This window comes from Adiantum capillus-veneris, chromosome 4 (assembly GCF_014529385.1).
Source record: "Adiantum capillus-veneris isolate H3 chromosome 4, ASM1452938v2, whole genome shotgun sequence".
NCBI classification, from domain to species: Eukaryota; Viridiplantae; Streptophyta; class Polypodiopsida; order Polypodiales; family Pteridaceae; genus Adiantum; species Adiantum capillus-veneris.
This window is the reverse complement of record NC_140934.1, coordinates 20040247-20112335: the sequence shown is the minus strand read 5'-3', so window position 1 is coordinate 20112335 and position 72089 is coordinate 20040247. Positions and strand designations below refer to the sequence as shown.

Here is a 72089-nt window from a genome sequence, read left to right as displayed (position 1 = left end):
TGAAAGAGATTGAAGACTTTTTGAATACCGGTCAATGCTCTGAAAGATTGTTGAAGCTCCAAAAGCGAAGGATAGTATAAAAATCTCGCAAGTTTACATTGATAGGGGAGGATCTTATGACCTATGGACTGGATGAAGTGCTGTGAAGGGTACTTTATGAGGAAGAAATCGGTATGGTATTGCAGCAATGCCATGAGGAAAGTGGGCATCAAGGTAAAGACCAGGTTTTGTTTCAAATCTTGAGAGCAGGTTTTTGGTGATCGTCGATAGTACATGACGTGCACTATTGGTGCAAGACCTGCCATGAATGTCAGACTATGGGTGAGAGGAGGCTGATAGCCGAATCACAGGGAGATATCATTGCCCAAGATGCTTTTGAGAAGTGGGGCTTGGATGCCATTGGTCCACTCCCGAAGTCGGCAAGCGGTAAAAAATACATTGTAGTGGCGATTGACTATCTTACCAGGTGGGTCGAGGCCAAAGCTGTGAAGGGGGTCAATGCATAGATTGTAGCCCACTTTGTTTTTGATAACATTTGTTGTCGTTTTGGAGTGCCGTGGGTACTCATTTTTTATAGAGGCCAAGGATTCAGGAGCAAGCTTATGCAGGCATTAGTGGAAAAATTAAAGATTCAGCATCGATTTTCCTCGCCGTATCATCCCCAATGCAATGGTCTTGTGGAGAGTGCCAATGGACAAATCATCAAGATGCTGACAAAGTATGTGTATAAGCAAGAGACAGAATGGGAGACCAATCTAGAGAAGTGCCTATGGGCCTACAGGACATCCTACAAAGTGGCGACCAACTTTACTCCATTTGAGTTGGTTTATGATAAGGAGGCAATACTACCAATGCATGCACAACTGGGTGCTTTGAAAGGTATGTGGCGCATCAATGCCACTCCACAAGCTGTCTTACAGAATAGGATTGTCAGCCTTGAGGCATTACAGATGAATAGAGAAGCAGTAGAAGACTACTACATGAAGCAGCGGGAAAGACGAGTGGCTAAAGTCAGTAAGAGTCTGCCAAACAAGAAGATAGAGGAAGGAGACCTGGTAATGAAATACGAGAGCTACTTGGACTTCACCTTCCAGAAGAAGTTCAAGAAAAAATGGATGGGTCCGTACAAAGTGCAAAGGCCGTTTCCAAATGGGACCTATCAGTTGGTGAGAGTTAATGGCAAGCTTCTTAGGCACATGGTAAATGGTGTACGGCTTAAGCTGTACTTTGACAGAGGTCTGGTGCCTGATGTAAACCAGATTGTAGCCAGGTGGTTGGGCAACCCACCTGAGGAGATTTGAAAGTAACAGATATACAGTGTTTTACATATTGCACATTTTGTACATATGGTTGTGCCTTTTTCCATATGCTTGAGTGCCAGTGAAGTGTTGCAAGTTTCAAGTTTTGTACATATGCTTTTGGTTGAACATGATTGTTCAACTAGGGGGTGGGCAATGATGGTGCAACCAAAGTTCTTCCATGTCAGGAAGGGTGACAAGCAGTGCTATGGATGCTAGCAGGTGCATGGCGGCGAGCTAAAGCAGGTGGGAAAGTACTCGGTAGACCAGTGGTAGCGGAAATGTATGTCTAAAGTGGTTTTTTAGACCAAGGGGCCTTCAAATTTGGATAATCGGGATGGCATACCAAAGGGTCCAAAATGTAGAGAATGTGCCTTGGAATGTAGGGTTGAAGATGCCCTTGAAGCTCGTCCAGACGGCTCATCAAACGGAGCCCTGATGTGAAAGATATCAAAGTTCCAATTTAGAAGCCTTTGCAGATCCCCGACGAGCAGGGCAGATGGGGACAGATGGCCAAGGTTAGCATCAACAACTAGAATTAGAAGGCTCAAATTGTGGGGCATACCAGACTTTTGGGCTTGCTGATCAGAATCCGAATGGGAAAATTACGGCCATGTGAAAAGTTGCAGGGAGGTAGTTGTGTACCCACGGGGTCATATTGGCGAACGTGCCATCTGGAAGTTTCAGAGCTATGCCAAGGTTTCCAAGGGTGGTGCATTGCACGTGGGCTTCATGGGAAGTGGCAGATAATCGAAATTCGGATGGGTAAGTTATGGGCCAATGAAGATTTTGTCGAGGGTCGGTTTTGGCATGGTTGGGCCGTCCCACCAAGCGTGCCACTTGGAAGTTTCCTATCCTCGCTAAGGTTCTGGGAGCGATGTGCATTATGTGGAAGCAGCCAAAAGTGACGGTTCAACAATCGGGTTTGCAGTTAGTGGAATACAACTCGACAAAGTCGGGCACAATGGGGGGTACGAATGATGCGGGCCTGTTTCTCTTGACTTCGTTCGATGGACCGGTAATAGCAAAAGCGGGGGCAGTGTGTACAATGCCCTATGGACAAGGCAATGGTTGGTTTCGAGCAACGATGTTGAGGCGATGTGGCAGGCAACCCACGTGCGTGCATTTTCATAAAAGCGTATGGGATCTTCTCCTAAAGTCTTTTTTAAAAAGAAAGTCTAAAGACTCCAAGGGAGGAGCAACGACAGGCCCGTAGTTGCCCCCTAGAGTGCAAAAGAGAAACAAAGATTTTTTTCTAAAAAGGGGGGAGGTTGGAGAAGGGAAAGGAAGAAGGAAAGGGCGCGCTGTCTCATCATCAGAGTAAGGAGTGAAGGAAAAGAGAGAGGAGAAGGAAGGAAAAGAAAGAAGAGAAGGAAAGGAAAAGAAAAAGAAAGGGAAGGGAAAGAAGAAGAAAAGGAAACGAGAAAAAGAGAAGAAAGAAAGGAGAAGGACGAAAAAATAAAATGAGAAGGTGTTTTGTTTCGAGCACGGAGGTGAAGGCGGAAAGAAAAAGGATTCTACGGCTTTGAATGCGGCTGCGGTAGTCTAGGAAAGGGGTAGTTCGAAGAGTTTTTTTTCTTGGTTCGAAAGACGGAAGCTTGATAGAGCTTGTGCAAGCATGCAACCGCATCAAAGGCGAGAGGAGGGAGATTGCACCATAGCGGTGGCATCAACGAGGGTTGTTAAAGCTTGGTTTTTTTCACGCTCGTCGAGGTCGTGCTGGTGGGGCTATCTGTACTTGGTTGTTTAGAATGCAATAAAAGAAGTCATTGCCCACTTTCAAGCATGTTTTTCCCTTTCCCCCCCTTTGTTCTATTGCTCTTGTACTTGTGTCCGCACTGTCGAGTGTGTGCGTAGGCAAGTGTGCCCCCCATCGAACCGGAGGTGTCTCAAGGCAAAGAGAGAGAAAGAGGCTTTGGTTGTGTGTGGGAAGCTACAAAATGTGTAATGCGATGCGTATGGGTTCGATTATGATATGATATAGTGTGATCGACTTGAGAGGTGTGTAGACAGCGGTCTGCTAGAAGGAAAGAGGATTTTGAAGGTGAATCCCAGTGGATTGGGGTGTTGTGTTTACCCTGAGCTATAGAGAGGTAGACTACTTGTGTCTCCGGTGTGTTCCCCTTTCCCCCTATCCAACGTGGTCATCAACTCTAACCACATACTCCTCAACAAGGCCCAGATAAATATAAGCCCCATGATCATTTGTATTATAGAAGGTCAATATGTGTTTGCAGCCCCCAAGTGAGTAGAAAAGGAAGAAATCTATGATCTATAGTCGGAGTAAGTGTCAAGCACTTCTTTCACTATGGTTTTTGACGGTCCCCCTTGGTTTACGCTCTCCTTAGTAGATACTCTGCTCTCGATTTCTCTATTAAAACCTTGATTTGGTATGACACGGCCGGATATGAGGTACGTAAAGGCCCAAATTACTTAATAAAATAAAATTCGTGGACTTTAGAACCAATACCAACTCGTTTCAGTTGTTGTAATTCCAATCTAGCTATTGCTCAAGCTTGATCTCGATTACTCATGTACAATCAAAAGTATACAAGTCAATAAATGAACCTCAATTATATACAAGGACTCTTGGTCAAATTTTCAGCTTCAATCCTGCCAAAGTAGCCAAAGGACCAATTTGAAACCTTCAATTTCAAAAAACTCAATTTCTAGTAGCAAACCGTGTCCAAATGACTCTAAATTTTTTAGACTACTTGTATCATAGGTCTACCATCATTGGCAACCAAGTGTAAAAAATGAGCTCTCTAGCTAGTTGGAGATAATAAGCGTGCTTTTTAGTTGTTGAGTTTAAAAAGTACTATTTTTCACTTTTCTTTATCCCCAATAGGTAAGTGTAGCTCTAGATGGGGTTTTCCAATTTTTGGGCAAGTTTAGTTCAATCTCTTTACAATTTTTGAGCTTAGAAGTTTCAAATGTAATTCAAGTGGCTATGCAAATCAAAAGCACACAAGTACTCTGTTACTACTCTAGATCAAATCCCCTTTGAAAAAAATTCCAAATTGAATTTTCAGGGCAAGAGATAATAAACACACTTATTATCTTTGGGTCAGAATGAAGGATTTTCTTTAATATTTTGATTTGTACAGAATGCTTACACTATAAACAAGTCACCCATCAAGTGTCATGGAGTTTGGTTTGGTTTCCAAGTTTCTAAGCCAATTTTTGTGTCTACACAATTGGATCTTAGTGAGATCCAGGCCTAATCGACAAGCTAGCACTCCAAATGGCACCCAACTTGAATCAGGGTCGTATTATACTACGTTCTAGCATGCGATGTTATCAAACGTTAGAAAATTTGCATTTCCAAGTCTTAGGAAATGCCCAAATTTGCAAGTTTTTCTCACTTTTTCAACTCTCACAGTTGAAACAAGGTGTTTTAAGACCTCTCAAGAGGTCTCAACAACTTATGTTCTGCTTTAGGTGTTCTTACCTTCAATTACCTGTTTGTCAAAGGTGAAAATTGTTTCGGCTCGATTGTTGTATCAATTGGAATCAAAACTTTTAGAGCCTTCACAAAAGTGTTCACATTTCACCTAAACAAGATGTACTTGAGATTTTTTATTAAAAAAATAGGTCCTAGAAAAAAGATGCTTATTATCTACAGGCCAAAAAATAAATGTTTTGGAATTTTGATGGCATTTAGGTCTTATACAGGCTATTGCAAGTACTTTTGGCTTAAAAAATTCACATTTGCATGCATCTAACATAGAGGAGATAATAATCCCATTTCTAGCCAAACCTTGAAATGTTTCTTGAAAGCTAATTTTTTACTTCCCAACAAGTTGCTACAGCTTTTCAAAGATCAATGATGATTAAATATGTTATTTTTGGTCTTTCGAGCTCACCTCATGACCCTGAAAACTTTGAAATTTTGCAAAACACTTCACTAATGAGACAATTCAGAAGGTGAGATAGGTCAAAAATCCGCCTCAATTTCTACTTACCCTATTCCTAGTCAACTCAGCAAATGGTCGTGGAAAATGTCCACCCACACTAGTTTTTGCTTTTGTTTTCTTTTTGAAGTGAGTGTCGATTCCCAAACTCTCACATGGTCTAAGCTATCAATCACTTGAAAACAACCAAATCTAAGCTTAAAGGTCCTCGACGAGTATGATCACTCCCAAGACACCTCTACATAGCTGAAGTAGACACATCTCAACCGTGCGGTTTTTACAAGTTGATTTTTGTACTCTAGGTGAACCTGAAGGAAGTTTTTGACGATATTACTAAGCCCTAAGGTTTGTCCCTAGTTCATATCACCTCGTTCCCAGAAACGACGCCAAAATGTGAGCTCGTTGGCTGCCAAGCCTCACTATGACAGTGAGAACTACGTACATAAATGTCTTATTGTAGAGACAGTGAGAGCCACGTACATAAATGTCATACCATAGGATGGAGTTGATTCTTACTTGATTTAACTAGTGCATAGAAGCTACAAGAGGCTGTCAAGATCTTGGAAAACACACTCAATCCCTATCTACTCAAAGCTACACTCAACTGCATGTCAGACAACAAAAATGAACAGTGACATCCGCAAGCAAATCTCATCGATTCACTAAGCAAACAAAGTCCAAATGTGATCAAACTTGTAGGACGGTTAGGAAATGACTAAAGAAACATGTCTGTGGCCTCGAATCCCCCTTTCAATCACTTGCTAAACTCACGTTTATTATCTACATGGCAGATTTGACATAATTATTTTCAGTCTGGAATGCACCTTAGAGCTTAGCAATGTTGCCCTGACATCTCCTATGCATAAAATGCACTTTGGTTATGTAAATCTTGAGTTAAGAGAAGATTTAGAAGAAGGTTAGCCACAAAAAAAACACAGTCTTCTGGTACCATTAGTGATTACTCACATTGAGTCTCCAATAGGTAATGGCCCACAACACATGGAGCAAGAGATTTAGAGCATCTTCCCCACAAGTTTGGTTTTGTTTATTCTTTAGTGGTCTGAACAGATTTGGGGACATTGATGCCAATATGTATTTGGATGGAACATAACTAGTATGGGCAAATATTCTGTTAGCAACAAGCCAGACAACCCAAATTTTCACATTTTGAGTCCACTTTTGTAATTTCTATCATTTTTATATAAAATTCCCAACGTGTCCAAACATGCAAATTTGATTATGATTTAGAGAATGTAAAGTCAATAGTCGGGGCCAAAAGCTTTCAGTTTGTATTTATTCGCGATCATTTCTAGTCCCTACTTACCCACATTGAGCCAGTTTTACATTCCCAGACTTTATGGCTAAAGTATAAAAGCCAATTTTTGTAAAGTTTTATAAGTTCGTATTTAGATAATAAGTGTACGACGTGTTTACAAAGCATTGTGTACTCTCTTTATTCTCTCTCAAGCTTGCAACTCTCTCGTGAATGGTCCATTTGAAGCATCATCTTCTTCATTGTGTTCGTAGTGCAACAAGCCTTTTCTCAACGTCTTGATGAAATAGTAAATTCTTAATAGATAGTGTAGTGCATAGCTTTGAACAAAAGGGGCATCCGCTGCTTGATTTATGTGTCAAGGCTTTGATTATGCAATGCGGACAATAAGGTTAGTGAGTCGCACTCGGGGCTAGCAAGGGGAAGTGAGCATGTAATCTGCCTTTTTTGACAGATTTCCAACTTCCTCTTAGTGCTGCAATCCCCCCACTAACTTCCTACTGAAAATGAAGGGATTACACTATGATTCAAGCATCAAATTCATCGTGTTTGTCTCTTGACTTCAACCACTAAGATTGTTGTGTTCACGTAGCTCTTCAACAAAAAATTTAGTGCTACTCTCCTCCGTGGAGTGCGATAAGGAATTATCTCTTCTCCCCATTGTCCCTGCTAATACCTGGCTGTTAGTAAGCCCAATATAGCACAAGCTCTGTTTTTATATTTAAACCTTTGAGAGGGTGTGCACATGCACTTGTATAAACGACGCAACGGAAAACTAGTATTCCTTGATCGATTCGCTGTGGAAATGGTGTGGATTAAACAAGAAGAGCAGTGTTGTACCTTTCATCTCATCCCGTCTCTTATTGTGAAGGCTTTGTAGCATCTCTCCTCAAAGCTTTCGCCAGAAACTCTATGACCTTACATCACAAACGAGATTTTTCATTAAAAGATGTATGGAGGTGAAAATATACACATTACAATAAAGATGGAGAGAGATGCATTTCGTGCATTTGCGATGCTTGCGCCCATTAAAAAAAAAACATACGTTTGTATGGTGTGGAGTTTGCACCATTCTCCACATTTATAATAATACCGTAGGGAACGTGCCCTTCCCCCGCCACTTTTATCCCCTCCAGTGTTGAAGAAGGACTTATGCTTCTCCTCCAGTGTTGGAGAGACTTTTTTATTGTAAAAATACTACAATTGTACAAGGAAGAACTCAGTACCGATGTTTTTTGAAGACATATATCATTCCACATTGCCATGCCATGGTGTATCGTCTATGTGTCTCTTTGTTGGGCATCACAAAATTTCTTCAGCCCTTGTCACCTTCATCTACAACCTTTAGAATGGAATTGATGTAAATTAAATGCTTTGATGAGTACATGATGTAAATTAAGTACTTTCTAAATCACATAGAGAAAATCAAAATCAGATTATAAGTGGACCTTTGGTATTGGTCGTGTGGATCGACACATAATCTTGGATGAATCGTCTCCTAGATTTTACTTACATTGTTGTGCCACCTTGCCACTAGTATAAGTTCTGCCATTGTCATCCAATCTATGATTTCTGCAAACATGTCGACTGTCGCATTCACTTTTGCTATCATGCCTACCATTACCTACACTACTTCTGATGTTCTTGGTTTCATGGTATGTTGAATCTGCCTTACTATCCGTTCATAGGTTCACATGCACACACATACACAAAGTTGCAATCTTTTGGGGCACCCCATTCGGCATACATATAGATCAAAACACGGCCAGTCACAAGATCTTTCTCCAACAGGCCTTGCTTCGCATCTGTTGTCCTAGAGATTTTCGGTGCTGTCCTTTTGGAGTAAATCTTGCAATTAAGAGAGAGGCCATTGCTTTTGCATCTGTTGAAAATAGACTAGAGCTATCTAGCCCTGCCCTTGTGGGGCAAATCCTGCAATCAATGCGTTCCAAGAATTCACACTCCGGACAAGAAGCTTTTTTAGAAGTTCTGGTGCTCTTTGAAGTGCACCACATTTAGCATCTTGCATAAATCCACATGCCTTCAAAATGCACCTAATTGCGTTTGGAGATAGGCCCTCCCTTTGCATCTCCTCAAAACAGCCCTAGCCCTACCCCTGTTGGGCATATCCTGCAATCAAAGATGACATCCCGCATAGGAATCTCGTAAAAGACTTCTTGCACCATGACAAGTGCAACGACCAACATGTTCCCCAATTATGTGTTCATTTCAAGTAATCCACTATCGCGAATATTAGCATGAATTTTACTGCACAGCACAGTCTTTAAGTGATCTCACAAAAGAAATACTTGTTTCCTGGATCTGCCTCTGTTGGGCATATCCTGCAATCAGAGACAACATCTCGCATAGGAAGCTCGTCAAAGACTTGTTGCACCATGACACGTGCACTGCACTTGACATACATACTGACCAACATGTTCCCCAAGAATGTGTTCGTTTCAAGTAACCCACTATCGCAAATATCAACATGAATCCTACTTCCTTGAATATCAGCCTGAATTTTACTGCCTTGGCACGAATCCTTCTTCTCAGCATATCCTGTAATCAAAAAACATCCCGCACAACACTTGTTGCGCCATGGCAGGTGCACCGCACATACTGACCAACATGTTCCCCAAGAAAGTGCAATCAATGCATTCTAAGAGACGCCACTCCAAACAGTAAGCTCCCTCACAACGTCTTTTTTTTTACAGCCCCTGACTAAGAGTATCAGTGTGGATTTTATGCCCATGTCAGCATCTACATAGAGCCACATGCCTTCAAGATGCACGCACATGTGATTGCATCAGGAGAGGTGCGTAAGCGATTGCATTAGGAGAGAGGCATGTAAGTGATTACATCACGGGAGAGACCCTCAATTTGCATCTGCAAAAAACAGCCTTGAGATTTCTAGACGTGCTCTTGTTGCGCATATCCCGCAATCAGTGAACTCCAAGAGAGGATATTCCAGACAGGAAGCTCCTCAAGCACTTTCTATGCTTTTTGAAGTGCACCACATTTGGCATACATATCAACCAAGGCATTTCCAATCATGAATTTTTTTTGCAACAACCCCAGACTAACAATATTAGAGTGAATTTTTAAAGTGCACCATATTTAGCATACATATTGACCAAGGCAGTGCCAAGAGACCCTCACTTCACATCTACTCAAAACAGACAAGAGCATTGTGCCTTGCCCCTCTGGGGAAAATTCTGCAATCAGTGCATTCCAAGAGTCCATACTCTGGACAGGAAGCTCCTTGAGCACTTTTTGTGCTCTCTGAAGTGCACCACATTTAGCAGACATGTCAACCAAGGCATTACTAAGAACATCTTTTTCAACAGCATCTCGCATAGAGCCACATGCCTTAAAGATGCACTCGTATGTGATTGCATCTAGAGAGATATCCTTGCTTTGCATCTGTTGAAACAGCCTGAAGCTTTCTGGCCTGCTCCTATTGCACGTATCCCAAAATCAATGAACTCTAAATGACAACACTAGACAACAACCCCTAACTAACAATATCAAAATGAATTTTTAAGCCCATATCAGCATCTTGCACATAGTCACATGCCTTCAAGATGCATGCATAGGTGATTGCATCAAGACAAAGGCCCTCACCTTGCATTTGTTGAAATCAGGTTAAAGCTTTCTGGCCCTGCTCTTGTCGTGTGTATCTCACAATCAGTGCACGCTGTTCCAAAAAGTAAGCTCCTCTAGCCTTTGTACTTTGTGAAGTGTACTACGTTTGACATTCATATTGACAAAGGCAGTGCCAAGCACGATTTCTCTTTTCAATAGCTTGACGTACATACTAACTAACGTGTTGGCTAAGTATGTGTTTTTTTCAAGTAACCCACTATCACAAATATCAGCATGTATCCTGTTGCCTTGGTACAAATCCCTGTTCTTAGCACAGTCTTTAAGTGAGCTCACAAAAGAAAGACTCGTCTCTTCCTCTCCATGTTTTCTTGTGTAGTGGACATTGCGTGAAAACGAAACTAGTGCTGCATAGAGAGAATCGAGTGTGTGTGTGTATGTGTGTGTGTAAGTGTATGTGCGCATACAAAGAGTGCTTTATGAATTACAACACATCTAGCATACATGTCAACCAACGCAGTGCCAAGTAATAACGTTTCTTTTCTACAGCCCCTGGCTAACAATATCATCGTGAATTCCTTTGCCCATATAAGCATCTTGCCTAATGCCACATGCCTTCAAAATAAAAGAGTATGCGACTGCATTTGGATAGTTGCACTCTCTTTACATCTGTTGAAAACAGCCCATAGCTTCTTGGCCCTGCCTCTGTTGGGAATATCCCGCGATCAGTGCATTCCAATAGACAACATTCCAGACAGCAAGCACTTTTTGTGCTTTATTAAGTACAACATTCCAGACAACGAGCGCTTTTTGTGCTTTATTAAGTACACCACCTTTGGCATACATGTCGACCAAGCTAGTGCCAAGCACGAAGTTTTCTTTCAACAGCCCCTGAATAACAATATCATCGTAAACTCTTTTGTCGATACCAACATCTTGCATGATGCCAGATTCCTTCAAGTTGCATGTGTACGTGATTGCATTTTGTCTCTTTGCATCTGTGGAAAATAGCCAGAGCTACCTGGCCCTGCATACCTTCAAGATGCACGCGTAGGTGATTTCATCTAGACAAAGGATAGCACTTTGCATCTGTTGAAAATAGCCTACAGCTCTTTGTCCCTGCTCCTGTTGTGGGTATACCACAATCAGTGCATTTGAAGAGACATTGTTTCAAACAGTAAGCTCCGCAAGCTGCTTTTGAAGTGCACCACATTTGGTATACATATCGAGCAGTGCCAAGCACAACAGCTCATCAAGAACTTGTTGTGCTTGGACAAGTACACCATGCTTGACATACATACTAACTAACATGTTGGCTAAGTATGTGTTATTTTCAAGTAACCCACTATCGCAAATGTATCCTTATGCCTTGTTAAGATTTGTGGCCCTGCTTCTGTTGTGCATATCCCACGATCAATGCACTCCAAAAGACAATGTTCCGGATAGGAAACTCCTCAAACACTTTTTGCGCTTTTTGAAGTGCACCACATTTGGCATAAATATCGACCACACACAGGCAATGGTGATGGCGGAAGGAGCTGCAGCTTATGCGATTGCATCAGGAGAGGTTTGAGGCATTGCTAAGCACAACAACATCCCCTGACTAACAACCAAGGCAGTGCCAAGTAACTATGTTTCTTTTCTACAGCCCCTGGCTAACAATATCATCGTAAATTCCTTTGCCCGTATAAGCATCTTGCCTAATGCCACATGCCTTCAAAATACAAGAGTACGCGACTGCATTTGGATAATTTCACTCTCTTTACATCTGCTGAAAATAGCCCATAGCTTCTTGGCCGTGCCTCTGTTGGGAATATCTCGCGATTAGTGCATTCCAATAGACAAACATTCCAGACAGCGAGCACTTTTTGCGCTTTATGAAGTACACCACCTTTGGCATACATGTCAAACCAAGGCAGTGCCAATTGCGAAGGTTTCTGTCAACAGCCCCTGAATAACAATATCATCGTAAACTCTTTTGCTAATACCAACATCTTGCATGATGCCAGATTCCTTCAAGTTGCACGTGTAGGTGATTGCATTTTCTCTCTTTGCATATGCTGAAAACAACCTAGAGCTACCTGGCCCTGCATACCTTCAAGATGCACGTGTAGGTGATTTCATCTAGACAAAGGCCAACACTTTGCATCTGTTGAAAATAGCTTACAGCTCTTTGTCCTTGCTCCTGTTGTGGGTATACCACAATCAGTGCATTTGAAGAGACGTCGTTTCAAACAGTAAGCTCCGCAAGCTGCTTTTGAAGTGCACCACATTTGGCATACATATAGAGCAGTGCCAAGCAAAACAGCTCATCAAGAACTTGTTGTGCTCGGACAAGTACACCACGCTTGACATACATACTGACCAACGTGTTGGCTAAGTATGTGTTATTTTCAAGTAACCCATTATCGAAAATGTATCTTGCTACCTTGGTAAGATTTGTGGCCTTGCTTCTGTGGTGCATATCCCACAATCAATGCACTCCAAAAGACGACGTTCCGGACAGGAAGCTCCTCAAACACTTTTTGTGCTTTTTGAAGTGCACCACGTTTGGCATACATATCAACCACACACAGGCAACGGTGATGGCGGAAGGAGCTGCAGCTTATGTGATTGCATCAGGAGAGGTTTAAGCCCATATCAGCATCTTGCATGGAGTCACATGCCTGCAAGATGCATGCGTAGAATGCGTAGGTGATAGCACCGTGATAGAGGCCCTCACCTTGCATTTGTTGAAATCAGCCTAGACCTTTTTGGCCTCGCTCCTGATGTGTATATCCTGCAATCAGTGCACATCGTTCCGAAAAGTAAGTTCCTCTAGCCTTTGTACTTTCTGAAGTGCACATTCCTTCAAGATGCATGCGTAAGTGATAGCATCAGGACAGAGGCCTTCACCTTGCATTAGCTGAAATCAGCCTGGAGCTTTCTGGTGGAAGGGGCTGAAGCGATCGTCTCCAGCTCTCTCTCTCTCTCTCTCTCTCTCTCTCTCTCTCTCTCTCTCTCTCTCTCTCTCTCTCTCTCTCTCTCTCTCTCTTTTCTTTTTGCCTTTAATACAAACCCCAATGAGCTGCTGCCAAGTGGCATAGCTCTCCTTGCAGGGTTCCAAAAAACGCTTCTACATAATCAGCCTAGAGCCTTTAATACAAACCCCAATGAGCTGCTGCCAAGTGGCAGAGCTCTCCTTACAGGGTTTCGAAAAACGCTTCTACATAATCAGCCTGGAGCTTTCTAGCGGAAGGGCTGAAGCGATTGTTGCAGCTCTCCTCTCTCTCTCTCTCTCTCTCTCTCTCTCTCTCTCTCTCTCTCTCTCTCTCTCTCTCTCTCTCTCTCTTCTTTTTGACTTTAATACAAACCCCAATGAGCTGCTGGCAAGTGGCAGAGCTCTCCTTACATGGTTCCGAAAAACGCTTCTAGCCTACATAACTAGAGTGCTTCGTCAGCTTGTATAGTGGTACAAGCCTTCAAGGGGATTGCAATTAGAGAGAGCAAGCACTGAACAAGAGTATAGATCCGTAAAGAAGATTGTCGAAATGAAAGGTGAGAGAGAGAGAGAGCACGTATTATTTGTTTTGCACAAATCTTCTTACGCCAAGTGAGTGTAAGTGACTGAAACAATTTGATGAAAGTAGTATGCCAAAAAGTTGAGGAATTATGAACGGAACATTGTATGTAGCATGCAATGATTTATTTACAATGAAATGGACAAATCTTCTGTGGAGAAGAGGAGAAGGACTATATCGGTAAGATGCTCTTCAGAGTTGCGCGTGTGGGAAACTGGTCGACAAAAAATTAGCGCGGAACGAATTGTTTAGCTAACTGAATGTGGCTGGGGACCACGTTAGAGTAATTTAATTCTATAGTCTCGAGTAGGTCGAGCACGTCTGCAATTTGCACGAACAACATACAATGGTGTTTTGTGAAGCAAGTAGCCAGCAAGGCGATGTTGATGGTGATTTGTCGACTGAGTGTATCCCAGGTGATGTAATGTGGATGCCATGGGGTAGGTGGTTGAACTGGCCATGGAATGAACTCTCTCCATTTATGCATGTAGTGTTTGAGGACCCGCTCTTGCAAATGTGGGTGAAGACAGTATTGGAACTTGTACATTGCAGTCTCAAATTCTGGCTGCTGCTCAATCATATCAGCTAGAATTGGCCTACCCATTCTAAACTGAAAAGAAAAGGCATTTAAATCAAAACAGTTGATAAGTTGTCATGTCTGCCATAGTTTGAATGGAAACAAAAGACATTGTTGTAGGCAATGATCAAAGTTTTGTGACAAAGACAGTGAACAAAACAATGAAATGAAGACGGCAAAAGTTCACAACTATACCTTCTTGTTTTTTTTCAAAAAATAATATTTTCTCAACCTTGGTGGATGTCCAGAACAAACGTTATAACCTAAAGCAATTGTTGTCTTGTGTTTTTTAATATAGAAATATTCTAAGTTTCTAGCTTTATGAATATTGGTACTGGTTGCTAAAGTGGTAATTTCAAAATTGTCCTCGAAAGGAATGTGTGTTTGCATGTCCGCTCGCATTCTCTTCGAAGGGTTGCGCTTGTGCTGGCCAATGCGTTTATGGATGTTATTCATAACTCCGATATATCTCCTATCGTTCTTCGTGCAACGTATACTGTAGACTATGTATTCTTCCCGTGACGCTGCTTTTTCTGGGGTGGAAGGCCGATGCTTGTCTCTGGTTGTTGACGAGTGTCTAAATCTGCAGTACATCCAGATTGGTTCGGTCAATAAAAAAATGACATTGCTACAGAGAAGTGAATGGAAGCTAGTGATACTTGTTATCCATACTTGCCTTGGTCTGTTGCAACTGGCTCGTATGTGGAGGCTGGTTGTCCATAATTTATTGCCTTGTGCTCGCTGTAGTGCCATGCTACCTTTTGGATTGTGATAGGTGGATTATTTGCGTCGTGCGTGTGGTTTGCCGAAGTCATGAAATTTGTGAAGATAGCGGCACATTTTTCTTGAGTAGCTTTTGAAAATTCAGCCAAGTCAATGTTGTAACCAAACCGTAGCTGCTCCATCGCGTACAATGTAATTCCTTCAGTTTTTGTCTCGAGGAGTTGTTGTGCTTCAACATTATGCAACATACTCTCATCATCCTCGTACTGGATATCAAGCTCTTCAAGTATTTGCTTCATGAGACCTGCGGGATGTAGGAGCAAGCTTGTTAGCACGACAGATAGAAGGCATTATATTTTCCTTTTCTAATAGTAGATGTTGTCATCCTTTCTGTGTTTGGTGTGGCCATCGTTTGGTCTAGAGCTTTATATCTTGCATAGCACTTATTCATGAAGTTGCGACATTCTTGAAAAGTATGGAACCCCTCAATATACGCAGGGGGTTTCTCGCCTGCTGAGTTTGCCAAACTCATTTGCTTAGACGTGAGGTAAAATCTCTTAGGTTGTATCGCTGGTTGCATTTCCTTTGCGTTGTTCGTGTATTGCTTGAAGAGCTGTACAGCAAAACGAGTGATTGATTTGCATGTGTATACACAAGCAGATGCAAGATGAAAGAAGCATGCAAAATGTACTGTGTTGTGATCCATTGCTTGATTTAGTTTCCTGCACGTAAAAAAATTTTATTTTGATGACATCTTGTAGTATTTCTGAAGCATAAGATCTGACAAACGTTTAAGCACAAATGAATGAAGTGAAAAAGGGAAGAGCAATAAATTTACAGAAGGTGGATCAGAGTGAGCAGGGATGATAGGGAAGGTGTCTCGACAGTGCAACATATTGAACATGAGAAGTCCACAGAAGAGAAGACAAGCAGTCAAACAAAACTTCCTGATTTATATAGAAGGCAGTTACAAGGCGATTTCATATGTTTAATAGAAACAAGAATTGATACTGAAGAGGACGTAGGAAACATTCCCGGCTAGAACTTCAAAAATCTAGATGGTGTGAACATCTCTGGCGTAGGTAGCTCTAGTAAATGTAGCCGGGTTCGCTCAGTGACGCATGATAGCATCACGTATAGAAGGCCAGGGGCGAAAACTTCTTTTACAATGAGCAAGACGTTGGAGTTGATTGTTGCGCCTTGGGACTTGTGTCTAGTCATAGCGTAGGTGAGAGCTAGTGGGAATGTGGATTTATGGTACCAGTGCCCATTAAATGTTCGTTTGCTATGCCTGGACCGTCGAAGCGTAAGTTCCTGTTTGGATGTGTCGAGTGTGACTTTGATTGCTTTGACGCCTCCTTCTTCATCTTGGAGGATTTCGTCTACGCGACATAGTGATCCATTGGCTGCTCCAATTGTTAAGTCTATGTTCTCTGTTATCAGCGCCTTTGCTCCTTCTGCTATTCTGTCAATTGCGTGGAAGTCGGGATCTTCAAGCCATGCTTGGAGCTCAGGGACGTTGTGTGCGTTTGTCTTGAGGCCGATTTGGATGATGTGAATATGCCGATGGAAGCGTTCGAAGAGAAGGTTATTATAATATCGAGCGTCACTCTTGTGTGTGCAAATGATTGTCATATTCCTATCCATGTGTTGCTCTAGTTGATCCTGCGTTATGATGCGATCACCGAGCGCATCGTGGATCTCTTTCTTTGTGGGGAGCCTGACTCTTATTGTATTGAGGAGCTCTATGAAAGAGATAGCTTTTGCATGGCGCACTGAGCAAGACATAATGTACGTGGTAGCAGTGGACCAATAAGTGGAGCTTGTGATGTGGCATGAGTAGCAATGATCACTTTGATGCCTGCATACCGGAGGCAACTGTGCCAAATCACCGAACAAGAAGGGCTTTTTATCTTTGAATGGGTCTAGCAGTGTGCTGTTCGTGACATTCACAATTTGTCGTACTATGAGATCAAAAGTTTGCTTTGTCAACATAGAAATCTCGTCTATGATAATCGTGTCTGCTTCTTTGATACTGACGTATCTGTCATCAGTTTCGGAGATTGATAGGGGATACTGCTGTGCGCGCAACGGTATCTTGAATTGGTAATGGACAGTTGTTGCGATGTTGCTTAACCTCGTGGTCGCTGCACCAGTCGAAGCAGCGAGTGTGACAATTTTCCCTTGCATTATGAGTTGGCTTGTGATATATCTTATGAGGAAGCTTTTGCCACTGCCAGGAGTGCCTGTGATCACATGCAGACCGCCCTTTGCTGCTGTGAGCTTCTTGTAGATCTCTGCTTGTTCAGATGTCAGTGACGCGTTCTGGACGTTCTGAAGCTCGTTTAGAAGGGCAGAGATACGAGAAGTCATGTCCTGTTGCTCGTAGTCTGTTTGCACATCTGGAGATTGAAATGAGGTAGCCTTTATTGAGGATGTCTTCTGTAGTATCATATTCTAAAATTGGTGTGTTTGATCTGTCGTGAGCATATTTCGTTGTGTATACTATGTGATGTACATCTCAAGGTCCTCATCTGTCAGTATCAAATTTCTAAGTTTGCACTCAAGATAGTATGACCTGGACGTGTTCTCCGGTGAGAGCAGCTAGGATTCGTTTCTGAAGGTGATCCTCTTTAGCAGCATGTTGTAAAAGAAAGCCTCCCGATGATGCCCTGGGTGGAAGTCTGTGAAACGGACCAGTCGGTGTTGCCGCTCCAGAGATTGGCCGTAGGTGTTCGCCTCTGAAATCCTTGTTTTCCCTTTTTTCCCCTTCGTCACTGTGTAATTCTTGTGGAAGTGGTAGAACGTAAGATTCTCCAGACTTTGTGGTTGTGCGCAGTACAGATCGACAGGGTGCAGCACGACATCATTGTTGTGAGAAATGATTTGTTGTCGTAGTGCCGGGGGTGATGAGTTGACGTATTGGACGGTGTCACTCTTTGAAATGACTGGGATTTGCAAACAATTTAATGCCACTTCTGTTGCTGAGATAGGCTTCGACAATAAAGAGGCTGAGAGCAGCTTCAATTTCACAGTGTCAAGGCCACCTAGGCCTAAGCGCTTTGCATCTTCTGAGCGGATGTTGAGATGGCCTATTGGTTCAGTTTTGAGTGTATACTTCAGGAGGTAATAGGACAATGATGAATTGGTGACCCGCTATATATTCATATGTGCACCCCATAGCAGAAGCAGTGTAGGGTGGTACGGTACGACATTTCTGTCTTCATGCCAGGGCCTGAAGTATTGCCATCTGTGATTTTGTTCGTTGAAGACTGGGTTTGGATTTGGCTGCGCATGAAATGGAAAACCGTGTTTACATACTCCATCTCTTTGACCGTGGTAACAACTTGTACGACACTTGTGAAGTTGTTTCCTGAGCACTAGTTGTCGGAGGCGGCTCACTCCTGGCAAAACCACAGTGCTGGTTTCTTGCAGGATGTATGCAGTTATCTCAATAGATAGTTGCTCTTTGTCTTCTTCATGCATCCACAATATGACATGAGCATGCAGTGATCCTCTATTTTGGACCTCATATCTAACCAAGTGGTGTTGCACACGGCCCAACACACCTTTCACAAGTATATATTTGGACATAAGCATTTGGAATTTAGTGTGGAAGGTGAGGGCGCATTCGACCGGGCAGTCTATCCAAGTGAAGGAGGCGTTCAAATGAGGTGCAATTAGCTCGATCGTGTCAATCTCAGGCCATCTTGTGTCTGTGACCTCATCGACAGTGAAAGTCAAGAAGAAATCAGGCATTCCCCATTCGTCCACCATTGCTATAAAGTCCTTTAGGTTCTTGCGCTGCCACGAGCAGGAGCCTGGCATGCTGGAAGGGGTGCTGTACTGAAGCACATGTCTCACAGTGTCCTTGTTAGTTGCTGTACGATTGGCCTTCTTGTAGTTGTCAATGTCCCTTTGCAACAAGCTCGTGTGTGTATTGTTAGCCAACATAAGAGCCTGCTTTACTTGGTACATTATGAGCAGGTATGGCTTGTACAGGGTGTAAACGGAGAACAAAGTCGATGCACGTATCTTTACATATATACTGAAGTTGATTGTACCATCATATTGGACTTTCCCGAAAGGAAACAGGAATGGAAACGTTGCCGTCTCTATTGTGATGTCGTTCACGGAGCTTGATGCGGCAGGCATGCCGTTGGGCTTGAAAGTAATTGTTCTCTCAAGCAATTGTTGACGGCCACGGAGCTGCAAAGAAGCAAATTCGTAAGTATCGCTAGCGGTGAATGCTCTTCTCGTGGCTGGTTCAACGATGTTTTTGATGATACCAAACATCAAACTCGTATCAAGCTGCGCCATCAGTGCAAACGGTGCATTGTCTTGTTGGTGCTGAATGATCTTGCTCACACTATCTTGACTTAGTATGCAGAGGCCAAGCTTCTTATTCGGTCGTTCAGCCATCGACATGTACTTCTGTAGTTTTAAGTTGTTCTCAAGATTGAATGCAAGTATGTCTGCCACTTGTGATGTAGCTAGGTCTTGCTCTGTGAAGGTTGTTCTATGCTCTTTACTCCATGACAGCAGAGGGTTATCTAATATTGAACGTCTGTCTAGTGTACCACGTGCAATTGTTGTCACTGTTGAGATGGAGTTGATAGATATGTCAATGATGCTCAGTAGTTGTATGTGAAGCTGATTTCCGTTCAGTATTCTTCTTGTGTATTCTGGAAGTAACGGCACACAGTATCTGCGACGTGCACTTGAGTTCTCACAAGCGGAGCACTGCACCCATTGTGTTTCTATTTGTGTAGCCTCTAAGATGGATACCAGTAGACTGCTAGCGAACATTGCAACCGATGTCTCATCTGGAGCTCGAGTACAATGAAAAGAGGCACTTCTTTGGATGAAAACTACACCACAAACAAAGCATATGCTTAAAGGTCTGAATATCGCTGCTATTTCTGAACTCCATCGGTGTACTAAATTGACGATATCAATCCATGATTGTGAGCATGGTAGAAATCTAGCCTTCTTCTTGATTAAAGTGCGATGTCTCGCTTTCGATCTGCCGAGGTGTATCCTACGATTTCGGTGATGGTCCATTGAAGGCTTCAGTCGGACTCAATCTTAATGGTTCAATGCGATCAGAACCTTGTGATATTTAGTTACTAGTCACGGCTAAGCAACGAATAGTTCAAGCGTTTGAAACAACTATGTACCTGGTGCTGGATTGCGCTGTTGTGGGGTTTCAGACTGAGAAGAGGCAAGCGGTTGCTGATTTCTTGAATGTCCCTTGCAAAGAATAAGTACGAAGCGTTAGAAAAGTAATAGCACAATGTTTAAGGTTCTGAGAGTAATCTCATTATTTGTATGTGTTCTCTATCTCTTATGTTATAGAAAAAAAAGAAAACGTGCTGGTGTCCCTGCACGGGGGAGTTTGCACAGTCCTCCCCAATTTTTATAATACGAGGAAACGTGCCATTCCCACGGCAGTATGCAATTTTCGGTGTGTTCCTTTTTACTGTGTCCTCAGCGTTCAAGATTAAAATGTGGCACTTTGTACTCACCGCACATTGGAATATGTCGCTGTTGCAAATGTAGAGGAGCTGCGTCCAAGTTTCTCTTGATCTGTCTGCAACGAAACACGGTAGAGTTAGGCCATAAGTAGTTGCGCCTGCAGAAATGAGCTGAGTAAGGTAGTTGAAGGTGGACATACACACATAGCTGCTATAATTGCTAGTGAGACCCCTTTATCCTCATCATGGACACCCCCTACCCGTGCATAATAACTCTCCCCTCCTAGACGTTGCAGAAGGTGGACATGGTCTCAAAACATCAAATTAGTTATCCATGCAAGATGCACTAGCAAGTAATGAAGATGTACAGGACAATTGGCAGCATTGTGAAACGAGGAATCACCAACCAAACAATTAGAGTTGATAAGAGGGATTTGCTAGTAGTGTTGTGCGATGTGACTAGCCTTCGCCTGCTAACGCCATCTGTGTTCTCCATCGCCCTCAATGTCCTCCAACTACTCTTACCGACAACATGCAGTAGATCGTATTGCCCCAACGCAACTACCACAACCTGCATCATCGCAACAAACCTTGGAGCATTGAGTTTTAGGGCAGCATGACTCTGTCTAGTGGGTATAGTGGGCCAAGGTGGGCTCGGCAAAGAGACGCTCTTGGCTCACATTTCAAAAGAGATGCAACAATCGCAATGTGCATTCAAATCATGTGGCACATGTGGAATTTGTGAATGAAAGCCCTGATAGTATGGGGATCACAGAGACGCAATCATCCCTGTTGTGGCAATTAGGAGGTCAAGCCATATACTTCCAAAGTGTGCTGGCGGGGAAAGGAAAATTGAAAAAAGGTTGGAAACTCTACAAACATCAGGAGCATCTGTATGCATCGCCATCGACAATGTCTGGAGAGCACAAGACTTGGAAGATCTGTTTCCTGCAAGATTTTCAACTCTTCTGCCATCACTCCATATTTGCATCATGATCACATAATGAGCGACGAGTACAGTGGACATACTGAGTTCTCACTGAGGGGAAATTCTCAGGTTCTGACGTTCAAGCACCATATCTGCAGAGCCACGTGCACTCAAAAAAGAGGCGATTCCCCTCTGACTGCATCGTATCAATAGAGGTATTTTCCATGTATGTGGCAACGAGATCAGCAAACATCTTGCATTTGATATATGATGATTGCCTCAGATAAACAAATTACCCATAGCTGCTGAGAAAATCGATCTCGCAAATACATAGCAGCACACTGGGAGCCGATCAGAGTCACCCACGAGCATAAGTGAAGTGATGTGACTTAACTTTCCACATTTGAGCAACAGAGACCAACATTAAATCTCAGAAAAGCAACACACATACATACTTTGGAACTTGCATACATATACATTATTGTATGCACAAAGACTCACAAGCATCCAGCCATATCCAAACTTGTCAACAACGATGACGTCTCATGATGAATCAGATGTATCCAATGCAAAATTTCTCAAGAGATTTCACAACAGAGTTGTAGGCAGTCAATTTCGCTGCCAGACTTAAACTCATACACATAGCCCCAAAAGCGTAGGAAAGAACCAGGCTAAAGGTTTTTTCTCCTCCTTGTGATCCTTGCATCTGAAGTGATGCTTCTCCATCTTGTCAGGCCCATTTGCCTTTCTTGTTAGCATGTGATGGGTATTCTAAGCAATCTTTTTAGGACTTAGACATGGTGCACACTTTGTACTATCATAGATCATAGAATTTTAAGTCATCCATAGCAAAATCGTTGGGCCTACTCTATCAGTGTCTCTTAATGGGATAAGTCACCGAAGGCGAAGTAACCCAATACTTCTTCAAGTAGATGTCTAGGTTCTAGCAGGCTCGTTTGGCATACATGTCAACAAAGGCAATGCTAAGTACGGCATCTCTTTTCAACAGCCTCTGAATAATTTTTTGTGCCCTTATCAACATCTTGCATAGAGGCACATGCTTGCAAGATGCACACGTAGGTACATGCCTCTCTTTTTTTGTCGGTAAGAATCGACCATGGTTTTTGACTAAATAGCAAGGCAATTACAGGTTCAGCGGCATCTTAAATTTTGACAAGCACCATACTATCATCCCTACAAAATTGGGCTATCGGGCACAAAAGCAAGCATACTTATCAAAGTAGGCGCATCCGAGAGAGTAAAAGCAGGGCATTCGGCTACAAGGGAAAGTTCTTGACTTGAAGCTCCTCCAGCAGACACGGCTGCACCCGCAACAACAATAGGACAGTGCGCTTTTCCAATAACTTAGCAAAGTGCGCAAGCCAATATGCCTCTACTTGCACGTTTGCTACTGCACGCATGAAAGATGGAAGGCAAGTAGAGAGAGAGAGAGAGAGAGAGAGAGAGAGAGAGAGAGAGAGAGAGAGAGAGAGAGAGAGAGAGAGAGAGAACCTGAAGCTGAGAGAGAACGTGAGCAGCCGCGTGAGCTTGGTCTGGTCGTCAATCCTACGCGTCGTCAATCTGTGGAGAGCGTAGTCGATGTAGGTGTTTTTATTTATACATCGTTAGCTTTTGACGACGCAGCTTTTTTTTTAGCGTTGTAAATAGGTGCCACGTGGGTGAATGGGAGGCCATGGATTGAAAATTGCCCACTATGCTAACGATGTGCGCAAGACAGTTGAGTGGCACGGCCCGGAATTCTCGACTCTACCCCTTAAGCCTACTAATTTCTCCCCGGTAGAATGCCTGCCTTTTTTAGTTCTACGGCGCTTTTTCCTAGCCAGTGAAATTTGAGCTTGGTATTTTTAAAGCGCTCATAGCCTTCCCGCGCACCTCCTTTGCCATCGCCATCTCTGAGCTGTACTTTGCAGCATGCCGTAAATTAGCTTGTTTGAATTCTCTCTGTTGAAGAAGCCATGGCAGCGGGGAAAGCAGCTTGGCCGCTGGCTATGATGATCTTCATAGTGTTACTCACGACGGTCCCTACTGGTAGCTGCACCAATTCAACTCTTGTTCTCGGCGGCCTGCAGCGCAGTGTCACATATGATGAACGTGCCATCGTCATCGATGGACAACGAAAGCTCCTCATCTCTGCTTCCATCCACTACCCACGCAGCACACCTGAGGTACCTCAGAAAGTGCTCAAATTCAGATTGAAGTGACCTACAAATTGTCATAGTACTTAATCTCAAATATTCAGGCATCTAGAACCGATTGCAAAGAAGGAATATCATTCATCAGATTTTCACCACTTTTACTTCAACATCGTAGTATTTGTGATACAGGAAGAGAACCATGCGTGCATTCTTACAAAGTGCTCATGAGTTCCATCACCTTCACTTCAGTATCACAATAAGTGTGGTAAAGGAATAGAACCCACATGCATTCTCGAAGCTCTGAACAGCTTTTAGCATGCACATATTACATTGTCCCATGGGTTGACATCTTCAAGTCTAATTCAAACTGCTACTCTCTTACTAATGCTGTCTAGTCTATTGATTGCACCACCCAAGAACCCATTGTCCGTGTATTTAGCAGTACTTAAGCTATTTGTCCATCCTATTCCATTGTCATCATGGTAGTTATGCTATTGTTGTGTCTTTCAGATGTGGCCAGACCTTATCGCTAAAGCCAAGGAAGGCGGGGTTGATGTTATTGAGTCGTACATGTTTTGGAACATGCATGAACCACAGCGTGGCATGGTACGCTTGCATGAACTACCTTGGGTGCTCATTCTAGTAGATATTTAAAATCCTACATACTTGCTAACAAAACAACCATTTGCAGTATGTGTTCAATGGAAGGCTGGATCTGGTGCGCTTTATCAAAGAGGCTGAAAAGGCTGGCCTCTATTTCCATCTCCGCATTGGACCCTATGCTTGTGCAGAATGGAATTATGGGTAATTTTCTATCTTCTAAATCCTTAGTGTAATCTCATGCATCCTGGCCCTTCTGTGCTAGATCATGATTGAGATGAATTTGACATTATGCAAAAAATTTAAGCACGCCTGATCTGGCCTTTGAAATTAAGGAGATCAAAATAAAAAAATTGGTACCATCATCCGTCTCTAGGGAAAGTGTTGCTGGTAAAAAACAACACCTTTTAGGGATTAGTTAAAGCTTAGGTTTGTGTCTATTCTCTCCATCAAGCTGGGCTGTACCACGTTCTGCTCACATACTTTGCATTGATGCCATGAAATCTTGTCCTTGAGCTCTATGCAAAATTTTAAGGGCCACACTAAGCTGCAACATATGATGCAGAGGTTTTCCAGCATGGCTTCATTTTCTTCCAGGGATCAGATTCAGGACTGACAATCCAGTCTTTAAGGTATGCATTAATCCCAGCCCGTTTTGTGAGCTTTCACTTGTGATTGGATAGAAAACAAAGCAACATCTCTGTTTAAACTAACAGGGTGAAATGGAGAGAATCACAAGGAAGATTGTGGACATTCTCAAGCAAGAAAAGCTCTTCTATTGGCAAGGTGGCCCAGTGATTTTGGCACAGGTAATTTGTGGCTATGATCTCTCAAAGGCAGAGGACTTCAGTACTCAAGTTTTTCTACAGCCATCATGATTTGCTGATGGGAAGTGTTATCTTTTGAATGATATAGATTGAGAATGAGTACGGTAACATATACAAGCCATATGGACCTGCTGGGAAACGATACTTGCATTGGACCGCACAGATGGCGGAAGGCCTAAATACACAAGTGCCCTGGGTGATGTGCCAACAAAAAGATGCTCCTGATCCAATTGTAAGTGACTTAAATTTTTTTTTTTGAGACAGACACGTTCATCAAATCATTTATGCTTACAAGTCCAAGCTCTTACATCCGACCTTTTCCTCACATGCAGATCAATACATGCAACGGGTTTTATTGTGACCATTTTAAGCCAAACTCTCACAAGAAACCCAAAATGTGGACTGAAAACTGGACTGGATGGTAAGTCTCTTGACATGATTGTAGGTGTGGGTGGGTACAAAAGCTTGCTTGTATGTGTAATGCTCTATGTGTAACGTGCAATCACTTCGATATGGCTTGGAGGTTCCTTGCTTTTGGAGGCTTACAACCTCATCGACCAGCAGAAGATGTTGCATTTGCTGTTGCACGGTTTTTTCAAACAGGTGGCACCTTCCAGAATTACTATATGGTGAGATACAATAACTTGAGGAAGCTTGCTTTCATTCATTAGGAGGTGAGATCTAATCAGCTTTGTCCAATGTAGTACCATGGAGGAACAAACTTCGAGCGCACAGCCGGTGGACCATTCATAGCAACCAGCTATGACTATGATGCACCCTTGGATGAGTACGGTAAGTTGAAAAGGCATTTGACATTTTGCACTGGACTTTAATAGACAACCTTTGTAGCAGTATAGAAATTGTAATACAGGTCTACATATTGTGTATGACCCACTTTTACAATGCGTCAATGCTTGCAACTTACGGAATGTTTTCAAGTAGGATGGTCTATGTGATTGCATATTTGCAAACTGTTGTGAAATATCTTACTTTTCACATCAATGTGGTCATGCACCAGTTTTGCTTATAATGAGCTCTCAACTGCAGGTCTGCTACAACAGCCAAAATGGGGTCACTTGAAGGATCTACATGAGATTCTCCGTCTTTGTGAAAAACCGCTTCTTCATGGAGAAGTTCAAAAGTTGTCTTGGGGTCGAGGACGAGAAGGAGCTGTGTACACAACAGCAGATAACCAATGTTGTGCCTTTCTTTCTAACAAAGATCAGAAAAAAGATGCAGAAATTTCTTTCAATTCAGGCACCTACCATATTCCAGCCTGGTCTGTCAGTATATTACCGGATTGCAAAAATGTTTCTTTTAACACGGCACAAGTAAACCATCAAACAACAAGGATGAACATGAAGACCGTTAAACAAGAGCATGTTGTGCCCTATCATGCTACTAAACATACACCATTTGTATGGGAGACTTACAAGGAACCTATTGGTGCCTGGGGAAGCAATGCATTTACACGAGTTGGGCTCAAAGATCAAATGAACACCACACGGGATACCACCGACTATATGTGGTACACAACAAGGTGATTGTTAATTCTGCTTTCCAAGCTAGTTAGAGTTTCCTGTAAATTAATGATGAAACATCACATCTTCCAAAATGCTTTTATTTTCCAGCCTTTACAGCAACAGCTCGAGCGGTGTAGGCCGATTAGTGATAAGATCCCTTGGAGATAACATGCTTATTTTTCTGAATGGGGAGCTTATAGGTAAAAATCTCAAGTTCTGTATCATCTAAGGCATCTTTTTGACACCTCCTTTAATGTGCCAGCATACGCTGACTTCTAATCGTTTTTTGTTGAATAGGAAATGGATATGGGAATTATGATGATCCCAACTTTCAGCTTCAACTTCCTCTGACTTTGAAAGAAGGAAAAAATGCTCTTGCCCTTCTAAGCACGACAGTTGGCTTGAAGGTATGCCACAACTGTTTTCAACGCATGTGTGCGGGCACACACCTCCACACTTGTATACACAAAGTTCTGCATTAAACTGGTTGGCTTGATGATGGTTACAGACCTATGGTTCCTTCTTTGACATAACTGGAACGGGTATTGATGGGCCCATGTCCCTTGTATGGGAAGGTAAAAAGGTAGACCTCACTAGAAAGGAATGGACATACCAGGTAACAATTTTCATTGGATCCTGCTCAAGTGCTGTACTCACAACCTTTGAGGAGCACATCAACTGATAGTTTTCTTTTAACAGATTGGGCTGCTTGGTGAGAAACTTGAGCTTTATTCTGAGAAAAATAATTTGAGTACCAACTGGGCTTCAGATGAGACACATTCAACTTACCAGCCGATGACATGGTACAAGGTGAGAACTTATGACATACGTCAATCCAGACAGTCAGCACATGAGTAGTTGTGTGTGCATGCAGAGAGGTCATTTTTCTATTAATGTACATCTTTGTTGAACTCTCTATCAGTTGCTTGACCTCTAAGCATTTGTAGTATGGATACTCTCTCCATGACTCTCATAAGTGGACCTAAACCCTTTCTGAATAGACAGTGGTATCACTCCCTGAGCTCATAACATGTTGGGCATCTGCATAGAAAGTGCACCCTGGACTCTGTCTCCAAGGCAGCATCGTATGCGAACCAGACCTCTTGCCTGCTGCCTTCCCAACCTCAATCTTGAACCCATGTAATGATACCCTAAGTTATCTTGTTGTTCTCTTGATTGCAATGTTAGATATATCTTGTTGTTCTCTTCATTGCAATGTTAAATATATCCATACACTGGTTTGGGAACCTGCTCTGTAAATTGGTCTATTTGAAACATAAGAAGTGGTCAGATTCTAACTATCTTACTGTGCTCAACTAGCGACAACAAACTATTCAGCATAGTGCCGAAAGTCGCAAATCTCGCCAGAATTTGTGAAGAATCTCTTTCTGGTTCTAGAAACTGAGCCAGATTTTTTCTTCTTCTTAACTGCCTCTCTGAATCTGATCCTTTTGGTCTGGATTACATCATATCCAGTCTGTATCGATATTAGATTCCAGAATATTCCTCTCTTAGGGTTGTTGTGCAACTGAGAGAGACTGAAGTAGACCAATTGTCCTCTTTCCGTAATGAGAGTTAATTGTTTGGCTCGGCATGCACTAATGTCCGCTCTATGAGTGAGTCAAAGGGAATAACACTTTAACATCGGAGTCATGTAGGTAGAATACCCTCTTAGGTTCGTATGATGAGAAAGTGTATGCTTTGTCCATGATTATCTATCTCCGTGCCCTTTGCCACACAGATAGCTTGATGGTGGTAGGGAGAGGTAATTATCTCTGCTATGTGACTTCTCCCATATGTTATAGAGGCTTGAAGGCTTCTGAAAAGAGCACCTGTTGCTAACTGGCCCATTTGTTCTCCTTTCCTTGAGCAAGAGACTATCTCAACCTATTAGGGTCTACAGAATTTCCCTTGAAGAAAGAGGTAGCCCTCCGAATCTGGAGTGCTCTGAGTAATGCCCTCCAGAGAAAGCTATATCAAATTGCTGTATGAAGGCCAAAGCCCTCGAAGCATCTCGGAATCCAGAAAAGTGTCAAACTTAATTGACTGTCCACCTTCTTTAAATTCTCGAACTTTCTTGTTTTTATCTTCGAGGAAGTCATACTGGTTGGCTTTATAGAAATGCTTCTTCTTAAAATCTGTGATCGTCGGAGTCCGAACTATCTGAAGACGAGTCCTCTGTAGAACTGTCAGAAACTGGGCGAAACTTAGGCTTCTTTGCCTTTTTCTTGCCCTTTCCAAAGCTTTGCTTTTTGCTTCGCTTTTTCCCTTTCTTGTCTTCTTCGCTCGAGTCAAAAGAGCTAGAAGAACTCTTAGAAGAAAAAGAAGAAGAAGAACTGGATACTCCTTCAAATCGCACATGCTTCTTATGCTTTCTTGCCGACGCAAAAGTAGATTGATGACCAAATAACCCGTGAAGTCAATTCCTTTCTTCTGCTTTTTGTCGTGCTTTTTGGCTCTGTTGTTCGCGTCAAAAAGCTGAGTAATCCGTGTGTCAACCACCTCTTCCAATTCTTGCTCTGTAAACATCCTCGGAGTAGGAGGTTTCTTGAGTGTCCGTTTGAGGGATGGCTTTGTGGCCTTTTGCCATTGGGTGTGCACCTCATCGAAGGATGTTTGAGTCAAAAATTTTGCAAATTTCGGATCCTTTGCAAGGTTGATCATCATCTTTGTCGCGTCGTCTACCAATTGTTGACGTTCCATCTCTTCAATCTCTAGTGGGCCACTCTTCATGCGAATCTTCTTTGTGATCTCTTCCGGCATCCCCAGATGCAGAGGAAGTCAACTGTTCTTTGTTGGAATCCATGGGTGTCGCGAGAAAAGGATCAAATTTCCCGATAGAAGAGAAATTGGCCGCGCTCTGATACCACTGTAACAAACTTGGACACTCCAAGTCAAGATTCTACCGCTACACACTAGATATTCACTTCAAAATAGTTCACAATTCACAATTGATTCGACACGGCCAGGCGAGTTCCGTGCCTAGAGATATTGGCCCCAAAGACTGACGCCCCTTTCGTTATTTCTTTTTGTATTAGTCTGTGTTCAAAGTATAAGGGAGTGGGAGGGTTCTCACTCTCAGACTCTTCATCCAGATGCTCTGAGGAGTGAGGGCCCTGCACACTTATTTATAAGTTACAAGAAATGTTCAAAAGCAGAGCCCCAAAAGCAGTAATCCAAAAGCTTCTAAAAATAAAGCAATTTTATCCCAAAAGATGCCATAAAATTCAGCCAGCGTTAAAGCAACTTTGCCATGTCATCAACTGCGCAAAAGCAGGTTTCCATACATCCGTGTCACGTCAACACTATCTCCGCTTTTTTTGCCGGAAAATTTGGGACTGCCACGTCAACATTGTTCCGCGTTTCACACTGTTGCCAGTCACTTGGGACTGTGTGTCCAGGGCCATGCCATGTCACTGGTTTGTGACATGTTTTATGCACGTTTGCCAAGGCAAGAGGCTTCTGAGGGTTAGCTAATTGCTAATCTCCCACAAATGCACACAATTCCATTGCGGGAAAATTCGCCCGATTTAAAGGGGAACTGTCCCATTGCGTGCGGGAGCACCTGAGACACGCCTACTGAGACACGCGTAGGCGTGTTCGCTCCGCTCAAAACAATCCAAAACAGAAAATTACAGCGTGCTATGTTTTCCTACAGGTTTAGGGTTTCACAGCTAAACTAGAAGAAATCACCAGGAAAGCCTTGGGACGTGTTACAAATTGTTGACGTGTCAAGCCACTGAAAAATAGAGCTAATCTGCAGATGCCGGCCGAAAAGCCTAAACCCTAGAAGCAACAGAAAGAGTTTCACCAACTTGCAAAGCTTGGTCGAGTGGTCTATTTTTAAAGAAGAGTTCCCACCAACTTATGGGACCCTGTCCGTTGAGGCCCAAGTGACACAAAATAAATAAAGTTAGACCCACGCACACAGAGATAGCATAAAAGTTGATGACGTGGCAATTGTTCTTACCAGCTGAAATCTGCGTTGACTTGTTGACTGGTAGCTTGTACAGATTTCTGCAATCTACCCTAACTTGTTGACGTGGTAGCCTGTATAGATTTCCGCAATCTACCCTAACTTGTTGATGTGGCAGCCTGTATGGATTTCCGTGATTTACGCTGACTGATTTTGTAGCGCCAGCTTTGGCTAGGTACTTTTGAGTTTCAAGCTTTTCATGTAACTGCTTTCAAGGCCAAGGGCCTTTAAATATGTGTAGAGGGCTCATTCTCTGGCACTCTTCTGGGTGAAGGTGCAGAGCGTGAGTACCGGCATTGTACCGAGTAATATAAAGAAATACCGAAGGTTTGGGGCCAGTTCTCTCTCGAGGTGGAACTCCGCCACTCCTTGTGTCGTCTACCTCTTTTAGTTTAGTCGGTATTGAAGTGCTAAAAGTTTGTTCAGTCTTTTCTTTTCCGTTGGCACGTGGTGCTTGTCCCATGACAATGGTATCAGAGCTTCAGGCGTGTGTATTTCTGAAAGCATACCGGTCCCACCAAAGAGTAGACAAAGCAAACCGGTGCTTCCAAAGTCTACTGGAATTTTATTCGAAGTATCTTTGTGTCCCGACCCCGGACTTATTAGCCACTCCCACCCCTACTTCATCGCGCATCGGACGCGCTCCCGTCTTCATCGCTCTATCTTACAAGACATAAGTTATAAGGAACCCAAGACATGGTGTTCATGGATTCATCAGAATACTTGCAATTTCTCCTCGACGAGCTTCGCGACATTCTCTCACGGCATGCTCAGCTCTCGATGCTGCAAAGTATACAGTAGTTTCTAAATTATATGTTACCCCCTTTGAGGTTGACCTGAGACTTTCCCAGACTGTCGTGCATACATAAGGAAACATTTTCCAAGTTCAATTTTGGAAAAAATGAGCTAATTTGGCAACTCCAAATTCAAAATGATTTGAGATATAGCTGCCCAAAGATCAAGTCCAAAGTGGGTGAACATGGATTGCGATTCATGTACCCAAACCTCAGAATTTGGTGAAAATTGGTACAAATCATGTGCATGACCTTGTCTAGCTATACTGTCAAAATTTGACAAAGAAACATGGATCATGATCCATGTACCTCTTCATAGTGGTACTTCCTCCTCCGGCACAAGAAAGTACGAGAGCTTCCAACCAACAACCTTCCCAGCAGTCTGTTTCGATCGGGGAGTTTTCAGGAATATGGTGCAGCCATTTGACCTTGATCCAGTGCAACCGTCTTTGCCACCGTTGTTGCCCCCACCTCCCCCACCACCACCGCCACTAGGCTACAATGGTTGGAGCCCATATGGATACTCTTATTATCCGTACCCAAGAGACACGTCTAACCAATCGAAAGATTTCAATGATAGCGGTACGATAGTCAAATTTTTCACTTTTTCCGGGGTGAAAGATTGGAAGAAAGCATTGCAGTTCCTACAACAATTCGACAACATCTATGCTTTGGGGAACTATACAGAAGAGTCCAAGATTTCTCGGGCAACGGGATTTTTAAAAGATAATGCGATGTAATGGTGGAGTTCAATCGCGACACAACCGCATGCTCCAAGGACGTGGCAAGCTTTCAAGGTAGTCTTTGCACGCAATTATACGACTTCTCTCTTTGAAGTCTGGATTTTGGCAGAGTGGGGCAACTTGAAAATGCTTGCCACCCAAAAACTATAGACGACTATAACCAAAGGTTTCTCGACATGTACCTTCCGGTGTCCTTCATTAAGTTTGTTCCCTTGGAGGCCCAATGCAAGCGATACACCATTGGACTATCATCACCATCGCAGGAATATTGTCTCTCCAAGCAAGTCTCCGCCATGCAAGAGCTTATGGACCATGCTGCGGTCGGCTACAAACTCATGAAGGGAAAGTTGGAGTTTACCACAGAAGAACCTTTGGAACAAACAAATTTTGGAGAGTCCCGTGAAAGTCAACCGCAAAGGCCTCGTTTGACGCCTCAACAACGAGACATCTTATCACAAGAAGGTCGATGCTTCGGATGCTTTCAAAGAGGACATGACCATTCTAGTTGTCCCCATTGCACTGATAGACAAGTGGAGCCAACGCTCGCACCGACGGTTGACAGAACCCCATTGCCACCTCCTAAGAGAGCTAGACCCGCTATTGGACTAGTCCTTGATATCTATGGCATACGCCTTGAAAGTACAAATGAATTGTGCCGAGCATATGGCAAAGTCAATGGCTTTAAAGCCCTTATTTTCTTTGACCCCGGAGCTGTAGAGAACTTCATCCATCTAGAATTCTTGAAGCAGATGCACTTTGATTATGATGCAGAGGGTGGAGAAATTGAAGCCGAGCTAGCCACGGGGCAAACTCAAAAAGTGGTACCACTCATTGGTGCTCTTCCAGTGACTATCCAAAATTATCATGGAAAAGCTGATTTCCATATTAAGAATTTGGGAAATTGCGACGTTCTCTTAGGCATGCCTTGGCATGACAAGAATGATGCGACTCTCCACATTTGGAACCAAACCATTACCATTATGCAAAAGGACAGGCAAGTCGTCCTCAAAGTTCGGCTGTGCGAACAAATACTTGAATGAATTTTCTAGTTGTTTTGTAGTTGATACTTTTGAACTTTGTTTGAGCAAGTTTTGTTTGACATTTTTTTGAAATGAATGGTATCTGTTTTAAACCTGTCTTGGTGCTGATTTGAACTGGTTGACTTTGGTTTTAATATTGGTTTCAATGATTGGTGATTTAACTCCCGGGTGAAGTAGTGAGAAATGCTGTTTGGGTATTGTCTGAACCTCGAAATGACGTAGACGGGATGTTTGGGGAGCGTTTCGTTGTATGTTAGAAAACCTCGAAACGACGCATATGGGATGTCTAGGGAGCATTTGGTTGTATGGTGGAAAACCTCGGAACGACGTAGACGGGATGTCTAGGGAGTGTCTCGTTGTATGTTGGAAAACCTTCAAATGATGCAGACTAGATGTCCGGGGAGCGTTTGGTCGTATGCTTGAACCTCCAAACGATGCAGGCTGTGGTCTTGGGAAGGTTTGGTTGTAAAAGGCCTCTATATCTCTCGGACGGGACCTTTTTAGGTTATGCGGGAGGAGTGATGAGGGAGTCATTGAACAACTCATGGCATGGATGGTTATTTACGGGGGGAGTGTTCATTGACGGCTTTATGTTTCTATGTCTTTTGACATGCATATGTGAGCATTCGTGTTGCATGGTAATGTGCCAACCACTGAATATTCCTTATTGGATGAGATACTTCTAGGAAATCAATGACTCAAGATATCAAGAGTTCCAATTTGGAATGAGACTCCTTATTGGATGAGATTCTTTTGGGATGCCAACGACCCAGGAAATCAAGAGCTCCGATTTGGAATGAGAAAATTGATCGTCCCTCGGAATGTCCCTTTGAAATTTTTGAGATAACTTGAGTTGTTTTGCAGATATACGGTAATTGCGGGCAATTACTTTCTTTCAAGAAGGGGGGATGTCACAAACTGCTGGTGTGTCAAGCCACTGAAGAACGAAGCCAACCGCAGATCTCGGCTAAGAAGCCTAAACCCTAGAAGCAACAGAAAGAGTTTCACCAACTTGCAAAGTTTGGCCGAGTGGCCTATTTTTAAAGAAGAGTTGCCACCAACTTATGGGACCCCGTGCGATGGGGCCCAAGTGACACAAAGAATAAATAAAGTTGGACCCATACACACACACAAGGTCCTCACAAGCCATTTTGTAGCCACTACATCTATCTGGGCCGATCCTCTGGAGTGAATTTTTACACCTGTTGCGAGAGCCCCCAATAAAACCTTCCACATAAAGTACTTATTGCCATAGGCCATTGGGGGTCCAAATGTTCTTCACTGCTGTCCCCCATCTTGCCTCTAGCCATTGTTTCCCCCATTGCTTGTTGAGGGGATAGAATTGTCACAAACTGGTGACGTGGTTGCTGTATACTCACACACCCGCCTGTGACATGATGACGTGGCTGCCTTGTAGGAGGCTGAAATGTTGACGTGGCGAGGCTGGTCGAAAAAGGCGGAATGGCTGACACGTGGCAGATGTACGTATGGATGTCCGCAAAACGGGACGCAATTTGCGGCAGCTAGCGCAGCTTTTGGACATTGCTTTATTCTACTCAATGCAGACACACACACACACACACACACAGAGAGAGAGAGAGAGAGAGAGAGAGAGAGAGAGAGAGAGAGAGAGAGAGAGAGAGAGAGAGAGAGAGAGAGAGAGAGAGAGAGAGAGAGAGAGAGAGAAATGAAATGATATATTAACGTCTTCAAAAGGCCAAAATGACCTATGAGACCATCAGATACAAAGTGGTGAATCTAATACAATGTCTGAAGTACAAGTACAAAAAGTACTGAAAGTAAAAAATGAAAACTGAAATGAAGTGTGAAATGTGAAAATGTAGAATAGGCCCTCAATGACAATCTGGGTGTCGTGCTAGAATGCCTCTGATCTTCTGCTGGAGTCTTCGTCGATGTAGTGTGCTCCTGTGTCTCGGTCGTGGTCGTCTCGATCTCCCGAGCTCAATCGTCCTGTCAATGAGGGTGCCTCTAGTATGAATGCGGGTACAACCCTATGCTGGTGGTTGGTCTCTTGGCTCCCTCGATCCAAAGAAATCTGTGATCTGTCTCTGCGACTGTCGTACTCCATGTCTCCCCAATAGATTGTCTCTATGTCGGTGTAGCTCAAGTAGATATAAGCCAAGGCATCTCTGGTCCTGATACCTCATGACTCTATCTAGGGGTCCAAAACCCTCCTTGAATAAGCAATGGAAGCGCCCTCGTATCTCATAATACACAGTGCAGTGGCATATGTAGTGTAGCTCTGTCTCTGGCTCTCTACCGCATAGTTGACATATCCTAGACTCTGGTGGTATCCCTTTGAATCTACCCGTCTCAATCTCCAGCTGGTGTGAGGATGTGCGAATCTGACCAATAGCACATCGCAGACCATGAGATAAACGAGTGTCCATGTAGTTCGGACGAGTCACAAACCCATCCCCTGAAAGTTGGAGAAGGTGCTCTTTGTAGAAAGCCATCTTCGTGCCCAACTCCTGTATTGGCTCTACCCATGTCCTCCTGATGTCCAACTGTATAAGATCCTGACGAATGAGTCTAGTGATCTCCGTCCGTGTGACTGGCAGGGAGGGTGCATCCAGGGAATACTGAAAGGGAGGCAATCTATCCATGCTGAAACCATGCCTCTGAAACCATGAGGTCATCTGTGCATACCAACATGATGCATCTCCTTGCATCGCTAACTGTCTAGAGGACTCAAGAGCCAGTCTAGTATATCTGCCTCTATGTGTATCCCATAGACTGTGCATAAAGGACACTGATCTGGTAAGAGCCTCAATCTCTATAGGAGGGGCGGCTACCTCCGCTCGAATAATCTCATGTGGTACAGAGGCCTTGGCTCTAATCATCCGGGATATCATAAATACCAAGGGTCTCTCCATGTTCCTCCAATTGTCATGATTCACAGATGGTCCCCAAACTTGGACCCCATAAAGCATAGCTGAAGCAACCAAAGTATCAAAGAGCCATAGTTTTGTTCGTGGTTCTTGAAACTGAACCAGCGAACACATCCTCTCTAGCCCTCCTAATGCCACATAGGCTCTGGATAGTCTAGTCTCTGCTGCTCTCCTCAGGGTAAACCTCGGTCCCGTGAATACCACCCCCAGATATGTATATTCATCTGTGTACTCCACAGTGTCCTGGCCATAGACGAGTGTAGGTGCCGATCTCTTGACCCACTGTGGTGTGGTGTTAAACACCATAACCTTGGTTTTACCAAGGTTCACAGACAGTCCACTATCCTTTGCAAAGTTGTGCAATGCATCCAAATGTCTTTGCATGCCCTCTGGCGAATCTGACATTAACACAATATCATCAGCATATAATAATAAAGGGATTCATGTCCCTGCTAGCTGACTGCCTCTGTCACCCTCTCTGTCAATGTAGTCAGAGACCTCATCTACATACATACCAAAAAGTGTAGGGGACAAAGGTCACCCCTGTTTCACTCCAATAGTGGAATGAACAATGTCAGAAATCCCCTCAGGAGTGCGTACCTGGCCAGTCACTGAGCCATATAAAGCCATGATCCCCCATATGATCTCTGTGGGTACTCCCAACTTCAGTAGCCTGTGCATCAATCTGGCCCTCGGCACTGTGTCAAATGCCTTGCGGAAGTCCACAAAGCAACAATACATCCGTCTCCCATGTGCCCGACCCTCCTCAATAATGGCTCTGAGTGTAAGAATATGGTCCAAAGTGGAGAAACCCCTCCTGAATCCAACCTGTCCTGTTGCTCGTATGCCCTCATTTTTTGCCCATTTACTCAATTGCTGTTCAAGAATGGATGCATACAACCGTGCCAATGTGTGCCCTATCATAATAGTACGGTAGTTCCCTGGTACCGTGGGGTCCCCTGCCTTGAAAAGAGGTACAATAGTAGATAATCTCTAGGACTCGGGTAGTCCCTCACACATGACACGGTTAAACAACCGCGCAAGAACCTCTGACAGTAAATCTCTAGCATGTATCAAGTGCTCTGCCACCAAACCATCATGATCATATGCTCTCCTAGTCCTCATCCTGTCAATGGCGTTCTTCACCATCTCAGTGGTAAAGAAGGTATTAGTGGCTGGACATGGCTCTAGAGGGTCTGGTAATGGTGGTTGCCCAGGTAGTACTGTATATAATGATGTTGCATATTGACCCCAAATCTCGGGAGAGGTAATCACTGGAGGAGGTGAGTGCTCATGGAAGAGACGCCAAGCCTCACCTGAATCTCGGCTCAAAAAGAGCTGATACAAATCACGTTCCATCTGGGCTAAAAAGGCCCGCTTCTTCCGTCGCACTAAACGCCGAAGGGCAATCCGAGACTGTCTATATGTAATGACTCCAAGTATAAGCTCGCTCTGAATCTGAACTCTCATCTCTTTGCACTCCTCATCATACCAACTATTCTGAGGCATGTTCCCAGAACGTCTTCTCTGATCTGGTTGAGTGTGTGGGTATGCCTCTGCTGCTGCCCCATGCAAGATCTCCGTCAATAAAGTGGTGATCTCCTCCACTGTATATACAGGCTCGGCTGCCCCCATCCGTCTGTAAATCTCTTCCACATAAACTGAATCCGTCTCTGGTGTAAAAGTATACCGTGTGTGTGCAATCCTCCGTGGTGTCTGAGAGACACTATACTGGAAAGAGACTGAAAAAGTCAGGAGAGCATGGTCCACTGCTACTCCAACAGGCCTAGGGCCCACACTGAGATCTTGAATATGAGAGATGAAGCTCGGTGAAGTCATGACATAGTCCACTGCACTGGCCCCATGTCTGTGTGGAAAGCATGTGAAACCCCCAGACGAAGGAAAAATCTCTAGACCATTAAGTATGGCCAGACCATGCGTAGTTGTCATCTCCATGAGATATCTCCCATACTCTGTGTGCTCTTTATCCTGTGAGTGTCTGTCAAGTCCCATCTCTGATATATCCATCTCTCTAAGCATCTCCTCCGAGGTATCATAAAATACCGTTTGGGAGTTGGCCGTCCTGGCATTAAAGTCTCCCAAGAGAATGATATCTCCATCTTTAGAGAACTCCCATATGTCATGTTCAAGTATAGAGAAAGGGGATTGCCCACTAGGTGAGGTATAGACTGATGTGCTAGGGGGAAAGTAACATATAGCAATGTATAAGAATCTGCCTGTCTCATCTCTCAGTCTCACCCACATGTATCTCGCCTGGTCATCTCTCCGGACAATCTGTAATAGCGGCTGCAATTGTAACAAACTTGGACACTCCAAGTCAAGAATCAACCGCGACAGCACCAAATAACCACTTCAAAACAATTCACAGATCACAATAGATTTGCACTGGCCCGGCGGAGTTCCGTGCCTAGAGATATTGGCCCCAAAGACTGGCGCCCCTTTCGGTATTTCTTTTTGTATTAATCAATCATCAAAGTACAAGAGAGCGGTTAGGGTTTCACTCTCAGACTCTGCGTCCAGATGCTCTGAGAAGTGAGGCCCTCACCACTAATTTAAAGGTTACAAGGGATGCCAAAAAGCAGAGCCCCAAAAGCTTTTAAAATCAAAAGCATCAGTTCTCTCTCTCTCTTGAGAGTCTTTTCTCTTTTTTTTTATAAAAAAAAGCAACAGCAAAATTCGCGTCGCTCATCATTTTCCAAAAAAAAAATAATTTTTTAAAAAAAAAAAATATTCCGCCTCCGCGATTCCCGGAATTTAGGGTTTTTGGCAAAAATTAGGGTTTGCAGGAATTTCAGGGTTTCTGGCAGAAATTAGGGTTTCTGCTGTCCGCCACGTCATCACTTTGTGACATACCCCCCTCTTGAAAGCATTGTAATCGACCGCGATTACGCCTGCAAAACCGACAAAAGCCATAAACTGTCTTAGCAGACACTGACTGTTAGTACCTTCGTACTAGGAACACACATCTAGCACATGTACAAAATCGACAGTCACATAACACGACATCACAGGACATCACCAGACATCACAGGACATCACATGACATTGAACATTCATTCGGATCTTAGACCATGATTTATCGGCAATGTAGCTAGCAATCACATCTAGGTCCAATCGGGACCTCAACGATGTCCGATTGACTAACCCCTATTGCAACCATGTCTATTCGAGATCAATCAGACCAAAATGCTGCAGTCATTTCGGCTATCAGTTCCTGCACTCACAAGAAGTCAAGAACAAATCAGTATCATAATCAGGAATTCCATTTCATAAAGTCATCCAGCAGAATACTGTCAGCTCTCAGTATCCCTGAAGCTCAAAGAGACATCAGTGACTTTAGTATCAAAATCGAGGCATCTGTTGACAAAGGAGTGGAGTGACTCCCCTCTTGTGCATCCCACTGCACCAGATCTTCGGCCAAGCTGAGTTCTGGGTTTCGTTTGGAGTAGACTATGCTAAACCAAAACATCGAGGTAAAGTTTCACAATCCGAGGAGTATCTGCTAGGTCCTCCTCCTCCATCCACTTCGCATCAAATGCAGGAAAGTTCTTGAACTTAACCAAGAACCGCCTTCGGACTTTACCCTTATTCTTCGTATCATTATGTGCCAAAATCTGTTCAGGAACAAGGATCTCCTCGTTTTCTTCCACTTTGGGTTGCTCATCAGGCTCCCCATCATCAGGCACATCACCCTTAACAGGGTTCAAGAGACTCACATGCAATGCATTATGAATCCTCCAAGTATCTGGCAGTTTCAATCGGAAGGAGACATCATTTATTTTGTCAGTAATCTGGAAAGGTCCGTAGTATCACACACTAAGCTTTGGAAAAAGCCTCTCCTTTCCCTGTTTCTTTCTTAGGCGTGCCTTCTCAAAAGTAAGAGCACCCAATCATCCTCCTTCAGTTTCCAGTCGCGACGATGGCGATCCGCTGCCTTTTTCTGTCGTTCTTGAGACTTCTGTAAAGTCTCGCGAACCTTGGCAAAAGCCGTATCCAAATCTCGCGAATATTCATCCGCTTCAAATTTCTAATCTTTCGTGCTCTGGAAGGATGGAACCTTCGCAGCAGTTTCAACAATCTCACATGGCGTCTTCCCCGTCGAAGAGTGTATCGTGTTATTGTAGGCAAATTCCACCAAAGGTAAGTTCTTTTCCCATTGAGTCTTCTGATCCGAGATACAAGACTTCAATAAATCTAAAATCACTGAATTGACAATCTCAAATTGCCCGTCAGTCTGCGAGTGGAACGATGACGAGAACTGCAACTGCGTGCCAATGTTCTCCCAAATTGCTTTCCAAAACAAACTCATAAATCTGGGGTCTCTGTCGGAGACAATCGTCTCAGGCGTGCCATGTAATCGGAAAATCATCGTGATCATTCTGTATTCTCGGGAGATTAAAAAAAATGAAATCCATTTCAATATTTTCCCAGGGGCGGGTGGGTATGGGTAAAGGCTGTAACAATCCCTGTGCCTTATGCCTGTCAAACTTGACCTTCTGGCATACCAAGCAACTGCGCACAAACTCTTCCACATCCTTCTTCAGTCTCCGCCAAAAGAAATATCTCTCTACCCCTTTCATGGTGGTAGCAATGCCGCGGTGACCCGTAAAAGGTGGACAGTGGCAATCAGTCATAACCTTTTCCCTCAACGGCTGTGTAACGCACAACATAGTCTTTTTCATCAAGTAGCCTTCCCGAAGGGAGTATCCAGCTACTGTCTCCCCATCCCGTATCCGTGTGAACATATCTGCAAAACCTGTATCTGTGGCATACTGATCGACCATATCCTCGAAGCTCCTATGATGTATCGCGGAAATAGCCAGAACCAACGGTTTCCGAGACAAAGCATCTGCCACCACATTCTTCTGTCCCTGCACATGGACAATCTGGAAGTGGAATTGTGACAAGATGTTCACCCACCGCATCTGCTTTTCCGAAAGCTGCTTCTATGACAAGAAGTAGCGCAAACTCTGATGGTCTGTAAAGACAGTAAAATCCGCTCCGAGTAGGTAATGCCGCCACTGAGTAAGAGCGTGGATAACCGCCAAAAGCTCTTTTCTATAGATCTGTGCTGTCATCTCCGGCCTAGAGAACAAACGGCTCTCGTAAGCTATGACATGGCCTTCTTGCATCAAGACCGTACCCAGACTACGACCACAAGCATCACAATATACTTCAAATGTCTTCTGCAAGTCCGGCAAAGTCAAAATATGGTCCTGTAGTCAATTTCTCTTTCAATGTCTGAAAGGCAATCACCTCTCTGGGTCCCCACGAAAAAGGTACTCCTTTCTGTGTCAAGGTATGCAAAGGGGAAGCAACCTCTGCAAACTTTCGTATGAACCGCCTGTAGTACGAACACAGTCCCAAGAAGCTTCTAACTTCATGGACATTCCTCAAATCGGGCCAATCACGGATAGTCTCTATCTTGGCCGGGTCCATTCGCACTCCTGCTGCTGACACAATGTGTCCCAAAAAGTGTATCTCTAGTAGGAAAAATTCACTTTTCTTAGCATTAATCACTAACGTGTGATCTCGTAATTGCCTGAAAGACTTGAAGCAGATGATCTCTGTGTTCTGCCTCATTCTTGGAGAAAACAAAGATGTCGTCAAAGAAAGTGCCAACAAATAGTCTGTACTCTCGAAAAATCATGTCCATCATCCGGTTAAATGTCGCAGGAGCATTGGTTAAGCCAAAAGGCATCACCAAAAACTCAAATAACCCAAAAGTCGTCCGAAAAGCTGTCTTGTAGACATCTCCTGGTGCTATCCTGATCTGATGATATCCACTCTTCAAGTCAATCCTGCTAAAGCACGAGGATCCCTGTAACCTGTCGAGTATATCATCGATCCTAGGAATCGAAAATCTGTTCTTGACGGTGATTTCGTTGAGAGTGCTATAATCGATACACATTCTCCAAGATCCGTCTTTCTTCAAAACCAACAACACTGGAGAGCAATACGGTGAAGTACTAGGCTGGACAAGACCCTTTTCCAAGAGGTCTTTCACTGAGTTCATAATCTTTTCATTCTGTACTCGGCTCACATGATAAGGTGGCCGATTCGGTGGCGTGCTTCCAGATATCAGATCAATGGTATGATCTTCAAGTCCTCTCAAAAGCAATCGGCATGAGCGTGGAGAAAAAAAAATCTTGGCGTTCTTTTCTTCAGGTCAAAACATATTCAACTTTTATCTATCGTTCAGTTCTCCCAAAAGAATGAGTAAGAAAACTGAAGTTCATCAAGTACAATCTCTAAGCCCTTCATTTATTTATCAAAGTCGCTTTCTCGGCCCGGTAGTCAACCACGGCATAGTTCTTGTGGTACCAAGGGATCCCAAGTAGAACGTTACTCACGTGCCCTGAACACCCCTGTCATTGCAAACGAAGTTTGCCAATGCTCGGTGTAATGGCAACATCCCATCCGGGTGCCAGTCGAACTACCTCCGCCTGTGGCGTCAGTCTGTCGGGCGTAGTTCCAAATCGAGCCGCCAATTCCAAGTGAAAAGAAGTTGGCCTTGGCTCCTTCAAAAGAGCTTCCTGATCCTTCACTTTGCCCTGAAAGCGGCAAAGTTTGTACTTTCATTCATTAGATTCGGTGCAGGTCCCACGCCATGTGGTACCAGTTCTGCTGTTCTATCTGCCTTTTCTGCCACATTCCTCAGCTGCTCTCGAACTCTCAGACCTGTCGTCGTCTTTATCATTTTGTTCTTTCTGTGCCTTATCAGGGCACTTTGCGGAAATATGTCCATGTTCCCCGCATCCAAAGCACTTCCCCTCTCTCTGATGAAGCGAGCTCTCTCCTCAGGAGTAAGCTTGGGTCGTGCATCCTTTTTTTTTTCTCTGGATTGCTCTTTTTCATTCTACTTTCATTCCCAGAAGTCTGTTCGGCTCGTTGTGTCATGGCCTCATCTGTGGGGTAGGTCAGACTGCCAGAGTGAATGGCAAAGCCCCGCTTCGCATGACTCATCAACTCCTGAATAGAAGCTGACTTCTGTTCCAAGCAGCGATCTCGGATCTCTGTAGGTAGACCCAAGGTAAACCGCTCAATCTGTTCTCTGAACGAGATCTTCTTGAATGAAGAGCTCCAGAATCTTTCACAATAAGAATTCACTGTATCGCTCTTGGTCATCCGGAGATGGTTCCAAGCAGCTCGTATATCTCGCTCAAACTCTTGAGTCAACCAAGAAGAAATAAAAAGCCTCTTGAATTTCAGCCATGTAACTGGCACAGTCTTGCTTAATAGAAGCGTGGACCACCAAGTACGAGCATTCCCCTTAAAGTAAGAGGCAGCTCTCCGAATCTTGGAGTGCTCTGAATAGCGTCCTCCCGCGAAAGCGATGTCAAACTGGTGTATAAAAGACAAAGCCTTCGAAGCATCTGAGTATCCTGAAAAGTATCAAACTTGATCGAGTGGCCACCTTCCTTAAACTCTCGGACTTTCTTGCTTTTATCTTCGAGAAAGTCATACTGGTTGGCTTTGTAAAAATTCTTCTTGTTCGCATAAAACTTTCCGTCATCGGAATCTGAGCTGTCTGTAGACGAGTCCTCAGTAGAACTGTCAGTCTCTGGGCGAGATTTAGCCTTCTTTGCCTTTCTCTTGCCCTTTCCAAAGCGTTGCTTCTTGCTTCGCTTTTTACCTTTTCTGTCTTCTTCGCTCGAATCCGAGGAGCTAGAAGAACTGTCAAAAGAAGAAGAAGAAGAACTGGGTAGGTCTTCAAACTTGACGCGCTTCTTCAATTTCTTTGCCTTGTCAAATGTCGACCGACGATCCAAATATCTCGGGAAGTCAGTGCCTTTCTTCTGCTTTTTGCCGTGCTTTTTGGCTTTCTTTTGTGTGTCAAAAAGCTGAGCAATCCGTGCATCAACCACGTTCTCCAGTTCCTTCTCCGTATATTTCTTGGAGGCAGAAGGTTTCTTGAGAGCGGGTTTCGGGAGTGGTGTTGTGGTTCTCTGCCACTCCATCTGTACCTCTTCCAAAGAGGTCTGGTTCATATATTTTGCCATCTTCGCTTCCTTGGCAAAATTGAGCATCATCATTGTTGCATGCTGATCAACTGGCGACGCTCTATCTCTCGCCGCTCCGCCTAAGTAGGCCAAGGCGGGCCATACTCTCTGCCTGAATCTTCGTTGTGATCCCAGCCCGCATCTCCAGATGCAGAGGGAGTCGACTGATCATTGCCTGAAGCCATAGGTGCCGCGGAAAAAAATTCGGGGATCGGATTTCCCGTAGAAGAGAAATCGGCCGTGCTTTGATACCACTGTAACAAACTTGGACACTCCAAGTCAAGAATCAACCGCGACAGCACCAAATAACCACTTCAAAACAATTCACAGATCACAATAGATTTGCACTGGCCCGGCGGAGTTCCGTGCCTAGAGATATTGGCCCCAAAGACTGGCGCCCCTTTCGGTATTTCTTTTTGTATTAATCAATCATCAAAGTACAAGAGAGCGGTTAGGGTTTCACTCTCAGACTCTGCATCCAGATGCTCTGAGAAGTGAGGCCCTCACCACTAATTTAAAGGTTACAAGGGATGCCCAAAAGCAGAGCCCCAAAAGCTTTTAAAATCAAAAGCATCAGTTCTCTCTCTCTCTTGAGAGTCTTTTCTCTTTTTTTTTATAAAAAAAAGCAACAGCAAAATTCGCGTCGCTCATCATTTTCCAAAAAAAAAAAAAATTAAAAAAAAAAAAAAAAATTCCGCCTCCGCGATTTCCGGAATTTAGGGTTTTTGGCAAAAATTAGGGTTTGCAGGAATTTTAGGGTTTCTGGCAGAAATTAGGGTTTCTGCTGTCCGCCACGTCATCACTTTGTGACAGCAATTCTTCCTTGAATAAGACTGCTACCCCTCCTGAACCTCGACTTCCATGCTGGGATCTAGCGTCTGGCCGACAAGCTGTCTCCCATAAATAGCCAGTCACACTTGGCATCAACTGTCCAGATTTTTGATGCGTCTCCGAGTAAAAGACAATGTCTCTATCTTTGAAGCTATCTTCAAAGGCACCCACATCCAGCCTATATGATCCATTACAATTCCATGCCGCCATCCGGAGTGTGGTCCCATATGTCTCGCACCGTCATGCTGTGCGTTTTTCCAAAACCACTACTTTCCCTCCTCTATAAAAGGCAATTTTTCCCTTCTCCCTTGCTGCCTTGATCTCTGGCATCAACTCTTGCATATGTGCTATTTGTGCTAAAGTAAGGTCATCCCCCATAAATATTCCAGTTTTCTTAAGTGCTGGTCTCTTCTTCAGGAATTCCTTCCTTGTTTCCAAAGTCGGGAAACGCAAAATAAGTGCTTTCTCTTTGACGTTTCCCTTCTCATCCACTCCCTTCTTTCCTACTCTCCAAGCACCTGTGTGCATAGGTTCCGGGATGTCCATGCGCTGCAAGAGTTCCTTCACTTCGTCTTCTACATTTTCGGTGTCTTTGATACCAGTAATACGCACATGGAGGGCTCTAGTCCTCCTCTTCTGTTCCTCCTCAATGGTCATATTGATGATGGTAGAAGTCTGTGCGGCTTCTGGCATCCGGGCCTTTCCTTTCTTTGCACCTTCAATCCATTTTTCTGCTTCGTCAACTTTATCCTGTGTTTTAGAAAGGCGCTCCGCCCATGAGGAAGCCTCTTTCGAGTTTAGTTCTTCCCCTTCGCGTAGAGAGAGAGAGAGAGAGAGAGAGAGAGAGAGAGAGAGAGAGAGAGAGAGAGAGAGAGAGAGAGAGAGAGAGAGAGAAATGAAATGATATATTAACGTCTACAAGAGGCCAAAATGGCCTATGAGACCAACTGATTACAATGATGAGTTTAGTACCAAGTCTGGGTACAAACAAGAAAACTACAAACAAAGAACTGATAGGAGTGCTACCGACTCCTATGGGTGGCTGGTAGGTTGAGCAATGGTATCATGCCATAAAGGTACAAAGTGGGGATAAGTGTCACCATGATACAATATAGCAGTAGCATGAAGCCTATCCCGATCAACATTCTGGGTGTCGTGCTAGAATCCTGTGGATCCTCTGCCGCAATCTCCGCCGGTGCTGCGTGGCTTCCCTCCTCAGTCGCGGTCGTCTCGATCTCCCTAACTCTATAGCTCGATCAATGAGAGTACCGCTGATGTGTGTATGGGTGGGACCCGAGCTCTCTGGTGGTAATGTCCCCTCTGACTCTGTGATACTCAGACTGAAGAAATCTGAGATGCGTCTCTGGGACTGTCTCTGTCTTTGCCCATTCAATAGAGCGTCTCTATGTCTCTGAATCTCAAGTAGGAATAATCCGAGACATCTTTGATCCTGATATCTCATGACTCTGTCTAAAGAGTCAAAACCATCTCTGAATAGACAATGAAAGCGTCCCTGTATCTCATAGTAGACTGTGCAGCGACATATGTAGTGAAACTCTGTCTCTGGCTCTGCATGGCATAACTGACATATCCTACGGTCTGCTGGTATGCCTCTGAATCTACCTGTCTCAATCCCAAGCTGGTGTGAAGATGTGCGAATCTGGCCAATAGCACATCGTAACCTATGAGATAGATGTGTGTCCATGTAACTGGGCTGTGTGACAAATCCGTCTGTCGTGAGTTGAAGAAGATGTTCTCTATAGAAAACCCTCTTCGTACCCAACTCTCGTGATGGTTCTATCCATGTCCTCTTGCTATCAAGCTGGATAAGATCCTGCCAAATGAGTCTAGTAGTCTCCATCCGTGTAAGCCAAGGATGGTGCATCAAGAGAATACTGGAAAGGGGGCAGCCTGTCCATGCTGAAACCATGCCTCTGAAACGATGAGCTCATCTGTGCATACCAACATGATGTATCTCCCTGTAATGCCAGCTGTCTGGATGACTCGAGAGCAAGCCTGGCATACCTGTCCCTGGTGGTGTCCCATAAGCTGTGTACAAATGATACTGATCTGGTGAGTGCCTCAACCTCCATAGGTGGGGCAGCCAGCTCCGCTCGTATGATGTCATGTGGGACTGAGGCCTTGGCTCTAATCAGCCTAGAAATCATAGATATCAGGGGTCTCTCCATATTAGTCCATCCAGCACTGTCAATAGACGGTCCCCAAACCTGAACCGCGTAGTGCATAACTGAAGCGACCAAAGTATCGAAAAGCCAGAGCTTTGTTCGAGGTTCCTGGAACTGAACTTGCGAACAAATCCTCTCTAAACCACCTAGGGCTGCATAGGCACGAGTCAATCTAGTGTCTGCTGCCACTTTCAGTGTGAACCTCGGTCCACTAAAGACCACCCCAAGATATGTGTATGCATCAGTGTACTCCATACTGTCCTGTCCATATGTGAAAGTAGGTGCTGATCTCCTAACCCACTGTGGCGTGGTATTAAATACCATGACCTTGGTTTTACCAAGGTTGACAGACAATCCACTATCCTTTGCAAAACTATGCAATGCGTCCAAATGTCTCTGCATACCCTCTGGCGATTCTGATATCAACACGATATTGTCAGCATACAATAAAAGAGGGATCCATGTCCCTGCAAGCTGAGCACCTCTATCTCCTCCTCTGTCAATATAATCAGAGACCCCATCAACATACATACCAAATAAAGTAGAGGACAGTGGGCATCCCTGTTTCACTCCGATGGTGGAGTGAACTATGTCGGATATCCCCTCTGATGTGCGTACATGACCCATCACTGAACTGTACAATGCCATGATCCCCCACATCAGCTCTGTGGGTACCCCCAATTCCATAAGCCGGTGCATCAATCTGGCCCTCGGCACTGTGTCAAAGGCTTTGCGAAAATCCACAAAGCTGCAGTATATCCGTCTACCATGTGCTCGACCCTCCTCAATGATAGCTCTGAGTGTAAAGACATGATCTAGTGTGGAGAAACCCCTTCTGAAACCAGCCTGCCCAGGTGCTCGTATGCCCATAATCTTTGCCCAACTGCTCAGCCTATGCTCGAGGATGGATGCATATAACCGTGCCAATGTGTGTCCTACCATGATAGTACGGTAATTCCCCGGCACTGTGGGGTCACCTGTCTTGAAGATAGGTACAATAGTAGATAATCTCCAAGACTCAGGGAGACCCTCACACATGACACGGTTGAATAGCCGTGCAAGCATCTCTGCCAACAAATCCCCAGCATGTATAATGTGCTCTGCTACCAAACCCTCATGATCATGTGCCCGTCTGGTCTTCATCCTGTCAATGGCCTCCTGTACCATCTCAGTGGTAAAGAAGGTGCTCGTAGCCGGACATGGCTGTGGTGGGTCTGGTAATGGTGGTTGTCCAGGTACAATGTATAAAGATGTTGCATACTGCCCCCATATCTCTGTAGAAGTAATCACTGGTGGGGGAGACTTCTCATGGAATAGACGCCAAGCCTCTCTTGAATCTCTACTAAGGAAGAGCTGATATAAGTCTTGCTCCATCTGGACCAAGAAAGCTCGCTTCTTCCGCCGCACTAGTCGTCGTGTAGCAATGCGAGACTGTCTATAGGTGATCACTCCCAATGTAAGGTCCCGCTGTATCTGAGCTCTCCTCTGTCGACACTCCTCATCATACCAATTGTTCTGAGGCATGTGCCCAGAACGATGTCTCTGCCCAGGCTGAGTGTGTGGATATGCCTCTGTCGTTGCCCCATGTAATGTCACTGTCAGCATAGATGTGATCTCCTCCACTGTGTATACTGGCTCTGATGTGCATAAATGCCTACGTATCTCCTCTACATAGACTGAGTCAGTCTCTGGTGTAAAAGTATAGCGTGTATGTCCACCACCCCGTGAGGCTTGAGATGTATTGTACTCAAAGGAGACTGATAATGTTAAAAGTGCATGATCTACTGCTATCCCAACTGGCCTGGGCCCCACTGTGAAATCTTGAATGTGAGAGATAAAGCTCGGATGTGTCAGAACATAGTCTACAGTGCTGGACCCATGTCTATGTGGAAAACAAGTAAAACCTGTAGACAATGGGAAAGTCGTTAAGCCATTCAGTATGGCTAAACTGTGAGTAGTCGTCATCTCTCTCAGGTATCTCCCATACTCTGTATGCTCTCTGTCGTGTGAGCATCTCTCAAGTCCCAACTCCTCTGGCTCTAGCTCTCTAAGCATCTCCTCTGATGTGTCATAGAAGACTGTCTGTGAGCTGCCTGTACGGGCATTGAAATCCCCCAGGAGTATGATGTCTCCATCTCTGGAGAACTCCCAGATATCATCATCAAGTATAGAGTAAGGAGACTGTCCTCTGGGTGAAGCATATACTGAAGTGCTGGGAGGAAAATAGCATATGGCGATGTACAAGAAACGTCCAGTCTCTGCCCTCAGCCTCACCCACAAGTATCTGGCCTGATCATCTCTCCGAACTATGTGCAATAGTGGTTGGAGCTCCTCTCTGAAAAGAACTGCTACACCTCCTGATCCTCTAGTCCCATGCGCAGTTCTGGTGCATGTCCTACAAGCTGTCTCCCATCTGTATCCTGATATGTGCGGCATCAATTGTCGTGGAGCCTGATGAGTCTCTGAGTAGAAAACAATGTCTCTGTCTCTGAAGCTATCCTCAAAGGCCCCCACATCAAGTCTATACGAACCATTACAGTTCCAAACTGCCATCCTGAGAGTGGTCCCATAGGTCTCGCACCGTCATGTAGAGCGGTGCTCTGTAATCACTACTCGTCCATTTCTGTAGAAAGCTAACTTCCCCTTCTCCCTTGTTGCTATAATATCTGGCATGACCTCTCTCATATGTGCAAGTTGTGAGAGCGTAAGATCATCTCCTAAAAAGATACCTGTTTTCTTGAGGGTTGGCCTCTTCTTTAAAAAGTCTTTCTTTTCTTCCATGGAGGGAAAGCGCAAAATGAGAGCCCGTCCTTTTGAACTCTCCCCATTACCTTCACTCTTCTTGCCCACTCTCCAAGCTTGTGTGTGCGAGGGCTTCTCCACCCCCATCATGGACATGAGGCTCTTCACCTCTTGGTCCACCTTATCTGAATCTTTTAGGCCGGTCACTCTCACGTGTAGAGCGCGTACCCTTCTTCGTTGTTCCTCTTCTAGTGTTTTGTTGATGATGTCGGGTGTAGTCGGAATTTCCTTGCCCTTTCCCTTCTTGACAACTTCAATCCATTTTTCAGCCTCGTCCATTTTCTTTTGCGTTTTGGAGAGAACCTCCACCCATGAGGTCTTCATTTCTCCTTCCTCCTTTATTTCTTTGACTTGTGCTCGTATACTATTCAGCTCGTCAATCATTGATGGCTGAATTTCCCCATCTTCAAGGCGTCTTCCCTCTTTGGTTTCGTCGAGTTCCTCCCGAAGGGCTGAGATGCTACTTTTTAAAGCTTGAATTTCATCCCGGAACTCCTTGCGTTCTAGTTCCCTTGCCTATTCCTCCCTCTTTTTCCATTCGAGAATTAAATTCTTCTCTTTCTTCCACTCATCCATGTGTGCTTTGCATTCTTTCAACTCCTTTTCAATGGCTGTCATCCTCTTGCTTGTGACCATGTAGTGCGCCGCCATTTGTCTTGCCTTATTTGTTTCACTTTCTGAGAGAGAGGAGAGAGCAACCTATATGCACTGCATTATGCATACATATGTTTCCCCATTCAGCCTACATGGCATGTGTTTGCTTTCTGTATGTGTCAATTTGCAATTTCTGTGAGCTTTGCAGTTTCCAAATTCCTTGCAAATAAATCCCTGCAGGTCTGAACAGAAGACCTCACAAGCTGTACAACGCTGACTGTCGAGGCAGGGCTTGAACACACAGTTCGTGCAGAATTGAGGAGAGGACAGTCCAGCGCAGGATAGAACTGCGCGCAAGCAGACTAGAAGTAGCACGCAGAACAAGAGAGGCAGCACAGCGCTGCATAGCAAGCGCAGGGCTGCAGGGAACCCTCTGAAGGGATCGCGCGGAACTGCAGGGAACTCGCTGGAAGGAACGCGTGGGGTTGCAGGAAACCCTTCTCGCGGGACTGCGGGGAACTCGTTGGGGGAGAGAGAGAGAGAGAGAGAGAGAGAGAGAGAGAGAGAGAGAGAGAGAGAGAGAGAGAGAGAGAGAGAGAGAGAGTCTGTAAGAGGCAGAAAGCTTTTGCTTTATTATTACAAGGCTTTTGATTGCAGCTTTTGGGCTTTGCTTTTAGCATCCCTTTTAAACATTTAAAAATGTGGGCAGGGCCTCACAACTCAGAGCATCTGGATGCAGAGTCTGAGAGTGAGCGCCTGCCTACACTCTTGTACTTTGAACACAGATTATTACAAAAAGAAATACCGAAAGGGGCGCCAGTCTTTGGGGCCAATATCTCTAGGCATGGAACTCCGTCGGGCCAGTGTCGAATCAATTGTGAATTGTGGACTGTTTTGAAGTGATTATTTGAGGTGTCGCTGTAGATTCTCGACTTGGAGTGTCCGAGTCTGTTACAGTGGTATCAGAGCGCGGCCGATTTCTCTTCTACGGGAAATCCGATCCTTTTTACACGGCACTTATGGCTTTAGGCAGAGATCAATTGACTTCCTTTGCATCCGAAGATGCGGGAAGAGACCACAACGAAGATTCACGTGAGGAGTATGGCCCGCCTCGGCCTACTCAAGCGGAGCTCGAAGAGATGGAGCGTCGACGATTGATCGACGATGCAACAAAGATGATGCTTAATTTTGCGAAGGACCCAAAATTTGCAAAATATATGAGCGAGACCTCTTTCAATGAGGTGCACTCACAATGGCGGCAGACCACAGAACCACCCCTCAAACCGGCTCTCAAGAAACCTCCTACTCCCAGGATGTACACAAAGCAAGAATTAGAAGAGGTGGTTGATGCACGAATTGCTCAGCTTTTTGACGCGCAGAACAAAGCTAAAAAGCACGACAAAAAGCAGAAGAAAGGCGCTGACTTCTCGGGTATTTGGGTCGTCAGTCTACTTTTGAATCGGCAAGAAAGCAGAAGAAGCGTGTTCGATTTGAAAGAGTACTCGATACTTCTTCTTCTCTCTCCTTACAGTTCTTCTAGCTCATCTGACTCGAGTGAAGAAGACAGAAAAGGCAAAAAAGCGAAGCAAAAAGCAAAGCGTCGGAAAAGGCAAGAAAAAGGCAAAGAAGCGGTAAATCTCGCCTTGTGGTTGACAGTTTTACAGAGGACTCGTCTTTAGATAGTTTAGACTCTGATGATAGCAGCTTTTATGCAAAAAAGAAGAATATTTATAAAGCCAATCAGTATGACTTTCTGGAAGACAAAAACAAGTAAGTTTGAGAGTTTAAGGAAGGTGGACAGTCAATTAAATTTGACACGTTTTTTGGTCATAGAGATGCTTCGAAGGCTTTGTCTTTTACACAGCAGTTTGACATAGCTTTCTCTGGAGGGCGTTATTCAGAGCACTCTAAGAGTTGATTTTACTGTCTTTATAGACCATCAGAGTTTACTCTACTTCTTGTCACAGAAGCAGCTATCAAAAAAGCAGATGCGGTGGGCAAACATCTTGTCACAGTTTCACTTCTAGATTCTCCATATTTAGGGACAAGAATTTGGTGGCAGATGCTTTGTCTCGGAAGTCGTTGGTTCTGGCTATTTCCGTGATACATCGTAGGAGCTTCGAGGATATGGTCGATTAGTATGCCACATATACAGATTTTGCAGACATTTTCACACGGATACGGGATGGGGAGACAGTAGCGGGATATTCCATTCAGGATGGCTACTTGATGAGGAAACCATGTTGTGCGTTACACAGCCGTTGAGGGAAAAGGTTATGACTGAATGCCATTGTCCGCCTTTTACGGGTCACCGCGGCATTACTACCACCTTGAAAGGGGTAGAGAGATACTTCTTTTGCCCGAGACTCAAGAAGGATGTGGACGAGTTTGTGCGCAGTTTCTTGGTATGCCAGAAGGTCAAGTTTGACAGGCATAAAGCACAGGGATTGTTACAGCCTTTGCCCATATCCACTCGCCCTTGGGAAAGTATTGCAATGGATTTCATTTTTGATCTCCCGAGAACACAAAGTGGTCACGATGGTATCTGGACTGTTATTGACAAATTTAGCAAGTAGGCTCATTTCATTCCAGTGAAGAAAACAATCAAGCCGGATCACTTAGCGAGACTGCTTGTGGCCCAGATCTTTAGATTACATGGCATGCCCGAGATGATTGTCTCTGATAGGGATCCCAGGTTTACGAGTTTGTTTTGGAAGGCAATTTGGGAGAACATTGGCACGCGGTTGCAGTTCTCGTCATCTTTCCACCCGAAGATTGACGGGCAATCTGAGATTGCTAATTCAGTGGTACTCGATTTATTGAAGTCTTACATCTCGGATCAAAAGACTCAATGGGAAAAGTACTTACCTTTGGTTGAATTTGCCTACAACAACACGGTACACTCTTTGACGGGGAAGGCGCCATTTGAGATTATTCAAGGTGTTGCGAAGGTTCCACCCATCGTAAGCACGAAAGATAAGATTTTTGAAGCTGATGAGTACACACGCGACTTAGACACCGCTTTTGCTAAGGTCCGCGAGGCTTTGCAGAAGTCTCAAGAAAGACAGAAAAAGGCAGCGGGGATCGCCATCGTCGTGATTTGAAATTGAAGGAGGATGATTGGGTGCTCTTACGTTTTGAGAAGGCTTGCCTGAGAAAGAAAAAGGGAAAGGAGAGGCCTTTTCCAAAGCTTAGTATGAGATACTACGGACCTTTCCAGATCTCCGAAAAGATCAATGATGTCTCCTTCCGACTGAAACACCCTGACACTTGGAAGATTCACAATGCATTTCATGTGAGTCTCTTGAAACCTTTTAAAGTGATGTGCCTGAAGATGGGGAGCCTGATGAGCAACACGAAGTGGAAGAAAACGAGGAGATCCTTGTTCCTGAACAGATTTTGGCACATAAGGACACAAAGAATAAGGGTAAAGTAAGAAGGCGGTTCTTGGTTAAATTCAAGAACTATCGTGCGTTGGATGCGAAGTGGATGGAGGAGGAGGACCTAGCAGATTCTCCTCAGATTTTGAACCTTTACCTTGAAGCTTTTAGTTTAGCATAGTCTACTCCAAATGGAACCCCGAATTCAGTTTGGCCGGAGATCTGGTGCAGTGGATTGTACAAGAGGGGAGTTACTCCGCTCCTTTGTCAACAAATGCCTCGATTTTTGAATACTAGAGTCACTGATGTCTCTTTGAGCTTCAGGGATACTGAGACCTGACAATATTCTGTTGTATGACTTTATGAAATGGAATTCCGGAAAATATGAAACTAATTTGTTCTTGACTTGTTTAAGTGCAGGAACTGATAGACGAAATGACTGCAGCATTTTGATCTGAATGATCTCGATAGACATGGTTGCAATAGAGATTTGTCGATCGGACATCTATGAGGTCTTGAGTAGATCTAGATGCGATTGCTAATTGCATTGCCGATAAATCATGGTCTGAGATCCGAATGAATGTTGAATGTGATTTGTCATGTGATGTCCTGTGATGTCGTGTGATGTGACTGTCGATTGGTACATGTGCTAGATGTGTGTTCCTAGTGCGTCGGTACTAATAGTCAATGTTTGCTAAGACAATTTATGGCCTCTATTTGTTTTGCAGGCGTAATTGAGGGCAATTACAATGCTTTCAAGAGGGGGGTATGTCACAAACTGGTGACGTGGTTGCTGCATACACACACATCCGCCTGTGAAATGATGACGTGGCTTCCCTGTAAGAGGCTGAAATGTTGACGTGGCGAGGCTGCCCGAAAAAGGCGGAATGGTTGACACGTGGCAACTGTACGGACGCCCACAAAACGCGGTGCAATTTGCGGCAGCGCAGCTTTTGGACATTGCTTTATTCTACGCAATGGAGAGAGAGAGAGAGAGAGAGAGAGAGAGAGAGAGAGAGAGAGAGAGAGAGAGAGAGAGCTCTTTTGTTTGCTTTATTTTGCTCTCAAGAGAGAAATGAAATGAAATGAAATGTTATATTAATGTCTTCAAAAGGCCAAAGTGACCTATGAGACCAAAAAGTTACAATGCGGTGTATCTGATACAAAGTCAGATTAACAAAATAAATTAAGCTAGGATAACAAGATATAAATATTGCGGAATCCTAAACTAAGCTGATAGGTATGAAAGGTAGAAAGCTTTTGCTTTGTTTTTACAAGGCTTTTGATTTCAACTTTTGGGCTTTGCTTTTATCATCCCTTGTAAACATTTAAATATGTGGGCAGGGCCTCACAACTCAGAGCATCTGGACGCAGAGTTTGAGAGTGAGGGCCTGCCTACACTCTTGTACTTTGAACACAGATTAATACAAAAAGAAATATCGAAAGGGGCGCCAGTCTTTGGGGCCAATATCTCTAGGCACGGAACTCCGTCGGGCCAGTGTCGAATCAATTGTGAACTGTGAACTGTCTTGAAGTGATTCTTTGAGGTGTCGCGGTAGATTCTCGACTTAGAGTGACCAAGTTTGTTACAAGAACCAATCAGCCAACCGCATAAGAGACAGATAAACGTCCTTGGTTTTTGGTTTGCCAAATTGTGCAAAGTGCTATCGCCAGGCTTTCCACTCAAGCTCAAATTCACACATCGACATGGAACAATTGTCCAGTCCTATAAGAACTCCGATGATGTGGCAGCTGTACGGACAATCGAAAATCTGCGTTGACTTGTTGTCGTGACAGCTTGTACAGATTTTCGCAATCTGCGGTGACTTGTTGACGTGGCAGCCTATACGAATTTCCGTGATTTACTCTAGCTGGCTTTTCAACGCCAGCTCATTCTCTAGCACTCTTCTGGGTGAAGGTGCAAAGCGTGAGTACCTGCATTGTACCGAGTTCAAGTAACATAAAGAAATACTGATGGTTTGGGGCCAGTGCTCTCTCAGAATGGAACTCCGCCACTCCCTGTGTCGTCTATCTCTTTCAGTTTAGTTGTTATTGAAGCGCTAAAAGTTTGTTCAGTCTTTTCTTTTCTAGTGGCACGTGGTGCTCGTCTCGTGACATGATGTGTACAAGGTTTTGGGCACCCGACAATGGAAAAACAGAGAATTACAGCACGCTGACATTGACTTGCATCTCACTGGAAAGCTTCCAAAATGCAAGGGAAAGTGTCCTTGACGTGTACTTTTGACCTACAGGGGTTTTTGTGTCGTTATGTTGCTGAAGTCAGGTCAGAAACCTGCTATTTCAGCCCTTGACAGGTTTGGACAGCTTGGTGAGAGTTTGGTCTATGTGTTCGGATTGTCAATTTTCAATTGAATAAAGAAATACCGAAAGGGGGTGTCCGTCTTTGGGGCCTACAGGGTGTTGGTCTTCGTGTGCGCAGTGATGATTTAGTCGATGGACGCATCTGTGTTCTCTTTTCTTCTCAGTGCTCTGTGTAAAGTTAACAGGTAATTGAATTAGTACCGCCCTCTACTGTGTGCTGGCCGGTTATACATATCCATCAAATATACACAGTGTGTATTCATTCTTTGAGTAGCCAATGGAATAAGATTGAAGAAACTCACCTTTGGAGCTTCAGCTACATAGCTGTCAAAGGTGGTAGCGAAGATGCAATAAAGGCAAGAATTGGCTCATGATCCGGTGGACACCTGGACTCCGATCTAAAACACTTGCAATGCCACATACATGAACAAGGCACCTATGGAGAAGAGAGATCACTGAGGTAGAAAGAGACAGGACATGTAAGAATGAGAGAAAGAGATCTACTAATAAAACACGCTGCTCATACAAGTGACCAAGGGTGGTCCGGCATAGAATTGACATGCCCAATGGATAGACCCGAGGTACACACAACTGCGATTACTATTGACATTGCCAACTGCTCGTGCACATGAGACCATTGACACGGTTTCCACATGAGTACCACCTACAACATGCTCTGAGAGCATATATGTGGTACACCTCCTAATGACTAGATCTAGATCTGGATCTGCATCTCGAATGAGAAACTCTTGCCACTGCATGATCACAAGGCCTGTGTAAGGCCGCCTTGAGGAGACGTTGCACCTTAAGAGGATCTCCACGCATTGCAATTGCTGTCCATGAAAAACGCTAGGCTGACCTGTTGAGCGAAAACGTTGGTTTGATCCACAATAAAACGCTGGCTGATTTGTAGCAAAACGTTGGTTGTCTTGCACAAACTACAACCCCCCTTGGGGCACGCAAGGGAGGGCGTCCCCCTCTGGGCTCTACTGCATACTGTAAGAGGTATACCTGTTGCTAAATTGGCTTTATCTGACATAAAAATAATTCTAAATGAATTATTGGATTTATGAGTGAGGGTTTTCTCGCTTGGAACAACAGGAAAAATAATTCTAAATGAATTATTGGAATTTTCAGTGAGAGGGTTTTTCTCACTAGAGACATCCGAATATAGAGTATTCCTAGTGCGTCATTCAAAGTAATGACGGGAGCAGCACTGAGAACGGGAATATCATTAAGGCCACCAGGAACGGGTACTTTTGATGCGTCACATCGGATGGGTGACAGGGAGCATCGGAAAGAAGTATCCGACCATCCGGGAATGGACATCTCTGATGCATCATAGGATGGGTGACATAGAGCATTGTGAAGGAGATTGTACCGTAAGTTCGGTAGGAAAGGACTAGGTGATGGGTATTCCTGATGCGTCACAAGGTGGGTGACGGGTGCATCGGAAAGGGGATATTCATGGTCAAGAGGAAATTCCGAATTGTGTTGGAATTGTGCACAAGGAAAAGCAAGCACTTGAATGAAGATGGGTTCAGAGGAAACTTTGAGGAAAAACAGATGCTTTCTGAGAAAGTGGGATCGCTTTTCGGGAAAGCAGATGCTTTCCCGTGAGGAAGTCTATGTCTGCATTGCAACTGTGCGTGTGATTGCATGCAGGGACGCTTGGGAAGTGCTATGAAAGCATTGTTTTTAGGGAAAATTACCAAAATACCCCTCTAATTTGAGGAAATTCCCAAAATACCCTTGTATCTATTTTGGTTGGAATGTTCAAGATTTTCTAATCTTCATTCGTTTTTGACAATTGAGATCCGTTTTTGAGTGCTTAGCATGTAATTTGTCACCACTTACCATTGCAAAAAAGACAATTATGTCTAAAAATAATGAAGCAATTCATCTCCAAAGCCTACGTAACCAACTCAAATTGTAGTTTTAGCATCTTGTACGATAGACAATCACTCTTCTTGTGAACACCTACAAAAAAAATTATTTTTCGAGAAATTTAGTCTCACAACCAAGGGTATTTTGGGAATTTTGGAAAATTTGAAGAGCATTTTGGGAATTTATGACAAAATATCGGGGGCATTTTGGGAATTTTTGAAATTTGAGGGGTATTTTGGGAATTTCCTCAAATTAGAGGGGTATTTTGGTAATTTCCCCTTGTTTTTAACTTATAAGGTTTTATTTAGTTTTTGGGTAGATTCAAACTATTTTTAAAATATGCCGGCCGCCCATTTAATATAAGTGGGCAGCCATCTAATAAATAAGGCAACAGATCAGCCAACGTTTTCTCTCTCTCTTTTTCTGGCAGAACAGCGAAAAAAAAAAACCCCGGCCGCGATCTCTACGCGAGCAGCTATTTGTGCCCGTGGCTAGGAGCTATAAAAGCATCACATGCCCTCATTCAGAGGGGACGATCAGTTTTTGCAAGAAGGAGATCCTGTTGCAGAGTTCACCCGCAAAGAAGACATTTGCCGGTGATGCCCATGATTGTCCTAAGTGTACCCGATGTCGCCAAGACCCAATGCGCGAGTTTCCTCGCGAAGAAGTGCCTACAGAGCGTGTTTCCATTGCGACAAGTTGCTGTTTTTCTCTGTTTTCAGCCCATAAACGTTGTAGATGGGGCTGATTTATGAGAAGGAACCCGATAACATACCTCTTTTATGTGTAGGATTGGAAGAGAGGATTTTCTATGTAGAGATCTCTTCCGGGAAATTGCTTTTTCGAGAACCGAGTTGCGTTACGAGCGTCGAGACTTTGAAGTACGATTTTCATGTTATGATCTCTAAGTATTTGATTGCAGGTGTACTTCCTCTTCGTGAGGGAGTAGCAGAAGAGGAAGGCATGAGCCTCTGCAGGAGAAAAGCGCTTTGAGGAACTAGAGCTAGATCAGCCCAAGGGTTTCGTACCCAAGTTTGGGAAGCAGATTTACGGATCGTAGAGAGGTAGACTCTCGAGATGTGATCCGGAAGTTGAAATTCCTAAGGGAAGGACTTTGTGTCCAGGAAAGCGGAGTTAATTTGCACGAAGAGGACTCTGGAAACAGAGTTAGAAAAGAGTTGCAGGGATGTCATGCCCCGAGTCTGGAAGGTGAGATCCAGAGGCGAGAACCTTGATTCTCGAGGATCTGGAATAAGGAACGGAAGTTCCTTGGAATAGGGTTTTGCCCTAGGAATAGGAAGCCGAGGCTTCCAAGAACCATCAAGTCTTATTCTAGAATGAACGTGGTAACACGTTCGGTTCAAGTGCTTGTATAGACTTCTCTTCTGTAATAAAGATACTATTACGGGGGGGACCAGCCCATCTTCTGGTCCCCAGTACTGTGTCGATCTTCTCACTCTATCTATTTCTCTCTATATCCTTTGGCTTCAGTATTAAGTGATAAATTCTATTTATCCGAGTATATTTTTTATATTGTTACACGCTCCCATTTGTGACAACCCCCACCCCCCCCCCCCCCCCCCCCCCCCAAAAAAAAAAAAAAAAAAAAACCCACCTGCATATATAGGCCCAAATTGAGCCTGCCCGACCCCGTCGTACACCTCCATGACATGATAATAAATACCAATAGGAGATAAGCTTTGGGAGAAGAGGCACAATGGCCCCTAGGGCTGTGGGAAATCACTCAGCCACTTGGGTATAAATACCCTAAGACTGCAGGAGACACAATGGCCATGGAACTAAGCCAAAACCCAAGGGTAAACATGACTAGACATATCCCAACATGATAAAACAACCTCACACTCAACATGTCTGGTTCTTCTCTCTACAGGGTACTATTCATTTGGGGACCTTCACAGACTGCAGCTTTTGAGAGACTTATGCAGAAGTTGACTACTGGCAGTGTTAAGGTCACTAGACCTGCAGAAATCTTTTGAGGTTTACTGTGACACTTCTGGAAGCAGTTTGGGAGCTGTCTTAATGCAAGAGGGCATTGTTGTAGCTTATGAGAGTTGAATGCTGTCAAAGCAAGAGAGGGTTCAATAGATTTATGAAAAATGCAATTATACATGCTTTGACTCAGAGAAGGCATTACGTGCTCGGTGCAGTTTTACGGTGTATTCAGATCACCAGAGTTTGAGATACTTCTTATCCCGGAATAAGCTTGCAGATAAGCATATGAGATAGGCGAACATTTTGTCACAATTTTAATCCCAAATAGTATATCTGAAGGGAAAGGAGAATGTAGTGACAGATCTGATGTTTCGCAAGCCAAAGATATCCATTGTCACTTCAGTGCATCATGAGGATTTTGATGCGATGGGAGAGCAATATGCTATAGATCTGGATTTTGGTGCCATTTTTGATAGAGTACAGAGTGGAGAGACGGTGTCAAGCAATTCTTTGAAGGAAGGGTTTTTGATACGAAAGACCATGTTGTGTGTGACACGTGGTTTGTGGAAAAAGGTGTTGACGGAGTGTCACAATGCTCCTTTTGTTGGGAATAGGGACATAGAGGTGACACTTGAGGGTGTTGAGAGATACTTCTATTGGCCACAACTCAAGAACGATGTGGCTGAGTTTGTGTGTAGCTTGGTATGTCAGAACAACGTGAAGTATGACAGGCACAAAGTAAAAGGACTCCAAAAGCCTTTACCGATTTCAGATCAATCATGGGAGAATGTAGCAATGGACTTCATTTTTTTGTAGCTTCCGAATACTTAGAGTGGACATGATGGTATTTGGACTATCCTTGATAGATTCAACAAACAGGCTCATTTTGTATCGACGAAGAAGACAGTGAAGGCCAATCAATTGGCAAAGGTGTTTGTCTCCACATTTTTTTTGTGTATCGTGGAATGCTGTTTCATATAGAGATCCCTGATTTGCTAGTTTGTTTTGGACAGCAGTGTGTGAGAACGTGAGTACTATGCTCAAAATCTCATCTTCAGTTTTTTCATAGACCGATGGACATTTAGATATCACCAACTTAGTGGTATTATACTTGTTGAAGTGCTACAACTCTATGATGAATTTAGTGCATCTAAACATCACTAGAGATCATTGCGATTTGGATCTGATGATTGAATGATTCATTGAATTCACAATCTATGTCTGAGGTCTTGTTGTGGACAAAGATGTGAATGTGATCGTAGTGCATCAAGAGTTCTATTTGGATGAGATGACTGGATACCGATCTTAGTGCAGCATATGTTCCGAAAGGATGCGATGGCTAGAGAGCGATCTTGTGCATCGATAGTTCTAGAGTGGATGAGATGACTAGATCGATTGTTTGCATTTGAGTGTTAAGTGTGAACTATGTAAATGTCGATCCGAAATCTAGTGTGGATTAGAATTTATGCAGATACATGCTTTGTGAATGAACTATCTTGTGGGGGATGGTCATTTGCATGTTTGGATGGCATTTGAGAAATGATGTGAATTTGGAGTGACGGGATTTAGTGCATCAAGACATCTGTAAGAGATCAGTCTGGTTTGGATGTGATGGCTAAATAAGTCATAATGATCACAGTTCATGTCTAAGATCTCAACGGGATAGGGACGTGAATGTGATTATGATTGTTTAATGACTTGTGTCACAAAGTGATGACGTGGCATCTCTACAGAATAGGAGAGCAGATTGTCAGTGATGACGTTGCAATTTGTAGGGATTGTTGACGTGTCATCTCATAAAATGCGATGCGATTTTCGAGAGGGCACGTCAGTTGCCACATCATGATCTGCTCTCCTCTTATGTAGAGATGCCATGTCATCACTTTGTGACAGCTTGTGTCTTTGGGTGAGAGCATGGTTTGAAGTGGTCAAATGCAATAGAGTCAATGCCTACTGAGCTATTTTCTCTCCACATTGTCTGTTTTGCAGGCATTACCAAGGGCCATCACTCTTCTTTTAAGAGGGGGGGTTATGTCACAAATTGATGACGTGGCACATGAACTCTCAAAAGAGAGGAGAGAAACAAAGATCGTTGATGATGACGTGGCATCGTTGATGTGGCACCTAGCCACATGTGAAAGGGGTTTTTGGATGCCACAGTTTTTAGCAGAGCTTTCGAAGCCAGCCTTCATATCTGTTGCTTTTTGACTAAGTGTCTTTAAATATGAGCCGAGGGGGTCATTCTCAACAGATCAGTGCATGGTTGCACATGTGCAGAGTGACTCCTCGGCAGTTGTATCCTGTGGATTATTTAATAAAAAGAGAAGTACTGACAGGGGTGCCAGACTTTAAGGCCAGTTCATCTGGGAGTGGAATTCTGCCACTTCGTGTTTGGACAAGTTGCCAAGTTAAGGTCGCATATTGTCAAGTTCTCAACTTTGTACTAGTTTGGTTATGTTTTGCCTCTTCTAGGTAGGTATGTAGTAGTTTCTCATTTTAGTGTTTAGCGTTAATTAGGATTTTAGAATTGGTCGTTTTAGAAGTTGCATGTGGAGTCTGAATGTTAGGATTAAGTCATTATGATGTCTTTTCCTTGTGTGTTTTAAAGTTGAGTTCTTGCTTCAAAGTTTCTTTCTATGAAGCATTTTCAAGTAAATAATGGTTTGGTTTTATTTTGTTGTTTTTCAAAGAAACAATGAAAGTGATGTAATGTTTCTTGTTTCCCTTGCTTTTTCTTTTGGAGAGACTCTTATAATCCGTAAGTTCAGACTTTTCTGACCTTATGAAGGTATATGTATAACAAATTAGCACATGCACACAATGGTTTGACAATTTTCTATCTGCTTGCAGACAATTTTTAATGCCCCACCTGGAAATGACCCAGTTGCTGTAGACTTGTGGAGCATGGGAAAAGGTGCAGCCTGGGTGAATGGTCATGGTCTTGGTCGCTACTGGTCCAACTTCCTGTCCTCGAACCTCGGCTGTGAACGCACCTGTAACTACCGAGGTGTCTATCGTCCGGCCAAATGTGCACAAAACTGTGGTCAAGCTTCACAGAGATGGTAGCTGTGTACTTCACTATTTCTTCTGTGAGTTAATCTACATACATTCTAACTTTGCGTAAATATGCCGCGTAGGTTCCATATTCCAAGGTCATGGCTAAAACCATCAGGTAACATCTTCGTGTTGTTGGAGGAGATAGGTGGAGACCCAACACAGATAAGCTTTGTGACAAGGGTACCAGAAACTATCTGCACCTTTGCATCGGAAAAATACTCCATGCTCAAGACCACAAATGGTACACTTCAAATGCCTATGATGAGGCTCAAGTGTGGCCCAAATCAAAAGATCTCATCTATTCAGTTTGCAAGCTATGGTAACCCTCAAGGATCATGCCAATCCTTCAAACATGGAAACTGCCATGCAAACAGGACGGCTGACATCGTTGAGCAGGTAAGCTATCTCACATTTATTTGGATAATCATGAGAAATATACTTAGTAGTGACGGTTAAATTTTGCTCACTGATGGAAAGACTGTTGCAGGCTTGTGCTGGGAAGCAACAATGCTCCTTGAGCACAACAAACATGGGCCTACTTGTTGGAGAAGATCCATGTCCGGGTCAGCCCAAAAGCTTGGCTGTCCAAGCTGTTTGCACATAAGAACCTGCCCTACCTCCGACGTATCAAAATTAAAACAATCCCAACACTTAGCTTTCAATAACACAGGCTTTGATGTAGATAGTTTGTCATGAAACCAAAACCTGTAACATACACACATTCCAAAAGGCACGAGCAAGAAAGAAATTGATAACATTTCTTCGTAGGTACCAAAATTTATACTCTCTCCATACTCGGCATTTCAATTTTGTGGTACAAAGGGACTTCTCACTTACGGAGCATTAAGGCTCATTGATATGGAAGTATTTTCTCTCATCATTTGCAAAGCTGTTCTATCACCAACAAATATAAAATGAATAATGAGGCTTAATAATCCAAAAGCAAGAATCGCCTGGTCGCAATGCATGCCTAAATGATGCTGTCAAAAAACAATCTTGCTAAGAAAAGATTAAAAAAAGAAAGGGAATATTTGCTGTGATAGGATCATCTTCATATTACAGGAATAACATTTGAGCACGCCTTGACATACGCCATAGATCCTTAATCATCATCGGTTGGAAAATTTTAAAGAAACAGCTTGAAGCACCACTACATCTGTTTTGATATTGAGACTTTCTAGGCTTCCTCTGTTCGAGAAATCAATTTCTTCTTGCATTAGTAAAGACTGCCATATTGATCTATGATTTCACGACTAGAGAGCATCCATTTTCCCTTGTAACTTCCTCTCCTTTCTTGTATGAGTTCACCTCTTTCAATTATGGGTATTTATGTAAAAACACCAGATCTGTAGCTTAATGAATTGGCCAAGCTTTCTAAAAGCTCAGAATTCGATTGAATCCGCGGTCTCAACACAGACCTATAATTTATTGACAGACCTATAATTTATTGAATTGCTTTGATTTCTAGCCTATTGCCTAGCTTTTCAAAAGCTCAGAGTAAGGCTTGAGATGGGGGTATACTAATGAACAACTACTCCATCTTTGAGTGCAAAAGAGCTTATGTAACAGGGAGCTCCAGTCCTCCTCTGGTTTTCTCGACTTCTAGCTATATCCATTTACCTGCCAGATTATGACAATCTTTCTGGATCCAAGACCTCCCTCCCCAATGTAACATACATTAGCTTTACCAACAAGCCTGACTAGACTACCTGAGCACAAAAAATTCCTGGAGATTTGAGTAACCTTAAAGAAGCTGAAAGTTTGGAGGTTTCCAACTGGGCAAAAGGACAATAAGGCGGTCAACTATGCTTGACAAACTTAATTGCATTCTCCCTTCTCCTCCTTGAATATACTTAAACCCACTACCATCCCTACAGCATTGACGATAGAAACCACATGGAATGCTCAGTAACTGAATACTTTTCCCATACCTTAATGACATTTTGTGTTAATACGGCAAGCAATGGAATGGGAGATCTGGAATCAACCATATCCTTAATGATTTGCCACGTGTGTCGAGAATGCATTCCAAGACTAAAAGTAACAGCAGCCTGTTGGAATGAGATTACATGCCCAGCAGCGTCAACATCTGAGATCAACTCCATGCCATTTTGAGGGAGAAAATATGCCTGTCTAGGAGCTCTGCTGGATAAGAGTCTGATAAAAAAACCAGACTCCAATGCAAACTCTCAAGTCTAAGTGAATTGCCACTTACATCATCTCGATCATGCCACAACAACTGCATTGTTACTTGTTTCCAATCAACTAGGGCAGCCAAGAATCTTAGCTTCAAATTTTCCAAAACCTGCATGAGAACACAAAAAAGCAAACATTGGCGTCCAAGGCTGTTTTTATTCCACAAATACCAACTCTTTGGGGACCCTCTTGATTTGGTTTATACCCTTTTTTACTTGACCTTGGAGGCTGTGCTCCCTGAACACGAACTACCATGGCGAACCACGAACATGAGGGGGTGGGATAAGGGTGGTTATCGTACCCATCAAGATCTGCAGTGGAGATTTCATGGCATAGTAAACTCGAGTACAAAAGTAATCTAGGAGCCATGCCCCCCACCCACCTCGTGACTAAGTGACATGGGCATGGCAAGGGTGGGATCTACGGCGGGGGGGATTGTGGGCCGTAGATCTGAGTGGCGGTGCCGAAAGTAATCTAGGGTACCATATATTATTTTCGATGATCGCCGTTTTGCATACATGTTTTAAGTAAATTAGGGCCGCCATGCTTTAGAACGCGCGCATGGCAAAGTGGTTAGGGCACACGCTTCTCATGGGTGAGGTCACAGATTCAAAACCCTATGCCCGCAAAATGGGGCACCCTAGATTACTTTGGAAACACGGGTACTCCTGATTACTTTCCCACAATCCCCCAGCCGTAGATCCCACCCTCCCATACCCGTGTCACTTAGTCCCGAGGCCCCACCCCCTCTTATCCACGATATTTGAACCCACCCCGTAAAGTTTTCCACACATGCCTTAACGACGTCGCACACACTTTCTTTTAGTAATGTAAGATTTTGATTTACTAATGGGAAACCTCAAGGCGAGGAAAACCCATAGAAAACATTACATGAGGTAAATAAAAAAACAGTCAAAGTAGAGCTCGTACTTAAGGAAGGAAAGCTTATCCAAATCATGGGCAAATTTAAGAGACTGTCGAAGAAAGGTTTGAAGAAGCATGCATAATTCACTTGAACTTGCTAGAACATGAGAAAATTGCGGGCTCTCCAAATTGTCCAAAGCATCTGGAATCTGACCAAGTTGAAAAAGCATGCATACGGCAGAAGCATCAGTGAAAGCACTTTGAAAAGCCAGAAATATCGACCAAAAGGTATCCCAGGGAAATGAGTGCAAAGACAAGTAGAGACGTAATCCACAAATTGCTGCGTATGAGAACAAAACCACAATAAATGTGGAATATTCTCGGTGCCAACATCACAACGAACACATCGCAAGGAAGCCAACCCTCTAGATCAGAGAAATATGCCAGTTGGGAGAACCCCAATGATACATCACATAAACAATTGTTCTTTCAAAGGAAGCTTAGCATGCCACACTTTCGTAACTTTGTTGCGCCACCATGCAATAGCTTTAATCATATTCCATAGGATATGATAGTGATCCTCTATCCAAGAAGATGACTTCAAATTGCGATACACCCTCTATCCAAGAAGATGACTGCAAATTACGATACACCTTTTTTGCAAATAAAGATAGGATCGAGGAACCAACATAATGCCAATCAGCAAGTTGATCCTCAACGGCAAGCAATGTGTTAGGTATTCAAGCCCGAGTTCGGCTAATTTGTCGGTATACCCATGGGCACATGCCCTTATGGCATGCTGATAAACAAGCAGCTACAAGTCAAGTTTGCATGGCCTTTTTTTGGCTTGATATATACATCGTAAGGTTTTTAGAAATAACCATCAATCAAAACAATAGCGTGTTCAAGCTGTCTCTCTCTCTCTCTCTCTCTCTCTCTCTCTCTCTCTCTCTCTCTCTCTCTCTCTCTCTCTCTCTCGTTTGCTGCATCTTCTCCAAGCCATGGCTCCCAACCGCCAGCACCTGCCGTAGCTGTGCCCATCAACTGGTATCAGAGCTTGGTGCTTAGCCTCGAATCAGCGCGCGCGAGCGGCCGCTAGCAGAGGAAAGAGAAATCGACGCCATTTGCAAAAAATCACCCAAAACCGGCCTCAATCAGAGTGCCCTGGCCTGAGCAACGTTTTTCGACATGTCAAGTGCCCTGAACATATTGTAGCTCGGACCTATCGCTTGCACCATTGCTATGTTACAGAGTTCTTTTTTGATTGATTTTCACATTAAAAATCAAGTGTCCACCCATTTTTTGGTCCAAACTCCATAAGCCAGTGGGCATTCCCACCCTTGGGTACATTCCGACTCCGCACTTGGTGATTGGACAGGAAATTGATGTTTGATGCCGTGTATGAATCTTCAACTCCGAATTATTGGTCATGGTAGAAAACTTGCTTTCCTTGTCCTTGTCACTATCATCAGAAAAGTAAGGCGCTTGATAATGACATCTTGCACAAGCGCCGAACGCCTTTTTATGACCCGCTGTTGCTATCCTATAAAGTGAAGTACTTGTACTTGTGCATTTTGCACAAGTATCAATCACCTTTTTATGAAGTACTCGCAATTTAAATTTGAACAGATCGTACTTGATAGTGATTGATAGGTATTATTTAAGACTATGAAAGAGTTAGAACCAAGCGAATAGAGGTCCCTGAGGGGTCTCTGGGACCTCTATTTACTTGGTTATGACATCATGAGGCCCTATGATTAAGATATAGCAATTTTTAAGCCCACGGATGCATCCGGAACGTCCAAAAACCTTAGGATAGCCCAAGGGCCGCTGTTCGCTTGGTACTGACCTCATGAGGCCCTAGGCTTAAAAATGCTATATCTTGAGCTAGAGACGTCAGATTTCAGCGTTTTAAAGAGCTATCTTATGGTTTTTGGACGTTCAAGATGCATCCGTGGTATTATTTTTGTATTTTGAAAACAACTCTTATGTGTTTTCTCTCATCGCACATCACAACACTCATTAAGATTCACAGACATGGATTTTTGTGTACACTTAAGTTGGGCTCTCCAAAAGCATTTTGTACGAGCATGCATTTAAGTGATTGAGCAAACTAGGAGAAATAGAATTCCAAAAAAAAAACTTTTGTATTTTTTATAATTACCTCTCTCTATGCTGAGTTGGCGTTTCTTACAGGGCCCAAAATTGAGTCCAAGTTTCTCCTAATGAGAATAGCGTGTTCAAGCTGTGTCGATCTCTCTCTCTCTCTCTCTCTCTCTCTCTCTCTCTCTCTCTCTCTCTCTCTCTCTCTCTCTCTCTCTCTCTCGTTCTGCTGCATCTTCTCCAAGCCATGGCTCCCCACCGCCAGCACCCACCGTAGCTGTGCCCATCACAATGGAATGGGAGATCTGGAATCAACCATATCCTTAATGATCTTCCACATGTGTCAATAATGCATTCCAAGACTAAAAGTAACAACAGCCTGTTGAAATGAGATTACATGCCCAACAACGTCAATAATATCTGAGATCAACTCAATGCCTTTTTGAGAGAGAAAATATGCCTGTCTAGGAGACTTCTGGACAGATAAAAAACTAGACTCCAATGCAAACTCTCAAGTCTAAGTGAATTTCCACTTACATCATCTTGATCATGCCACAACAACTACTTCGTTACTTGTTTCCAATCAGCTACAAGACCGAAAATAAGAGGGTAGCTAGGAATCTTAGCTTCAAATTTTCCAAAACCTACATCCCACTATGAAGGCTGCCAGCAGGTGTGGATACCGCATGAGAACACAAAGAAGCAAACATTAGTGTCCAAGGCTGTTTTTATTCCACAAATACTAATAACAGCGTGGCCTTCCTTGCTATGACATGAGAACACAAATGTAATATATTTAGACCCCATAATTCTTTGGAGTACATAGCTTATCCATAGCAAGCAGCTTATCCTTTTTTGTGGGAGCAAGTAGATAAAAAAAATGGTCCAAAATTTGAGACATAAAAGCATGAAGGCAACGAGGTGGCCAATGCAACATTGGTAGAGAGAACTGCATGTATACCATCAAGATACATTGCACTATTTTGAGTCGTACATGTAGCGGCCATGTAGATAATTTTCAATATTGCAATTTAGATCTAATTTTATTCTCAACCCAATCCAAACATTTGACATTGTTTACCGACCAAGCCAAAGGATAACGAAGATGCCGTACAATCTGATCCGGCTTCACTATCTCACCTAGGTGCTAATCCATCTGATGCAATGACAAAAGTTTAGATTTTCAAAAATTAACATGCAAACCAGTGGCCAACCCATAAACGTGCAAGATAATCTAACATCACCGGGTTAATTTTTGGGCCAGAACATGGACTCATTGGCATACGCTTGGGCCACAAAATGATTGTCAAATGGTAGTTCCAACCAATGTAACAGACCACATTCCATCAAGGAGTCCGGATCAAGCAATAGAGGATGAGTGAAAATAGCATATAGCATGGCACTCAATAACATCCTTGCTTGACATAACGACCAATATCCAATAACTGAGTAAACTCACCATCAATTATTCCGGAGGATTGACTATGTTCATAAAGAAAGTAGACCACACGATGCATTCTAAAACCAAAGCCCAAGCTCTCCATGATTTGTGCAATGAAGCCCCAATGAAAATTGTCAAATGCTTTCTCTATATCAACTTGTAGTATTGTAAGTACATCTTGTCTAGTATATTCTGCATATTCAACGTTGATGAAAGCATTCACAATATTATCCGTAATTTTTTGGCGAGGAATGAATCTATACTGAGCAGATGTATGTCGGAAAACAAATGATCTTTAATGCATGTAGCAATCACTTTGGACATTAGTTTGTAAATGACCTGCATAAGCGTAATCGGACGCTTTGGACATTAGTTTGTAAATGACCTGCATAAGCGTAATATGGGAAAAAATTTCACAAAGTGCTTGCTTAGGCAACAATTTCACGAGGCCTTCTTTCCACGATTGTGGGCAAAGATTGTGTAGTCCATGCATAATTCATCATGAAAAGAAGAGGTTGTTTCAGGGACTCCCAAAAGCGAAGAAAAAACTCAACGGTAATACCATCCCACCAAGAGATTTCCAATGACCCAGATGCAACAAACTGCTATACATTTTGACTTCAATAAAGTAAGCCTCAAGCATATGTGCATAATCTACTATCAATATAGAATGTACATACGAGAACAACAATTACCTGGCTCGCAATACCTCCTGCAAGGGAGCCCTAAAAGCCTGCTGAAAATGATCTACCATGGAAATCGCTAACTGGAGTTTATTGCTAGTCCAGTGCCTAGACTCATCCTTGACTCTTTTAATGTTTGCAGATTGCAGTGAATGATGCAAGTGCTAAAAAAATTGTTTTAAAGAACAACCTTCATCCATAAGAGCATATTGTCTCTATTTGACCTTCCATTTTTCTAGTTTTTGCTTATTATTATTCATTAAAGAGACTTTAGCAGTACATAAAGTCTCGTACTCAGCAACAATAAGCAATCTAGAATTTGTAATCCTTTCTTACACTTGACATATATCCTTATTTGCTTGCAACTTTCCTCTTTGTTGTTGTATGTACCATTCACCATAATCTTGTATCAGTGCCTGGATACGCATCACAAAACGATACCAAGCCCCATCCACCTCAATAAACGTATGAGAGGCAAGAGGAGGAATGATCCCTTCAACCAATTTTTGAAAATCTTGGTTTAAGGGATATGCATTATTGATATGCAATAACTGCTTGCGAGGAAAAGTACACTCATTAGGAGATCCATCAAAATACACCAGCAAACAAAGAGGGAAATGATTGGATAGGGTAAAAGATCTATCTACCTTCAAATTGCATGCAAATATATCATACTGCTGAGAACCTAACACATATCAACGGTTCAACCGTACCCGATACCTTGAGTGCACATCATGAGTAAAAGTATAACCCCTCTCTTGAGAACAAGTAATGGCCCATAAAAACAAAATATAGACATCACTCACCATAATGTCCCAAGAATAATGCTCAAATCTCAACATATGTGAATGATCAGATGTATTATCAGTGTTTGCAAGTGCATTATTAAAATCCCCACACCAAAATGCATGGGACTGCCAAGGGTACTTGGCTAATTCTTGCCAAAGGTGACATCTTTGGGCCGAAGCAGTATAAACATATATACCATCAAATTTCAAAATGGTCCTCTAAACAAGACATTGAACAACCACCCATCGTCCCTTACGGTCATTGTGTGCCAACACTGGTTACAATTCATGTCGCACCATCATCAAAACACCCAAATAAGTCCTATAAGTTCCAATATAAGCAATCCAATATTCTACAAAGTACAAAGATTGACCAACAAAGTCATGCTGATTATGCTACTGTAACACCACAATATCAGCTTTATATGTATGTACATTTTGCCAAGTTAGCTTCCATTTATCATGGTTGCACAACCCCCCGCACACATTATATGTGAAACATCTAAGAGGTAAATGCATGTGTACAATATTTACAAGAGGGATACAATAAGAGAACATCAAGAAGTAGTGGCCATGGACACATCTGCAGCCATGTCAAGAGCTAACAAAGACAAATCCACCTGTATTCCTTGCAAAGAAGGGAGATGCGTAGGCAATGAAACAAACATGGAGCCAATCAAAGGCATCTTTGTAAGAGTGGACCACTCTATTCCACTCTTCAACTAGCGATTTGTGATCATGAGAGGTAGGTGCAAAGTTTCCACCACTTATTCCCATCTAAAGCAGGCACATAATTCATTAATACATGTGAAAAATGAGGTTTACCTGCTTTCTTTGGAGTTTTCAAGCCATCATTGGAATCAACCAATTTGGGTTTACCTTTTGTGTCAGTCTTCGTGCTGGACTGTACATTGACCAACAACTTTTTTTTGTCTTTATTCTATTGAGACTGCATATTTCCATTGGGATCCCCCATCTTGGTCTTCATAGCTATAGAAGAGGGAGAGGCAACATGAATTTGAGAAGTAGGAACAACAGAAGGCGGCGATTTCAA

The 72089-nt window shown here is 43.5% G+C and overlaps 3 protein-coding genes across 5 annotated transcripts; 2 read left to right on the top strand and 1 right to left on the bottom strand.

The window, feature by feature from the left end:
* The first annotated feature begins 707 nt into the window (after positions 1–707).
* On the top strand, positions 708–1249 carry LOC147458831 (uncharacterized). The gene is made up of 2 exons (XM_086511511.1): positions 708–1166; positions 1235–1249. The coding sequence occupies exons 1-2, from the start codon at positions 708–710 to the stop codon at positions 1247–1249; spliced, it is 474 nt and encodes a 157-aa protein (XP_086367637.1).
* Positions 1250–15986: 14737 nt separating this feature from the next.
* LOC147458830 (uncharacterized) lies at positions 15987–17402 on the bottom strand. Its single transcript, XM_086511510.1, has one exon. The coding sequence runs from the start codon at positions 17400–17402 to the stop codon at positions 15987–15989; it is 1416 nt and encodes a 471-aa protein (XP_086367636.1).
* A 5737-nt stretch (positions 17403–23139) lies between these two features.
* Positions 23140–64868, top strand: LOC147458829 (beta-galactosidase 6-like). Of its 3 annotated transcripts, none has more exons than XM_086510257.1 (17): positions 23140–23539; positions 24020–24115; positions 24201–24313; positions 24675–24741; positions 24826–24918; positions 25025–25168; positions 25269–25357; positions 25460–25565; positions 25641–25728; positions 25984–26476; positions 26568–26659; positions 26757–26866; positions 26968–27075; positions 27159–27269; positions 62754–62965; positions 63041–63356; positions 63438–64868. In XM_086510257.1, the coding sequence occupies exons 1-17, from the start codon at positions 23330–23332 to the stop codon at positions 63654–63656; spliced, it is 2667 nt and encodes an 888-aa protein (XP_086366383.1). In that variant the 5' UTR covers positions 23140–23329; the 3' UTR covers positions 63657–64868. The 3 variants fall into 3 exon arrangements, with proteins under 3 accessions (XP_086366383.1, XP_086366384.1, XP_086366385.1); XM_086510258.1 differs by having other exon boundaries at positions 23141–23539; positions 63448–64867; XM_086510259.1 differs by lacking the exons at positions 62754–62965; positions 63041–63356; positions 63438–64868 and adding an exon at positions 61893–62700 and having other exon boundaries at positions 23141–23539.
* Positions 64869–72089: the final 7221 nt, after the last annotated feature.

Coding starts and splice junctions, on each gene's coding strand:
- LOC147458829 (XM_086510257.1), top strand. CDS start 23,330: ATGGCAGCGGGGAAAGCAGCTTGGCCGCTGGCTATGATGATCTTCATA. Junction 24,919..25,024: donor GCCCAGTGATTTTGGCACAG/GTAATTTGTGGC, acceptor TGAATGATATAG/ATTGAGAATGAGTACGGTAA. Junction 63,357..63,437: donor CGGCTGACATCGTTGAGCAG/GTAAGCTATCTC, acceptor ACTGATGGAAAG/ACTGTTGCAGGCTTGTGCTG.
- LOC147458831 (XM_086511511.1), top strand. CDS start 708: ATGCTGACAAAGTATGTGTATAAGCAAGAGACAGAATGGGAGACCAAT.
- LOC147458830 (XM_086511510.1), bottom strand. CDS start 17,402: ATGATACTACAGAAGACATCCTCAATAAAGGCTACCTCATTTCAATCT.